The 71,777-nt window shown below is 46.5% G+C and overlaps 3 protein-coding genes and 1 pseudogene across 3 annotated transcripts; 1 reads left to right on the forward strand and 3 right to left on the reverse strand.

The window, feature by feature from the left end:
• The first annotated feature begins 9,749 nt into the window (after positions 1-9,749).
• On the forward strand, positions 9,750-13,536 carry LOC123043509 (elongation factor 1-alpha). Its single transcript, XM_044465976.1, has 3 exons — positions 9,750-9,899; positions 11,286-11,769; positions 12,419-13,536. The coding sequence occupies exons 2-3, from the start codon at positions 11,308-11,310 to the stop codon at positions 13,298-13,300; spliced, it is 1,344 nt and encodes a 447-aa protein (XP_044321911.1). The 5' UTR covers positions 9,750-9,899; positions 11,286-11,307; the 3' UTR covers positions 13,301-13,536.
• Positions 13,537-22,968: 9,432 nt separating this feature from the next.
• On the reverse strand, positions 22,969-28,277 carry LOC123040470 (probable metal-nicotianamine transporter YSL6). Its single transcript, XM_044463306.1, has 7 exons — positions 27,962-28,277; positions 27,397-27,569; positions 27,162-27,259; positions 25,002-25,139; positions 24,584-24,773; positions 23,994-24,126; positions 22,969-23,906 (listed from the first exon to the last, which is right to left on the reverse strand). The coding sequence occupies exons 1-7, from the start codon at positions 28,275-28,277 to the stop codon at positions 22,969-22,971; spliced, it is 1,986 nt and encodes a 661-aa protein (XP_044319241.1).
• A 2,541-nt stretch (positions 28,278-30,818) lies between these two features.
• Positions 30,819-34,788, reverse strand: LOC123040471 (probable metal-nicotianamine transporter YSL6; annotated as a pseudogene).
• Positions 34,789-37,623: 2,835 nt separating this feature from the next.
• Positions 37,624-40,875, reverse strand: LOC100682451 (MLO-like protein 1). Its single transcript, XM_044465977.1, has 13 exons — positions 40,703-40,875; positions 40,313-40,594; positions 40,052-40,168; positions 39,910-39,961; positions 39,695-39,786; positions 39,517-39,591; positions 39,321-39,409; positions 39,148-39,197; positions 38,938-38,978; positions 38,544-38,753; positions 38,306-38,373; positions 38,167-38,227; positions 37,624-37,955 (listed from the first exon to the last, which is right to left on the reverse strand). Exons 1-13 carry the CDS (start codon positions 40,826-40,828, stop codon positions 37,740-37,742), a joined length of 1,479 nt encoding a protein of 492 aa, XP_044321912.1. The 5' UTR covers positions 40,829-40,875; the 3' UTR covers positions 37,624-37,739.
• Between the last annotated feature and the right edge of the window lie 30,902 nt (positions 40,876-71,777).

Genomic DNA, 71,777 nt, shown 5'->3' on the forward strand with positions numbered 1-71,777 from the left:
CACTTGCGAGTAATCGTGCACCGAAAAATGCCCCGGGCTTAGGTATGCAATAGAAAAGTTGAGTCCTTCATTAAATCATTTGAGAACTAGCGTGTGTATGCATAACACAATTCATAAAGTTACGAGACGAAAATAATGTTCCTCTTATGGTGATACTTCCTTCTATGTTGAGTGCATATCATGTGCTCCCATTCCTAAAATGCTCCCATGCTACCGATACGTCTCCGTCGTATCTATAATTTTTGATTGTTCCATGCCAATATTCTTCAACTTTCATATATTTTTGGCAACTTTTTATACTATTTTTGGGACTAACATATTGATCCAGTGCCCAGTGCCAGTTCTTGTCTGTTGCATGTTTTATATTTCGCAGAAAACCAATATCAAACGGAGTCCAAATGGGATAAAACGGATAGAGAATTATTTTGGAATATTTGGGATTTTCCGGAGGAAGAATCAACGTGAAACACTGTCCGAGGTGGCCACGAGACAGGGGAGCGCGCCCACCCCCTGGGCGTGCCCTGGACTCTCGTGGGCCACCCGTAAGGCGGTTGATGCCCTTATTTTGCCGCAAGAAAGATAATTTTATGAGAAAAATCGGGGCGAAAGATTCACCCCAATCGGAGTTACGGATCTCCAGATATAAAGGAAACGGTGAAGGGACAGAAACAGAGAACGCGGAAACAGAGAGATAGATTCAATCTCGGAGGGTCTCTCGCCCCTCCCAAGCCATGGGAGCCAAGGACCAGAGGGGAAACCTTTCTCCCATCTAGGGAGGAGGTCAAGGAAGAAGAAGAAGGGGGCCTATCTCCCCCTTGCTTCCGGTGGCGCCGGAGCGCTGCCGGGGGCCATCATCATCACCGCGATCTTCACCAACACCGCCGTCATCTTCACCAACATCTCCATCCTTCTATATCCAGCGGTCCACTCTCCCGCAACCCGTTCTACCCTCTACTTGAACATGGTGCTTTATGCTTCATATTATTTTCCAATGATGTGTTGCCATCCTATGATGTCTGTGTAGATTTCCATTGTCCTATCGGTGATTGATGAATTGCTATGATTGGTTTGAGTTGCATGTTTTATTATTGGTGTTGTCCTATGGTGCCCTCCGTGTCGCGCAAGCGTGAGGGATTCCCGCTGTAGGGTGTTGCAATACGTTCATGATTCCCTTATAGTGGGTTGCGTGAGTGACTGAAACACAAACCCGAGTAAGTAGGTTGTTGTGTATGGGATAAAGAGGACTTGATACTTTAATGCTATGGTTGGGTTTTTACCTTAATGATCTTTAGTAGTTTCGGATGCTTGCTAGAGTTCCAATCATAAGTGCATATGATCCAAGAGAAAGTATGTTAGCTTATGCCTCTCCCTCAAATAGAATTGCAATAGTGATTACCGGTTTAGTAACATAGTCAATTGCTTAGGGACAATTCCACAACTCCTACCACCACTTTTCCACACTCGCTATATTTACTTTATTGTTCCTTTAGTTAAACAGCCCCTACTTTTTATTTACGTGCTCTTTTTTATCTTGCAACCCTATCCTATCACACATACAAAGTACTTCTAGTTTCATTATTGTTCTAGGTAAAGCGAACGTCAAGCATGCGTAGAGTTGTATCGGTGGTCGATAAAACTTGAGGGAATATTTATTCTATTCTTTAGCTCCTCGTTGGGTTCGACACTCTTACTTATCAAAAACTGTTGCGATCCCCTACACTTGTGGGTTATCAAGACCTTTTTCTGGCGCCGTTGCCGGGGAGTCATAGCGTGGGGTGTATATTCTCGTGTGTGCTTGTTTGCTTTATCACTAAGTAATTTTTATTTGCTATTCTTAGTTGTTTTCTATCTTTAGTTATGGGTAGGAAACGCAAAATACCAAAAAAATTAGTTGTACCTACTGCACCAATGGTTGAAGAACCACTCAAAATCTATCACACTACTGAAGCTTTTTACTTGGATCATCTTTGATCCCTTTCTGCTCGTGCTGAAACCCCAACTAGCTTAGTTGAGGGCAAATCTTTAGATGAGCATGCTTGTTATGTGTGACACCGTATATCTGAAAAAGGGAAACTATTATGGGATCAAATTCAACGTTTGCAATGTTATGCTTGGACTTTATGTGAATTATATGGTGTTACTTGTTGTTCTGAAAACCCTAAGAAACACCTTCCCTACCAATGCTTGTTTAGTGATAATGGAATCGTATCTTCATATGCTAAGGGTGTTTATAATTACTATGATGTTCAACAAATTGAAGAATTTGTTGCTTTTAAGGGTGCTTATGAAATTGCTTCTTTGATTGAAAAGTATGATGCTACTCTCTACAAATCTGAAAATTTTGCCATACTTGAATATTGCTATGATAATTATGCTTCTAATGCCTATGTTAAACTATATATTGAGGCCTACCCCGCTGTCCAAGAAGAGACTAATATTTTGCAGGAAGCTATGGAAGAAGAAATTGATGAAACTGTGAGCTCATTGGATGAAAAAGATGATGAGGAGAGCGAAGAACAAAAGGAGGAAGAGCGGATTAGCTACCCGTGCCCACCTTCTAATGAGAGTAACTCTTCAACTCATACATTGTTTAATTCCCCTTCATGCTTACCGAAGGATGATTGCTATGATGATTGCTATGATCCCGTTGATCCTCTTGAAATATCCCTTTTTGATGATGCTTGCTATGCTTGTGGCCAAGATGCCAATATGAATTATGCTTATGGAGATGAACTTGCTATAGTTCCTTATGTTAAACATGAAATTGTTGCTATTGCACCCACGCATGATAGTCCTATTATCTTTCTGAATTTTCCCTACTACACTATATCGGAGAAGTTTGTGCTTATTAAGGATTATATTGATGGGTTGCCTTTTACCATTGCACATGATGATTTTGATGAATATAATATGCATGTGCTTGTTGCTCCTACTTGCAATTATTATGAGAGAGGAACTATATCTCCACCTCTCTATGTTTCCAACACGATAGAATTGCAAGAAACTGCTTATACTATGCATTGGCCTTTACTTGGTGTGCATGAATTGTTCTTTTATGACATGCCGATGCATAGGAAGAGAGTTAGACTTCGTTGTTGCTTGATATGTTACTTTGTTCTCACTACTAAATTACAAATCATTGTTAATTAAAATTGGTTTTGATATACCTTGTGATCCGGGTGGATCCATTACTTGAGCACTATATGCCTAGCTTAATGGCTTTAAAGAAAGCGCTGCCAGGGAGACAACCCGGAAGATTCAGAGAGTCATTTATTTCTGTTGAGTGCTTTTATATAGTTTAAAAACAAAAAATTTAAGAGGGGAACCTAAAAACTTTTCAAAAAGGAAAGTGAAAGTGAGAGAGACAAGCATTGTTGAAGTGGGAGAGCTCCTTGAACTTTGTTCATGCTCACGGAAACTTTGTGAATCTTGATTACAGAAACTTTTCATCAAAAATAATTATCCCCTTGTACAATTCCATTGTATTATAAAAATAATGTGCCAAGGTTTGCCTTTAGGATGTTTACAATGCTTGTTGGTTTGTAAGGTGCAGGACAGAAACTTTGGCTGTAGTGATCGATTTTACATTTTTTGATGGAATGTCAAATGCTTCTGATTCCTTTTGCACTGTCTTTCTGTACAACGTGTTTATTTTTCCTAATTTTGGTAGAATTTTTGGGGTCCCAGAAGTATGGTGAATGTTCAGATTGCTACAGACTGTTCTGTTTTTGACAGATTCTGTTTTTGATGCATAGTTTGCTTGTTTTGATGAATCTATCAATTTCTATTAGTGGATTAAGCCATGAAAAATCAATATTACAGTAGACACAATGCAAAAACAAAATATGAATTAGTTTGCTACAGTACTTAGAGTAGTGATTTGCTTTATTATACTAACGGATCTTACCATGTTTTCTGATGAAGTTTTGTGTGGATGAAGTGTCTAATCGAGGATGTCTCGATATGAGAAAAAGGAAGAGAGGCAAGAGCTCAAGCTTGGGGATGCCCAAGGCACCCCAAGTAAATTTTCAAGGAGACTCAAGCGTCTAAGCTTGGGGATGCCCCGGAAGGCATCCCCTCTTTCTTCAACAAGTATCAATATGTTTTCGTATTCGTTTCGTTCATGCGATATGTGCAAGTCTTGGAGCATCTTTTGCATTTAGTTTTCACTTTATGCACCATGCTGGTATGAGATAGTCCTTGGTTGATTTATAGAATGCTCAATGCACTTCACTTAAATCTTTTGAGTATGGCTTTATAGAATGCTTCATGTGCTTCACTTATATCATTTGAAGTCTGGATTGCCTGTTTCTCTTCACATAGAAAACCGCCATTCGTAGAATGCTCTTTTGCTTCATTATATTTGTTGGAGCGTGGGCATATCTTTTGTAGAAAGAATTAAACTCTCTTGCTTCACTTATATCTATTTAGAGAGATGACAGGAATTGGTCATTCACATGGTTAGTCATAAAATCCTACATAAACTTGTAGATCGCTGAATATGATATGTTTGATTCCTTGCAATAGTTTTACGATATAAAGATGGTGATATTAGAGTCATGCTAGTGGGTGGTTGTGGATTGTAGAGACACTTGTGTTGAGGTTTGCAAGTCTCGTAGCATGCACGTATGGTAACCGTTGTGTGACAAATTTTAAGCATGGGATGTTTCTTTGATTGTCTTCCTTATGAGTGGCAGTCGGGGACGAGCGATGGTATTTTCCTACCAATCTATCCCCCTAGGGGCATGCGTAGTAGTACTTTGCTTCGAGGGCTAATAAACTTTTGCAATAAGTATATGAGTTCTTTATGACTAATGTGAGTCCATGGATTATACGCACTTTTACCTTTCCATCATTTCTAGCCTCTTCGGTACCGTGCATTGCCCTTTTCTCACCTTGAGAGTTGGTGCAAACTTCGCAGGTGCATCCAAAACCCGTGATACAATACGCTCTATCACACATAAGCCTCATTATATCTTCCTCAAAACACCCACCATACCTACCTATCATGGCATTTCCATAGTCATTCCGAGATATATTGCCATGCAACTTCCATTATCATCATATACATGACTTGAGCATTTATTGTCATATTGCTTTGCATGATCGTAAGATATATAGCATGATGTTTTCATGGCTTGTCCATTTTTTTGATGTCATTGCTACGCTAGATCATTGCACATCCCGATACACCGCCGGAAGCATTCATATAGAGCCATATGTTTGTTCTAGTATCGAGTTGTAACATTGAGTTGTAAGTAAATAAAAGTGTGATGATCATCATTATAGAGCATTGCCCCATGAAAAAAAAGAAAAAAAGGAAAGGCCAAAGAAGCCTAAATAAAAAAGGGGGCCAAAGAAGCCCATCGAAAAGGAAAAAAAAGAAAAAAAAGAAAAAGAAAAGGGGCAATGTTACTATCCTTTTTCCACACTTGTGCTTCAAATTAGCACCATGTTCTTCATATAGATTGTCTCCTATGTTGTCACTTTCATATACTAGTGGGAATTTTCATTATAGAACTTGACTTGTATATTCCAACGATGGGCTTCCTCAAATGCCCTAGGTCTTCATGAGCAAGCAAGTTGGATGCACATCCACTTAGTTTCTTTTGTTGAGCTTTCATACATTTATAGCTCTGAGTGCATCCGTTGTATGGCAATCCCTACTCCTCACATTGACATCAATTGATGGGCATCTCCATAGCCCATTGATTAGCCACGTCGATGTGAGACTTTCTCCCTTTTTTGTCTTCTCCACATAATCTCCATCATTATACTCTATTCCACCTATAGTGCTATATCCATGGCTTGCACTCATGTATTGCGTGAGGGTTGAAAAAGCTGAAGCGCGTTAAAAAGTATGAACCAATTGCTCGGCTCGTCGTCGGGGTTGTGCATGATGGGAGCATTTTTGTGTGACGAAAATGAAGCATGGCCAAACTATATGATTTTGTAGGGATAAGCTTGCTTTGGCCTTGTTGTTTTGAAAAGACATGATTGCTTTATTGGTACGCTCGAAGTATTATTGTTTTTATGTCAAATGATAGACTATTGCTTTGAATCACTCGTGTCTTAATATCCATGCCATGATTAGACATATGATCAAGATTATGCTAGGTAGCATTCCACATCAAAAAATATCTTTTTATCATTTACCTACTCGAGGACGAGCAGGAATTAAGCTTGGGGATGCTGATACGTCTCCATTGTATCTATAATTTTTGTTTGTTCCATGCCAATATTCTTCAACTTTCATATATTTTTGGCAACTTTTTATACTATTTTTGGGACTAACATATTGATCCAGTGCCCAGTGCCAGTTCCTGTCTGTTGCATGTTTTATGTTTCGCAGAAAACCAATATCAAACGGAGTCCAAACGGGATAAAAACAGACGGAGAATTATTTTGAAATATTTGGGATTTTCCGGAGGAAGAATCAACGCGAAACACTGTCCGAGGTGGCCACGAGACAGGGGGAGCGCCCACCCCCTCTGGGCGCGCCCTGGACTCTCGTGGGCCACCCGTAAGGTGGTTGATGCCCTTCTTTTGCCGCGAGAAAGCTAATTTTATGAGAAAAATCTGGACGAAAGATTCACCCTAATCGGACTTACGGATCTCCAGATATAAAGGAAACGGTGAAGGGGCAGAAACAGAGAACGCGGAAACAGAGAGATAGATCCAATTTTGGAGGGGCTCTCACCCCTCCCAAGCTATGGGAGCCAAGGACCAGAAGGGAAACCCTTCTCCCATCTAGGGAGGAGGTCAAGGAAGAAGAAGAAGAAGGGGGCCTATCTCCCGCTTGCTTCCGGTGGCGCCGGAGCACTGCCGGGGGCCATCATCATCACCGCGATCTTCACCAACACCGCCGTCATCTTCACCAACATCTCCATCACCTTCCCCCTTCTATATCCAGTGGTCCACTCTCCCGCAACCCGCTGCACCCTCTACTTGAACATGGTGCTTTATGCTTCATATTATTTTCCAACGATGTGTTGCCATCCTATGATGTCTGAGTAGATTTCCATTGTATTATCGATGATTGATGAATTGCTATGATTGGTTTGCATTGCATGTTTTATTATTGGTGCTGTCCTATGGTGCCCTCCGTGTCGCGCAAGCGTGATGGATTCCCACTGTAGGGTGTTGCAATATGTTCATGATTCGCTTATAGTGGGTTGCGTGAGTGACTGAAACACAAACCCGAGTAAGTAGGTTGTTGCGTATGGGATAAAGAGGACTTGATACTTTAATGTTATGGTTGGGTTTTACCTTAATGATCTTTAGTAGTTGCGGATGTTTGCTAGATTTCCAATCATAAGTGCATATGATCCAAGAGAAAGTATGTTAGCTTATGCCTCTCCCTCAAATAGAATTGCAATAGTGATTACCGGTTTAGTAACATAGTAAATTGCTTAGGGACAATTCCACAACTCCTACCACCACTTTTCCACACTCACTATATTTACTTTATTGTTCCTTTAGTTAAACAACCCCTACTTTTTATTTATGTGCTATTTTTTTATCTTGCAACCCTATCCTATCACACCTACAAAGTACTTCTAGTTTTATACTTGTTCTAGGTAAAGCGAACGTCAAGCGTGCGTAGAGTTGTATCGGTGGTCGATAGAACTTGAGGGAATATTTATTCTACCTTTAGCTCCTCGTTGGGTTCGACACTCTTACTTATCGAAAACTGTTGCGATCCCCTACACTTGTAGGTTATCAGCTACCATCTCCCAAAATACATTTTAACATTTCAAAAAAAAATCCCTAAAAAATCACAAGACATACATCCACATTCCCTAAAAATTTCAAAGTTCACAAGACATCTGCCCCCATTCCCTAAAAATTGCAAAGCTAGATTCGAAATACACATGGAGAAACAAATAAGTCATTTTTTTGGAATAATAAATTTGTTTTCCAGAAGTTTGTAGCATGGGAACATTTAAGCCATGGGAGCACAGGCTCTTGCATTTGTGCACTTGAGATATGTTTTGTTAGCATATAATTCATCTTCAACATGCCCAATGAGCACACATGTCTAAGATCTAAAAAAAAGGGCACTCATAGGCGCCGGCGCGCCGGCCCAAATTTGGGCCGGTCACACCCGGCCCGTTTGATGATTTCGTTCCAACCGTTCAGATCTTATCCCTTTTCTTTGTCCCCAACCCCCACCCCTCATAGGGAATCCAGAAAAGGACAGAGCGCAGTTGCCGCCCGCCCCGCATCTTCTCCGTCGGGCCGCTCCTTCGTGAGACGCGACATTGTTCGTCAGTGTCGCCAGCCCCGGCAGTACCAGCGCACTGTCGCTTGCCGCCCCCCTTGTCTCATGGTCATCGAGATCGCTGTAACTTCTATTGCAGCTGCAACTCTAACACTGGCTGGTTCCGGCTCTAGCTCATCACCATCGTCAACTAGCAATGATCCAGTAAAACAATCTCGGTAACAAAACCTCCCAAATGAAGCAAAACAAAAAGGCAGTTCCAGCCAACAATAACACCGGTTGTAGCAAAAATCACAGGAAGCAAATCCAAAAAAGAGAAGTCGATGTAACAAAAAAAAGCATGTTCCAGCAAAACAAAATGCTGGTTCCAGCAAAAACCATGTCTGCGGTGAGAGGCGTCCGGTTCCAACAAAAATCAGAAAGCAAAAAAACCATAAGAACAAGTCGATGTAGCAAAAATACTAGCACGTTCTAGCAAAACATTAAGCTGGTTCCAGCAAAGAAACCTGTATCGGCTGAGAGAGGAGCGTCCAGTTGTAGCAAGAATCACAGGAAGCAAAAATTCCAGAAAAAGAGTCGATGTAGCAAAAACGCTAGCAAGTTCCAGCAAAGGATAAAGCTGGTTCCAGCATAACCCAAGTTGGCGTTGAGAGACGCATCTGATTCCAGCACCAGTGGATGCCGGTTCTAGCTCTACAAGACATAGGATGCAACTCTGCCAGTGAGGATTGCAGCAAAAATCATCCCGTCAGCTGCGGCGGGACATGGCACCAGTACCCGTGGATCCAACACGTCGTCCAGCCGCGTGTTCCCCCGTCGTCACCCATGTGCATCACCACAGCATCTCTGCGCTGGTCGGCTCGCGCACGCAGCGCTCGTGCGCAAGGGGGGAGGGGTGAGTAGGGGGCTAGTTCGAGCTTGCAGGGATGGCCATCGTCGGCAAGGAGAGGGACTAGGATTTGGAGGCTGGAAGCGATGTTGTGGAGAGGAGCGATGCAGTGGAGATGTGGTGGAGAGGAGCGATGCGGCGGAGATGCGATAGAAGCTCTGGAGTATTCTTAGCGAGTAGATAAGGCAGAGGGGAGGGAGATGTCGCGTGTGGGCGTGTGGGCCTCGATAGGGCACGTGGCCGCGTAGGGCTGTTGCAACGAGCAAGCGAGCCGGGGCGACCGGCGCAAGTTTCAGCCGACACTCCGACTCCAAACGTTTTCCTAAAAAAACCATCTTGAACATGTGTGGTCGTTGGGCCCACCACTACGGATCAGACCAGCCTCACTTCTTCGAGCCCAACCATATTCATTCACGTGACTAATTGAAACAATATCTTTATTCAAAATAATAATAATTAGAAGGAGACCTTCTTCGGGGAAAATTAAAAAGATCTTTTTTCATCATTAATCATTATAAAGTTTAAACAACAGGACATTTCCTTGACGGCCAAGGCGAACGTAGGCGCTACGAAACGCGAGTCCACACGGAGTCACCAGCAACCGCACGATCGGGATCGAACGGGCGAGGCGGAACCGCCATCGCAGCCGCCCGTCCGACGATCCAGAGGCCGCGGATAAAACCCTAGGCACCCGTCATCCCATCCCATCCTTCTCCCCTCCCTCCCCCCGCCGCGGCTTCGACTCCAGCGCCTCCTCCCTTCCCCTCATCGTCTCCGGTCAGCCAGGTACCCAGCCCCGCCGCCCGCCCTTCCGCCGTCGGTGAAATATCACCCGCTCGCATGCCGTCGCATGCCTAGCTAGGTCGATCCGCGCGCTGTGATAGATGGATCGATCTGCTCGATTCGATTCGCCTTTGCGCCCTGCTTGGTTTGATTTCGAGAGACTGTCGCATGATGAACTTGATTATTTCTCTCGCCCGTGTGCCGTCGCATCTCTGGCTCGACCGCGCGCTGTGATAGATGGATAGATCCGCTCGATTCGATTCGCCTTTGCGCCCTGCTTGGTTTGATTTCGAGACTGTCGCATGAACTTGATTATTTCTCTCGCCCGTGTGCCGTCGCATCTCTGGCTCGGCCGCGCGCTGTGATAGATGGATCGATCTGCTCGGTTTCGTAGTTAAGCATGTCGCCTTAGCTTGATTCGGTTCGCCTTTGCGCCCTGCTTGGTTCGATTTCGAGCCTGTCGCATGAACTGGTTGTTTAGATCTCTGTATGTATGTCTCTTGGGCGAAACTAGTTTGCGAGTCCTTACTGAATTAACACTATCCTCTGCAAGTTAATTCCTCTAGTTTAGAGAGATGCATAGTATGATCTGGTATTGTCAGCAAATTGGAGATGCAGAAGTGCCCATCGTCTAATGGTGAAGACTGAAGGCCTCCTTGCGTGGCCTTCTCATGTAGGTTCGATTCCTATTGTCTGCTTCTGCAGACGACCCCTTGCATCTCCAATTTGCTCTGACCCTGAATTACCTTGTTAAGTATTTGCCTTGCCTGCTAATCTTGCCCTTCCAGATTAGATCATGCTTGGCTACTTGACAAGGTATTCTGGTCTGTAGATGCATCTTATTCCTGTTAAGAATTGTTTGGATGTACATCTAATTTTACCTGTTAGTCAGATTTAGTTTTGGTTCTGTCGCAACTTGTTTGGGACTAAAGGCTTTGTTGTTGTTGTAGTAGTCAGATTTAGTTTTGCATGCCTTGTTTGGGACTAAAAGTCTGTGGAATTGTTGTTTCAAGTCTAGCCCTGCTTGCCTGTCAACTGTTGCCTGATAATTTGTATAATCATCGTTGTTTTATGATTTAATTTTGTTAAAAAAAGGGCAACCTGGTGCATGTAGCTCCCGCTTGCGCAGGGTCCAGGGAAGGGTCCGACCACTTTGGGTCTATAGTACGCAGCCTTTCCCTACATTTCTGTAAGAGGCTGTTTCCAGGACTTGAACCCATGACCTCATGGTCACAAGGCAGCAGCTTTACCACTGCGCCAAGGCTCCCCTTATGATTTAATTTTGTTATTGTTCCAAATTATCACTATCATTCAGTCATTTGCTAAAGTTTAAACTATAGTATTGAATTATCTGAACGCGTTTCACCACCCCTAATTTGGTCTATGCAGGTAGTTAACAGCTCCAGCAGCCATGGGCAAGGAGAAGATCCACATCAGCATTGTGGTCATTGGCCATGTCGACTCTGGCAAGTCAACCACGACTGGCCACCTCATCTACAAGCTTGGAGGCATTGACAAGCGTGTGATCGAGAGGTTCGAGAAGGAAGCCGCTGAGATGAACAAGAGGTCTTTCAAGTACGCCTGGGTGCTTGACAAGCTCAAGGCTGAGCGTGAGAGGGGTATCACCATTGATATTGCTCTGTGGAAGTTTGAGACCACCAAGTACTCCTGCACTGTCATTGATGCTCCTGGTCACCGTGACTTCATCAAGAACATGATCACTGGGACCTCCCAGGCTGATTGTGCTGTGCTTATCATTGACTCCACCACTGGTGGTTTTGAGGCTGGTATCTCCAAGGATGGCCAGACCCGTGAGCACGCTCTCCTTGCTTTCACTCTTGGTGTGAAGCAGATGATCTGCTGCTGCAACAAGGTATACTTCTATTCAACTTTCAATGGCCGTTTTTATGAGTGACCATTTGATTTGTTTACCATTTTGATATCAATTTGATAAGGCTCAGAATTACTTATTCAATGTCAACGTTCATTAGTACAGAGAACATTCTGTAAACTGATTGACACCCTTTTGCTATCCCCTTGATGTTAAGGTTGTCAATTTTCATCATTACAGAAACATCCTGTAAACTGGTTTGACGTCTTTGCTATCCGCTTGATGCGAAACTCAGAATTACTTAATGTCAATGTTCATTAGTACAGAAATTTCCTGTAAACTGATTGACATCTGTCTCATTCTAGTAGTAAGTGTTGACCAATATCTTTTTTCTTAATTTAGAAATGTACCGTGTTGCTAAATGTTTGTTGGTTTAGGGTTCAGAACTATTTATTAAATGTCCAGGTTCAGTTGATTTACTTCTGTTCATGTTGATATTGTCGTGTAAGTTAACCCAGTAGTTCTAATCATATATGTTACTGACTTTGAAATATCTTAATTGATAAGTGCAACTGTTTGTTTGCTCGTTATCTCTTATTCTGTGCAACTTCCATCAGTACTTGTATATACATTTATGCTGTTTCTCATTTTTGTTTTTATCTGATGTGATTGCTCTTATGATCTGTTCCAGATGGATGCCACCACTCCCAAGTACTCGAAGGCCCGTTATGAAGAAATTGTCAAGGAAGTCTCTTCATACCTGAAGAAGGTCGGTTACAACCCTGACAAGGTTCCCTTCGTTCCCATCTCTGGGTTCGAGGGCGACAACATGATTGAGAGGTCCACCAACCTTGACTGGTACAAGGGCCCCACCCTTCTTGAGGCCCTGGACCAGATCAATGAGCCCAAGAGGCCCTCCGACAAGCCCCTGCGTCTTCCCCTTCAGGACGTGTACAAGATTGGTGGCATTGGAACTGTGCCAGTGGGGCGTGTTGAGACTGGAGTCATCAAGCCAGGCATGGTTGTCACCTTTGGTCCTACTGGCCTGACCACTGAGGTGAAGTCTGTTGAGATGCACCATGAGTCTCTCCTGGAGGCGCTTCCTGGTGACAACGTCGGCTTCAACGTCAAGAACGTGGCCGTCAAGGATCTCAAGCGTGGGTATGTCGCTTCCAACTCCAAGGACGACCCTGCCAAGGAGGCTGCCAACTTCACCGCCCAGGTCATCATCATGAACCACCCTGGCCAGATCAGCAATGGCTACGCCCCGGTGCTGGACTGCCACACGTCCCACATCGCCGTCAAGTTCGCTGAGATCCAGACCAAGATTGACCGGCGGTCTGGCAAGGAGATTGAGGCGGCGCCCAAGTTCCTGAAGAACGGTGATGCCGGGTTCGTCAAGATGATCCCCACCAAGCCCATGGTGGTGGAAACCTTCGCCCAGTACCCTCCCCTGGGCCGCTTTGCTGTGCGTGACATGAGGCAGACGGTTGCCGTGGGCGTTATCAAGGCTGTGGAGAAGAAGGATCCGACCGGCGCCAAGGTGACCAAGGCTGCGGCCAAGAAGAAATGAGATGGTGTCGGGCGGTGGCGTCGTTCGTGGTACTTTACCACATCTGTGGTGGTGGTGGCGGTATACGGTGGTGGTTATAGTCGTGTTAGCGAATTTGCGAACTTGTTAAGCTTCTGTTATTTGTGTCGAGCAGTGTTCGAACTGCTTATTACTGTGGTCATAGTATTGTTCGGTTGTGTTGGTGAAACTTCGTCAGATAAAATTGCTATTTTATATATGCGTGATATTTGGAGTCATTTTATGTCTGCTGCTGCCTCTACAAGTATATTTGATAATGGTGTTTGTTTTGCAAGGTGGATTTTTTTTCCGGTGCTAACTACTTATGCTGAAACTTACCTGTGCTGAAAATTTATTATCAAACTCAGACAGATAGTTGCAGCAGCTGCTTTATTTTTCCAGGCTGCATCTGTTTTTCAACCCGGACTGCAAATAGGGGCTTTTCATACTTTGTTCAAAAGTACTCCGTATCTGTTTTTCGAGTTTTACCTGAAGGAATAAGTTGCCATGTGCTCTTTGTCCGTCAAAGATTTATCCAAGGGGATTGTTGAGATCATCCACCGGGATGATTTGAACACGGCCTCTTCTTCCTGCGGCAGCGGCCTCACACGTCTCACTGCCGCCGCCTTCGTCGAAGCTGTACCGTGGCCGTTGCCAATGGCTTAGAGCTGACCAGGGACAGAGCCGGCGGAGGCCGGCCGCTGGGAGTGCTTTTCTTGTTGCTGCTGTTGCTATTGGGGTGGAGCACGAGACTTCAAAAATTACACTATATGCTACTATAATTTGATCAAAACATCATCAATATATCAACTAATAGTCCCAAAATAACTGTACATAGTAAAAACTATAACTTTCTTTGTAAAGTAACATAGACTTAAGATGAAGTAACATCAGACTTTAGATGTACAGATGGAGTATTTTGCATTATCGTAGTCGGCTATGAACGATGTAGCCGTTGCCTCCATTGGTCTTGATCCTACACGCAGTTTGGTAATTGGACAACCTGATGTCTGGCTGCGTCTCGCCCGTGTTCTTTAATTGTAAAATGCTGGTGGGAGCCGAATGCTTTTGGGCGTATGCACACCATGTTCGGGGGAGTCGTGGGATGGAAATGGTTGATGATGCGTTAGTTGTCATCACTCATCATCATCATCATCATCGTCACGGTGATCGTCGCAAAGGTTACTGTGGCCAACGTCACAATCATCCCTCCCCATGCCATGACGAGCGCAATGCCTTGCCTCGATGGTGTTCTACGTGTCGTGGTCCGGACCGAAGCTCTGTGTTGTCACACCGTATTGCCTAGAGGGTGTTCCGTGCATTACGGTTCCACCCAAGTCGACCATGTACTGGCCCGACGGGCACGAGGCTCCGAGTAGGTGTAGTTACACTCTTTGGCGTGTTGGTTTCCCAGATGGGGAAGAATGCCGGCTCCTCGTGCTCGTAGTGGAATATGCGCAGCCATTGCTGATTGCAACTTGCTTTTCTTAAGACAACACAATCGTATATGCTCACATACACTCCCTATGAACGCACTTTGATTGAAACTTGCTGGTGAATCTCTTTTGCATCATTTATACCGTCTTACATTTTCCTTTGCGTCGGTTATTTATCTTTAGCATGTATTATGCATTAAGAGTTTTTTTTAACATTAGTACAAACATAAACGCTCATATACACGCGCATACACTCCCCTGTGAACGCACACACGCACACACTACCTCTATGTGCATCTCCAAAAGACTGAGCCGTCATAGTTGTCGACGGGAACGCCTCCTCCCACTGAATGCGCATCACGTGGAAGTCCTAAAATAAATCCAGAAATAAATGCGAGCACCAGGATTTGAACCCTGGTAGGCAGGGATACCACAGTCCATTTAACCATCCAACCACATGTTGGTTCGCTATTATACATTAAGAGTTAATACCACTGTTAGTACATAAACTTGTACCCGAGGAAACAAAATGGTACAAGAACATAAAACCCCCATAAAAGTAGCCCTTTTTTTTTGAAACCTCCGCTCTCCGGATTTTATTCATTCAGCGGTAGCAAATCTGAGTGCACAGCGCATCTCAGAAATCCAGGGATTACATTAGAGTAGGTAGTAACATTCTCTACCAATAAAGCTTCCTTAGCACAAGTATGAGCAACAGAATTTACTAGACGGCTAGCATAACGAAGCTGAAATCCCTGAAAAAACGGCATCTCCTCCTGCATCTCTTGAAAGATATGGAACCCCTTCGATTTACCTCTCAGCCTTCCTTCCCAGAGCTGAACAACATTGAGGCAATCTGTCTCGACTATCACATTCTGATAGTTCTTCTCCCTCGTAAGCAAGGTAGCATCTCTGCAGGCCAAAATCTCCACAGTTAGGGGATCAACCACCCCTTGGTAGCCAGTGCACCGCGACACTAGCAGGTTGCCTTCACTGTTACGGGCAACTACGCCTGTGCCACCTTTTGCGCTAGCCGTGTCGACTGCGCCGTCAACATTCAGCTTGACAACCCCGGTCGTCGGCGCCTCCCATCTCTGCTGCTCGTGAACAGCCGTAGTATGTGTCGTGGGGGGAAGCTCCAGTGTCCTCACAATTTCAAAAATGACCTCCATGGATCGCTTGGGTTGATATCTTTCTTCATGGTGAGTGAACCTGTTCCGGCTGCTCCAAATAGCCCACATCACCGTTATGCCAATCGCTGCATCTTTCTTTGGTACCAACCTAGCATCCAGCAAATCAGTAGCCCAAGTGTGTGGATGGAGTCGGGGCACCTTGACAGCAAATACAGTTTCTGCCTCCACCCAAAACAGCTTGGCGTGATCACATGTTATCAAACAGTGATAGAGACTTTCATCTCCGTTTCCGCGCATCGGACAGGCTGCATAATCGCTCACATGTCGTCGGTGCAGCTCCTGCATACATGGTAGCATATTTTTGACCACCCGCCACCAGAAGACCCGGATCTTTGGCAGCACTTGTAGCTTCCAGAGCTCCTTCCACATGCGATCAGCCCCTTGAGAGCTGCCCTCCATGGCCTGCAGATTCTGTGTATGATCCATTGCTTCTCGGTAGGCTGACCTTACACTGAAAACGCCAGATTTCTCCCACGCCCACGCCCAAATATCCTCTCCACCCCGTCTAGGTCTCGGCATAGCCAGTATAGCTTCAACATCTGGTGGCAGGAATACTTGACGTACTATCTCCTCGTCCCATTTGCTAGTATCCGAATCCAAGAGATCCCCGACCAACTGAACCGGCTCCTCAGTGAGCCTTCCTAGTGGGCGCATAGATCTTGTGCCCTCAATCCAGTTGTCATGCCATATCTCTGTTCTCGTTCCATCGCCAATACGTCGGATGATCCCTGTCTTCAGCAGCTCACGCCCACACATGATTGCCTTCCAAGTGCGAGAGGCACTTGCGGGGCAGTTCGCAGAGAGAAACTCACCATCGGGGTAGTACCTCCCTTTCAGAACCCTCGCACACAAGCTGTCAGGATATTCCAACAGTCTCCAAGCCTGTTTGTCCAGCATTGCATCATCAAAAACTTCCAAATCCCTGAGTCCCATACCTCCCTTGGCCTTTGGGATTGCCATTTTTTCCCAGGCTTGCCAGTGCATTCCTCTTTTGTCAAGTGATCCAGCCCACCAATATTTAGACATAGTCTTCATAAGTTTCTTGCAAAGACCTTTTGTGAGTTTGAAACAACTCATAGAGTAGGTCGGTAGAGCTTGTACCACTGATTTCAAGAGAACTTCTCTTGCTGCACACGTTGCCAAACGTTCACACCACCCTTGTACCTTCCCTCTAGCTCTCTCATTGAGATGCTCAAACTGTTGCTCTGTCAATCTGCCCACAGCCGTAGGGAGGCCAAGATATTTCTCTGTGAATGCTTCCCGGTGGATGTTCAGTGTGTTCTTCACTCCTCTTTTATTAGAAGCACCACAATTCGGACTAAAGAAGACCGAACTTTTAGCCAAGTTGGCACTCTGGCCAGAGCCACTAAAGTAGTCTTGAAGGATGGAGTTTAATCTCATAGCACTCCTGTGGTCTGACTTCATAAAAATCAAGCAACCATCAGCAAACAACAAGTGGGAAATACAAGGAGCTCTTGTACTGACCTGAATTCCTCTGTCAATCCAGCCCCCATCATAGTTTTTTAGCATACAAGATAATCCTTCCCCACAAAGCAGGAACAAGTACGGGGAGATTGTGTCCCCCTGCCTTAAACCTCTCGTAGGCCTGAATGAGGGTAATAACTCCCCATTGACCTTTATCTGAAAGCTCACTGTTGATACACATCGCATAACCAACGATATCCAAGCTTCCTCAAAGCCTAGCTGCTGCATCATACCCTGCAGATAAATCCACTCAACATGGTCATATGCCTTCATCATGTCGATCTTCACAGCACAATAGCCTTGCTTCCCCTTCTTCCTCTTCATTGAGTGAACGCACTCGTAAGCCGTTAGCACATTGTCTGTGATTAGCCTTCCAGGAATGAAGGCACTCTGCTCTTCTGCAATAATTTCATCTAAGATCTCCTTCTCCGATTAGCTAACACTTTAGAACAAATCTTGTAAATGACATTGCAAAGAGAGATTGGTCTATACTGGGTAATATTTTGAGGATTCTTTACTTTTGGCACAAGTACAATTACCGTTTTATTCACAACCTCCGGCATATAGCCACCATTTTAGAAACCGGAGACCGCCGCCGTCACATCCTCCTTGATGAGCTCCCAATGGTGCTGGTAAAACCCGGCATTGAAGCCATCCACCCCTGGTGCTTTGGAAGGACCCATTGAGAACATCGCCGCCCTTACTTCCTCCGCTGAAAAAGGACGAAGGATCCTAGCATTCATCTCATCGTTCACCATTGCCGGAACATGGTGCAGTACCATACCAATATTCGTATCATCTTGGGCCTGATATAATCCCTCATAGAAATTCTGCACCTCCAAATTGATCTCTTCCTTCTGCACACACAAAGAACCATCCGATGCTTGTAAACACGTGATTCTATTCTGACAACGCCTTGCGGATGCTTGGGCATGAAAGAAACCCGTATTGCGATCACCAGCTTTAAGCCACCCAATTCTTGATCTCTGCCTCGCCATGATCTCTTGCTTGTGAAGCAAATCTGAAAGTTGTCTGGCCAGCTCTCGCTCCTTAGCCGAGGGACCACGGAACAGGGATCCTTTCCTCTCTTTCTCATAGTCCCTACGAATTTTCTTGATCCTGCGTTTGATGTCACCAAACTTCTTATCTTTCCAGCTCGTCAAACTTCCTTGCATTTGCATTAAGGCCTCATTTAGCCCCAGCAACCCATCACTACCTGCTCCCTTCCGCCAAGCTCCTGTCACTTCCTCCTCGTAAGACTCCTCCTCATGCCAAGCATCTTCATACCTAAACTGTTTCGCTGCTGGGCTCTCCTGCCCACTCAGAGAGCGGACCCTTGCCACGAGCATACAGTGGTCTGAACGGGGAGACCACACATGGCGTACAAAGGTGCCTGCATACATACGCATCATCTCGGGATCGGCGAGGAACCGATCCAGTCTAACCTTGACATTAGCTTGGCCATCTTGCATATTATCCCATGTAAACGACGTCCCTTGGAACCCCAGATCATGGAAACCGCAAAAATCTATGACTTCACAGAAGCCTTCCATCTGCCACTCCGGGCAGTCATGCATACCAAAGTACTCAGAACCATGGAGAATTTCGTTCATATCACCACCACACAGCCACGGTAGGTCACTTTGGGCACACAACCATCTTAGCAATTCCCAACTAGCTGAGCGTTCCTTGCGTTTTGCCTTCGCATAGAAACCCGTAAACCTCCAACACTTGTTATCAGATCCAATATTAGTAACTGTTGCATCAATATGCCGATCAGACCTTGTCTCAACTTTAACCTGCACTCCATTGGACCAAAAAAAGCACCAAACCTCCACTAAGGCCCGCACTATCAACTGAAAAACAGCCTTCAAACCCCAGTCTCTTTGTTAGATCGGTCACACGATTACCCTTGATCTTTGTCTCACACACAAAAGCAAGGGCGGGCGCTTCTAGCCTCACCAGATTGTGAAGCCCCCGAACTGTCTCCGGGTTCCCAAGCCCGTGACAGTTCCAAGCTATTACATTCATTGTGTCTTGCGGGGCTGTCCAGCAGCCTCCGCTTCTGAATTTGCCTCCTCAAGCACATCCTTCTTCTTCTTCGAATCCCTGCTATCATTATCCGATTCTGCCTGTTGTTCCTCACTAGCTCTTTTCTTATTCAAGGTGTCTTGGTCCAGAAGCATGAGTGCACCTGTGTTATTTGTGTTCGTGTGATTCATATCAACTCTTCGGTACACTCCCCTGCCTCTGTTGCCATCCCTCCCAAAAGTACGCCCTCCACCCCGGGCTAAACCGCCTCTGCCTCTAGCATTAAACTGATACACTGCATTCTGAACTCTGCCATTTGTGTTTTTTGCCGGCGAAGTAGCCTCATCTCCTTTCTCAACATCATCATGTTCAACTCCAGGTTCTCCCTTGTCCTTCGGGCCAGTTTGGTGACCTTCAAAGCTAGCAGCAGGGTCACCCCAACCCTTAGCCCGGTACCCCAGGTACCTTAAAGATTCACGATACGGTGGTCTTCCAAACTCATCTCTCCCAGCAGGAGTTGGTCACATAGCTTCCGCATGGCCGAGGATCCCACACGAGAAATAGAAGTACGGCAGGTTCTCATACTGTATGTCAAAGAATTCTGTAGTCCCTTTTTTTGCCGACTCTAAACGTACCCATCTCATCACAGGTTCATGCACATTGAGCCAGATCCTGGCCCTCACACAATCACCAGCCGCATAGCCTTTAGCGTCTGCATCAAGCTGGATGACTTGACCCACCATTGCCGCAATCCGTGCCGGCCATAGAGGGCACAGCAGGTTGAACGGCAGGTTCACCACCCTTGCCCAAATCCTTATCTTGTCAAAACTGAGCTCTGAGGGACGTGGGGTGATGTTGAAGATCTCTACCACCACGCAATGTTTGCCCACAGTCCACGACCCTTTCAATACAAATCAGTTAAATTTAACGGCACACCGTCTATCGCGTGCTAACTGCAGTAGCACCTCGCGCTCTCTTTCTCTGTTTGCCAGTGGGGCCCACTTGTAGGGGGGTTAAGAAAGAAAGATAGGAAATGAAAAACGAGCTCGTGGAGATTCGAACTTCGGTTCTCTCGCGTTGGTGGTACACGCGTGATAACCAGCCGACTCAAAGGCACCATATACTCGTATACTAGTTTCTTATGCAAAATTCTTAATTATATGGTTTGTATAACCTTAACCACCGTGGAAATCCGTTTTGGAGCTCGGTCTCCAGTGAGGCCTCCAAATTCAAATTTGAAAAAAACTCATATTTTTACATTTTAATAAATTCTAAAAAAAATACAGATATACATGAAGGCATAACACACACGTGTCTAAATTTTCAGTTCAAAATACATTGAAATGGGGGCTGTGCAAAAAAGACAAATCTTGGGCTGTTTAACACATGATACTATTTATTCTCTCAGACCATGAATTTATGTTTTTTGTACAGGTCACAACTCAATATATTTCATCATGAATTTTTACACACATGTGATCCTTACATACACACATATTTTTTTTTCCAGAATTTTTTGAAGCATAAAAGTTTTAATTTGATTTTTTCAAAAATAAAGGCCTCCATGGATTGGCCTCCGAAACGCCTTTCTCCTGTTTTTCAGACTACAACAATTTCAGCAATGGTTTATATAACTGTTTCAGTGAATTCTTTACATGCACAGAAGAATTGGCACGCCGCTGAAGTACACTGCAAAAAGACTCACCAAACTATATTTCTTCATGTTTGACATCCAGTCGTTGTGGTAAGAGCATCTACAACTGGACTTGGCAAATCCAAACCCCCAAACACCCACGGACATTGACCGGTCACGTCTCAAATAATGCATTCCACATTTGGATACCTCAAATCCATATTATTACATGCAACACAGTGATCTTTGAGCGGAGCTCGTCTGTCTCCGTCGTGTCCATGTCCGGCGGCCGGTTGCACTTCCTAGAGTGTTGGTCCAGTCGCCGACAAAGTAGAGAAGGGCATGGGACACGAGCCGGCTCACGAGACTCAAGGCGCCACCGCCTCCCATGCCCAACTCCTCCTCGTCGGAGCCCAGAACCTGAACGGTGTCGGTGGACATATGATGGATGATGGATCCGTCCTGGGACGAGCCGGCGACATCCACCACGACACGGTTGCGACGCCCAGATTGCTACACCACGGGGCGTCGGAGAGTGCGGCTCCGCCTCGCCAACATCCACTGCCACGAGAACTACTGCCACCTCCTGCGCCCGATGCCTCGCACGGCGGGCACGCCGTGCCATGTTTCCGTCAAATGATGCTCATGGTGTGTCTCGCTGCTCGGTGCGCCAACAAAGGGTTGTGCGTCCGCCACCAGGTTCGGACACCAGACGGACCGTATCGCCTCCGGTGAGGCAGCGATGACACACCTATCGTCGGATCCATGCGCCATTTGGGCGGATGCAATGAATTCCTGATGGAAGGAGTCCGAGCGCTGCCGTGCACGGACCTCCTCCCAGGAGAGGCGGAGCGCAAGCCGGACGACCATCTCCTCCTTGGGACCGCATGGGATGAGCTCGGGGGCGACGAATCTGGAAGTGAAGGACTCGGATCTGCTGCCCGCCATGCTGGAGACTGTCAGAGATCGCCGGAGGTGAGCTTGAGTGGCGGAGGGGAGTGAAATAAAGTGGCTAGGGTTTGGTCCAGCGAGTGAATGGGGAGGAATGTATGTGGGGTCGGGTGGGCCAGCGTGGGCCGGGTTCGATGTGGCGGACGCCTGGATGCCCCATACCCGCCCCATATTTGGGCTGGATATGAGGGGTGCCGGTTAGCCCAGATGTTTGAGGCGTGCATCTAGATCGAAATTTCGTGACCAAGCCGTTTGCCCACGTGTTTGAGGAGGATTTGGGGCGTCCGGCTGTAGATGTTCTAACGCATGGGAAGATAATACCTGATGTTCGTGGTTCAAGACCCCTCCTCCCGCTACATTTCTTTCTATTTATTTCTCCGCATCTGTGACAAAATATAATAGAATGTTTACCTGGGCAGGTCACACAAATTCTTCTGGTTTGGCTCATTATCTCGCACGCCTGACTAGTGCAAGGTCCCAGGTTCTAACTTCCGTTGTTCTTTTCTAAGTCAATATTTCTTTCTCGCGCCCTCACTGGCAAGTGGGTCCCTCGCGAACATGGAGAGGGAGAGATAGCGGGCTACTGCTGCAGATAACATGCAATTAACGCCGTCGGATTTAACAAAATTGTATCTAAATGTTCTGTTAAGCAAGTTGAAGGACTACTTTTTTGGAGTTTTTTAGTTCTTGTACCGTTTTGTTCCCTTGGGTACAAGTTTATGTACTAATAGTGATATTAACTCTTCTTTTAACAAGGTTTCCACAACAATGCAAGGGGTATTATCTAGTTTCAATAATACTCGGATATGCCATGATACTCTAACAAAGAATGTGAAAGAAGACACAAACAAAATGAACATAGCTATTGTTGTATTGCCATGGTGTAATTTACACGAGTGTGTTGTGGTACTATCACATAAAACTACAAAAGTTCCTCTACTTTCAGCCATAGGTAAACGATGGCTTGAAGTACATGCACATCGGTGGGTCAATCCTCATGATGGACAATATTGCAGACGGGACACTCCAGATACCATCACCGCAGATCAAACCAGAAGCAACCGCACCCGCAAACTCCTCTGCCTCCTTACGGTTCACCCTCTCCCATACAAACAAGATGACAGTTCCGATAAACATGTCAATCGCGAAGTATGCCCCAATGTAAAATGAGACGGCCATGGCCATCGGGAGCGGGATGAATTTGGAGAGACTGTTTGGGGTGACATCCCGGATGAGCTTGATTGCTATGGCTCCAAAGAAGAAGAAAGAGCATATTGCTAGGCAATGTCGTGGCAACACTGAGAATCCTTCGACACCCATGATTGACATCTCACGGAAGATGGCGGCATATGGAGCTTTGAACATACCATCAGGATTGCCAATATCGAAGGATGTCCAGTAAAGCCAAAAGGTTAGAGGAGCAATGACACAACCAAGGGAAGTGCCAATCAACTGTGACACAAACATGGACCTTGGTGATGAGAGGGTCAGGTACCCAGTCTTGAAGTCATGCATGAGATCACCAGCTGTGGATACGATGGACATCATAACACCACAAGCTGCTAAGCCGGCGATCACACCACCATGTTGGCCAACCCATGAGGCAAAAATGAAAAGGCCAATCTTTCCATATGTGAATGCAAGGTTCCAATCTGTTAGTCCAGTTCCGTATGAGTTGCAGAAGGCAAGTAGAGGAGCAACAACATAGGCAAAGAGGACAAGGTACCACTTGAGTTGTGGGAATATCATTGGTACTGTTGTAGTTGAAATTGCTGCAAGGCCCACATAACCAGATCCTGCCAACCAGGGAGGGATACTGTCTTTTAGAAACACCTCATTTAGAAGCTTTTCCTCGACTGATAATTTGGAATCCTTATCATCTGCAATTATAAAAGGTAAACAAGATGAGATCCATGATGTATGATATGATGGCAGGTCAACTAGGTACAATAAGAAAATGGCATTACCACCATGAACCCAAACAAGGGGAAGTCTTCCTTGCTTTGAACGTGCATTCATTATTTCCTTGATAGTGGCATAAATGATTTTGATGAGGTTAAAAGTACCATCACCAAGTATCAAGGATACCGATATGAAAACCTGGAAGGGTGCATTGACAACTTAGTTTTTGCTAAATATAATGTTGGCAAAGACTGATCATTAAGTGAACAAAGAATAGTTCAGAAATTTAATGATATAGATGAGCCATTTATTTATTCTTGAACTCAGTTTCATGGTTCTCATGAAATACGACCACTATGCCCACTAAAATAAATGCATAAAAGAGAGTTATCTGTATTATTCGCATATTTACAAGAACTACTTGCAAATTCACTGGGTTTATTCAATATGGAGGGAAACAGGAGACTTTGGTCAAACCTTCTAAATATTGATTCATAATCTAGTTCTTTTTCTTAGATCGGCTCAAAACATGGTACAAGATCTGTTGGTCAACAACCATCACAATTGAATTGGCAAAAGGCATAATCAAGAGACAACATGGTATTGACTAATAATTCATTATGAAATGGACAATTAGAATCCTTCACCACCATACCTTGTACCCATAGAGTCCTCTGAAGTCGTTGCTTCCAAGGTTAGCTGGGTACCACTCCCCCGCTTTTGTCGATATATATGGCCAAAGAAAACCCCAGGATATGATGGCTCCAAGAAGTGCAGAGCAATTAACTATATGTGGACATATAAGACCACATCCAATATAGGTTGGACTGAAGTCAAAATAAAACCTATAAAAAGTAGAAATTGTAAGATTCTGGATATAATGCATATGAGTATTCCAGCTTAAAGGATAGTAGTTTCATATGTTAATCCCTGCATTTCCAAATAATCCCTAATAAAGAGGATAAGGAAGGCGAATTTTTGTTTCGATTTCAAATAAAGTGATTTGTTTTTAAATTGTAAAAATACACACTTCAAAATTTTAGCACGAAAACAGTAGAAGTTAATTAGCTTACGTGTTCTTAAACGCTGCAAGGCCCAGAGAAGGGAAGTTGTCGAAGCCACAAGAATCCCCGACACCACTGAAGAACCATTTAAAGCAGTTCCAAAGGAAACTTATGCTTAAGTACTTTCCGAGACAACTAACTTGTTTTCTGCAGGCAGGGGAATAAAGTTAGTACCACCAAAACTCAAGAAATACATTAACTCAAGAAATGTAGTCAACAATCAAACTGATACAGAGACATCAAATTTGATCCCTAGTAAACATATAGATAATCCATGATTTTAATTAAAAACTGATAAACTTGTTATTTTCTACCTATCAAAAGATTCATCTCCTGTGCATAATGTACATGTTTACACCTCCCCCTCCCGCTAAAAGTATATGCAATTGTGTAGAGGGATAAGATTGCAGAATTCCTAGCCTTGATTCATCACAAACTAATTGCGACCTGAGTAGATCAGTAAAGCTTTATTATTGTTGAATTACCTAAAATGAATTTGTTCTCTCATGTACATACTACTTGCCGAAAAAGGGTTTCCCCCCGCTTTGTATACAAAGCAACCAACCAAGCCGTACAAGGATAGGTGCTGGGGCAGAAGCAGCACAGTCACGCCCAAAAAAAACGACAGAGAAAGAGCAAAACAAACAAATGCCGACAACGGCGGATCAACAAAAACGAAGAAGCCTCGCGAACGCTGTGCCCACCGGGATCTTCCACTAGGCTCCAAGACTCCGAAGCGCCAACACCTATCAACACCTCCAAGAAGGATCGCGACGATGACGACGCTGCTGCCAAGGGTTTCCCTCGATACACGAGGAGGCGAGAGGAAGGGTAGCCCCCGACGCCCTCCCGAAAGGTCAGCTGGCACCCACAGGCGCCACCGCGCCGGTGTCGGCCAAGCCGACAAGGGTTCCCCCCGATCCCAACCCGCACCTCGGGCGCTCCGGAGCCAGCCACCAAACCAACCACCATCCAGCGCCAACACGGTCAAGAGGCCCCCACGCCGTCTCACCACGACACCGCGAAGTGAGGACAACACGGCGAAGAATCAGAGCCGAGACTAGGGCAGCAGCACCGTCGGCACGCGGGAGGGCCCCACCTCCACCGTCAGCGACGGTAGCCGTACGGACGCAATAGCAGGAGCACACCAGGCCCGTAGGCCCACAGGCTCGGCCGAGCCCTCGTGGGTCCGTAAAGCTCCCGCCCTCGCGCTGCTGCTGGCACGCCATCGGCGCCGCCGCTCACATCCGAGCCGCTCCTCCTCCACACCGAGCCGCAGACAGCAAGGCCACGCCGGCGCCGACCCGCTAGGACCCAGATGGGGCCCTAAGGGCCCAGATCTAGGCCGGGGGCGCGCCGCCGGCCACCAGCGCCACCAGGCCACCCCGCCGCCAAGAGGCAGCGCCACCACCGCGCCGGCCGCCGGCCCCCGCCACCAGGACGCCGGACCACCGCAAGCCGAGCTGCACCCGCCGCCGAGCCCTGCCCCGGGAAGGGCGCTGCGCGCGGGGGAAAAGAAGGCCCATCGCCACCGAGCCACCCGCCAGATCCGGGGCGCCGTCCGGCGGCGGCGGGAGAGGGAGAACAGAGGGGGGGGGGGGGCGAGGGGAGGATGCGGAGGAGCCGCCCCAGCCGCCGCCCGGGGAGGCGGCGCGAGGCGGAGTCGGGAGAGGGAGAGGGGGATTCTGATGAATAATTTTCATGTACATACTACTTAATTGGCCGATAAACAATCTATAACGAGAATTGTTCAATAAATGGGCAGAAGGCTAATGTGCAATTTCATCAGATTATTATGAGATTTGGCAACCATCAGTGCTTAGCATATGAAAAAAGGTCAATTGGAAGACAATTAAACTTTAAATAACTTAAGAGTCACTAACAGTTGGGAGACAGTACTTAAAATACTTAAGTCGCGGGGACCCATAGTAAACTTTGATGACCTGATATAAGCCGTAAAAGTACCATAGGTCGATAGAAACCACTATTTTGAGTACTTATTTATAGATTACTAATTGTTCAATTGTGCAACACTCTATCATATTAAATCCATATTCATCCAATCATGCGACAAGAAGTATCAGAGAGTCAACACTAACTGTCCCTCCAAAGTACAAATAACTTACTAGTTTGCACAAAATTAAGGATCAGTGATGATATGTTTCTTACTCTACTAACTCATCTCCGGTAGCAGCGTGGACACTGTTTATGAACATAGCGGTGGCAGTTCCTCTGGGATAGGTTAGCTTATAGTTTATCACCATCACCTAGCAAACACCAAAACTGAACTTAGTTGGCCGAATTTGCAAGGTGTTGTCCAAGTTGCTGCACTTGATTAAAAAAAATGTAGATGTGATCAACTAAAAATGAAAGATGCACAAACATCTAAGATGTGGATGATTACCTTGCGCAGGGCAACGAGACTAAAAATACCAATGAAGCTAACTACAAACATAAACCCGATCATCCAACTCAGCGAGGGATTCTTGACATCCACTGCCCTGTTACCAGGATAATCAGTCCCGATAAGCTCATAAGTTTTTTGATCCATTGCAAGCATGTACGATCCGAATCCTCCTGCACAAGTGGAAACATTGATTGATAATGTGAACAAAATTAGGGGGAAGCCTATCGTCATCAATTTTTCTCCCACTCCCAGGAAACACCAAAATCAGATATGTACGCTGCAAAGTTAAACATTTGTTCTAAGAAACGTAATTGTAAAAATGAACCTGCTAGTAACATTCCTAATAATGCAAAAAAGGGAAGTAAAACAGAACCTGGTCAGGTTCTTTCTCCAATACCTACCAATGTTCCACCCAACCAAATGTAACACCGTTGTGGCCCCCACCCAAAAGGAATACACACAGGCAAAGGGCCACAGGTACTTAGCACAAGGCAGCATCAGAAGTCCACACATGATGACTGTACTGAGTCAAGGATCGCATCAAAGCAAAATGCAAACATACCGCTGGTGGCGAGGCCGTAGCAGGCGACGACGCAGGTCTGGATGACGGTGTTCTCCTGCTTGGTGAAGGGCTTGGAGACGACGCCGAACATGCCCAGCGCCGCGGTCCAGGTCCGCACGAGGAAGTAGGCGAGCAGGCCCGCGGCGACATTGAGCGAAGGAATGATCCCCACCGTGAGGTTGAGCTTGTGCGTGATGAGGCAGAAGAGCACCCCCAGGATGGCGCTCACCACTACACCCCGCACCGTCAGCTGCTCCCGCCACGGCGGCACCGCCTCCACCGCCGACGGCGCGCCGGCAAGGAGGGGCCCGGTCATCTCCGCCGCATCCGCCTGCATTCCCATCTCTTGCGGACGCTAGTGTCAAGCCAATGCCTCCCTTCGCCTCAGACTTTGGGTGCTGGTAGACGAGGTCAAGGTGAGGCACTGAGGATGAATGAATTGGCGTGGAGGACTAGGTATTTAAAGGGCGTAAACTGAAGCCTAGCACACGGGAACGTACGATGGCTTCAGTATGTTCATGCATCCACACTATGACACGCGTACTCCTACCATGCAGACACGTAGCAGGCCAGCACGGTCATTATCTTGGCAGAGGATCGGGACAGGAAGAGCAGCGTGAATCATGCTTGTCCTAGTAACACGCGGGTAGTGCTAGCTATCCGGCCACTCGTTGTCTAGGTAACGGTGGCCACACATTTCTACCGCTTACGTGCTAATTTGATTGCGTGTGCCCGATGATTAAGCGTTAACAATATCTGCTGGGGCCGTGTCTAATGGCGGCCACGAATGTACGGCCTCCCCAACCATCCCTACGCCTGGATTATATACTGTGGGGCTGGATGCAATGGTAACCACAGATCATGATATGCATTAGGGGTTAATTTTTCTCTTGTATACTATAGAAAGGAAAAGGGAGGAACGTGCATGTTGTAGTATTTGATTTGATTTGGTCATGCCATCGATGCGAGCAAGGTAGGTGGGACGTGCATACGCACGCCAGTTTGACCGTTTGGCTGATGCTTCATGTCACATGTCATCGTTTGATGTCAAAATGAACGTATAGAAAATTGTGTTTCATAGCTTTTCAGAGGATTTTTCTCAATAATGAGAACAACTAAACAAAGATAAGTTGACACATCCATGAAAAAAGGATTGCTCGAGAATCAACCTGTGCTTGGACGGTTAGGTCGACAGTGGTATCCCAGCCCATCAGGGTTCAAGCCTTGGTGCTTGCATTTATTCATGGATTTATTTCAGTATTTTCGGAGGAGACGTTCCCGTCGACTATGAGGCTTCTTTGGTGACTTTGTCCATCTCAAGATGGCTCATAGGGGTATGGTGTGTTTGTGTGTTCATAGAGATGAGTGTATGCGCGTATATATGAGCGCATGCGTCTGTATTGTTTTAAAAAAAGAATTACACTGATTAAACCAAGACACAACTAATGAACATAATTAATCCCATGTACTATAATCCAAACTGGATTGAGCTAATCAACCCTTTTTCTGGCACTATTGTCGGGAATTATGCGCTTCTATGGTAAGGTTACTAGAGTTACATGTTATTTACCTCCATTTTTTGTTTTATTTCCTTTGTTGTTCCTTTAGTGTACTTTTGTAGTCAATGAAAGATACCAAAAACATGGGAGACATCAACAAGAAGCTTGGAGAGTTTGCTACTCCCAATGATGAGTAACTGCGTGCACCTATAACTCAATCTACGTTGTAGCCGAATAAAATGAGATTAATCCACACTTGCTTGGGAACGACGTTTTGGCTCCGGGAGCACATGCTCCCGGGTGAACAGTACCCTCAAAAAAAGTAAATGTTTTCAAAAAATTCTGAAAAATTTGTAGATGATTGTGTTGGTGTCGCAAGCATGCTTGACAATTTTCATGCGGAACAGAGCAGCGGTGTTTCGCCGGTGAAAAAACAAATTCGGGTGACATTTGGTCTTAGATTTTTTTTTGCGCAGGCCAAAATGCTTAACCTTTTTGCCTCAAAATTTAGAGGTAGTATTTGTATATGACAAAGATAGCAAAAAAATTGTCTCAATTTTTTTGACATTTGAAAAAGAAGCCAAATTGAATTTCTGCACTTGCTTAATCTGGTCCAAGAGAACCTATTCGGTGGTTCAGCCATATATGCATCTACATACTTCTGCAGAAATATATGATATGATGCCCATTAAGGATGTTGAGTCTGCCATGGAAAAATTACGCCTATTTCCTTTTTCATTTATAGGAGGAATGGAAAAACGGTTGCTTCCCTTACCTAAAGACACCATACTCTTTGGGAAGGCCATTGCAATTTATTCATGCCTAAATATTTTCCATCTGCCAAAGCTATGCAGCTGTGTGCTAACATGATTGGTTTTAGACATGAACATCGCGAGTCACTGGTGCTTGTTTGACAGAGAATAAAGAATCCATTAGGAATTGTCCTAACCATGACACTGAAGAATGACCAATCATGTATTATATAATGCTCCTATTTTTTAACACGGTACAATCGCATATGCTCACATATACGCACATACACTCATTCCTATGAACGCACTTTGATTGCAACATGTTGGAGAGTCGCTTTTGCATCATTAGTACCGTCTTACATTTTCTTGTGCATCGATTTTAGTTATTTTTAGTATATATTATGCATTTCTTTTAACAAGGTTTCCACAACAATGTGAGGGGTATTATCGAGTTTCAATAATAGTCGGATATGCCATGATACTCTAACAAAGAATAACAAAGAAGACACAAACAAAATGAACATAGGTATTGTTGTATTACCATGGTCTACTTTACACGAGTGTGTTGTGGTACTATCACATAAAACTAAAAAAGTTCCTCTACTTTCAGCCATAGGTTAAAGAAGGCTTGAAATACATGCACATCGGTGGGTCAATCCTCATGATGGACAATATGGTAGAAGGAACACTCCAGATGCCATCACCGCAGATCAAACCTGAAGCAACCGCACCCACAAACTCCTCTGACTCCTTACGGTTCACCCTCTCCCAGACAAACAAGATGACAGTCCCAACAAACATGTCGATCGCAAAATTTGCCCCAATGTAGAATGGAACAGCCATGGCCATCTGTAGTGGGATGAATTTGGACACACTATTTGGGGTGACATCCTGCATGAGCTTGATTGCTATGGCTGCAAAGAAGAAGAAAGAGCATATTGCAAGGCAATGTTGCGGCAACACCGAGTATCCTTCGACACCCATGATTGACATCTCACGGAAGATGATGGCATATGGAGCTTTGAATATGCCATCAGGATTGCCAACATCAAAGGATGTCCAGTAAATCCAAAAGGTTAGAGGAGCAATGACGCATCCAAGGGAAGTCCCAATCATCTGTGACACAAACATGGAGTTTGGCGAAGAGAGTGTCAGGTAGCTAGTCTTGAAGTCATGCATGAGATCACCAGCTGTTGATACTATGGGCATCATAACACCACAAGCTGCTAAGTCGGCGATCACACCACCATGTCTGCCAACCCATGAGGCAAAAATGAAAACACCAATCTTTCCATATGTTGATGCAAGGTTCCAGTCTATTAGGCCAGTGCCATATGAGTTGCAGAAGGCAAGTAGAGGAGCAAAAACATAAGCAGTGAGGACAAGGTACCACTTGAGTTGTGGGAACATCATTGGTACAATTGCAGTTGAAATTGCTGCAAGGCCCACATAACAAGATCCTGCCAACCACGAAGGGATACTGTCTTTTAGAAAGACCTCATTTAAAAGCTTTTCATCTACTCATAATTTGGAAATATTATCATCTGCAATAATAAAAGGGAAACAAGATGAGAGCCAAAAGACATGATATGTTGTTAGGTCAACTGGGTACAATAATAAAATGGCATTACCATCTTGAACCCAAACAAGGGGAAGTCTTCCTTGCTCTGCGTGTGCTTTCATTATTTTCTTGATGGAAGCATAAATGATTTTGATGAGGTTATAAACACCATCGCCAAGTATCAAGGATACAGATATGAAAACCTGGAAGGGTGCAGACACAACTTAGTTTTTTGTAAAGATAATGTTGGCAATGCTGATCGTTAAGTGAACATAGAATAATTTTGGAAGTTAGTGACCTAGATGAGCCATCTATATATTCTGAAACTCAATTTAATGGTTCTCACGAATTAAGCCCACTAAAAGAAATATATAAAAGAGTTATTAGTATTACTTGCATATTTACAACAACAACTTGCAGATGTACCGGGTTTAGTCAATATAGAGGAAAACAGGAGGCTTTTGTTAAGCCTTGTAAATAACGTTTCATGATCTAGTTCCTTTTCTTAGACCGGTTTATAATATGGTTCTAGATCGGTTGGTTAACAACATTGTAGTCAAATTGACAAAAGCTGTAAGAAAGAGACAGTATGGAACTGACTATTAATTCATTATGGTATGAACAATTAGAATCTTTCGCCACCGTACCTTGTACCCATAGAGTCCTTTGAAGTCGTTGCTTCCAAGGTTAGCTGGATACCACTCCCCAGCTTTTGTGGATATATATGGCCAAAGAAATCCCCAGGATATGATGGCTCCAAGGAGTGCAGAGCAGTTAACTATATGTGGACATATAAGACCACATCCAATATAGGTTGGACTGAAGTCAAAATAAAACCTATAAAAAGTAGAAATTGTAAGCTTTTAGATATAATGCACACAATATTCCAGCTTAAAGGATAACTAGATTCAATCCCAACATGTCCAAAATAACTCGTAAAGAGGATAAGGAAGGCAACTTTTTGTTCCAATTTCAAAACAAGACGAATCTGCTTTTAACATGTGAACTTTGTAATAATATCACAGACACACTAGCGGCAAGCTTACGTGTTCTTAAATGCTACAAGGCCCAGAGAAGGGAAATTGTCGAAGCCACAAGAATCACCAACACCAATGAAGAACCATTTAAAGCAGTGCCAAAGAAAACTTCCGCTCAAATACTTTCCAAGACAACTAACTTGTTTTCTGCGGGAACAAAATTAAAGTTAGTACCTCCAAAACTCAAAATGCAGTAACCCAAGAATATGTTGTCAAAATGAAATCGATATAGAGGAATCCAAGGTCATCCCAAGCAAACAAATAGATAAACCATCATTTTTAGATTAAACATATAAACTTGCTATTTCGTACCTATTAGAAGATCCACCATCTGTGCATAATGTAGATGTTTACCCTCCCTCCCGCTAAAGTATAAGCAATTTTGTAGTGGGATAAGATTACAGAATTCCTAGCATCAACTAATTACAAACTAATTGCAAGCTGATTAGATCATTAAGACCTTATTGTTGTTGAACTGCCAATAATATTTTTCTTTCCCACATATATACTAATTAACTGGCCGATAAATGTTTTATAATGAAAATTGGTCGATAAATGAGATTTTTTGTCCAAATAGTCGGTGGACTTGTATAATAGTTAGAGGGCTAATGTGCGACTTCACTGGAAGATCATCAAAGTTTAAATAACTTCAGAGTCACTAACGTTTGAAGATGGTACTTTAAATACTTCAAATTGACGGGGATGAACCTATAGTAAACTTGGATTACCTGAATGCAGTGAAACTACCATAGGTCAATAAAAACCACTATTTTGATTACTCATTTACAAACTACTAGATGTGCAATTGTGCATCACTCTATGATATAAAATCCATATTCATGCCATCACCAGACAAGAAGCATCGCAGAGTCAACAATAATCATCCCTCGAAACTATAGCTAACTTAGTTTGCAAGAAATTAAGGATTAATGTTGATATGTTTCTTACTCCACTAACTCGTCTCCGGTAGCAGTGTGGACGCTGTTTATGAACATAGCGGTGGCGGTTCCTCTAGGATAGGTTAGCTTATAGTTTAACACCATCACCTAGCAAACATCAAAACTGAACCTAGCAAACATTTGATTGAAAAAAGAAAATAAGTGTAAATATAATCAGATAAACATGAAAGATGCACGCATCAAAGATGTGGATGATTACCTTGCGCAGGGCAACGAGAATAAAAATACCAAGGAAGCTAACTACAAACATAAAGCCGATCATCCAACTCAGCGAGGGATTCTTGACATCTGCTGCCCTGTTACCAGGATAATCAGTTCCGATAAGCTCATAAGTTTTTTGATCCATTGCAAGCATATACGATCCGAAACCCCCTGCATCAACGGAAACATTGATTTATAATGTGAACTGTGTGAAAAGGGGGAAGCCTACCGATTGTGACCAATTCTTTCATTCCCAAGAAACAACAAAATCAAATATGCATTTTGTAAGAAAGTTAAATGTAAAAATCAACCTGCTAATAACTTTCTTAATAATATACCAAGAAGCATGGCACTTAAATGCAAAGTCCACACATGATGACTGTTTTGAGTTATGCATCAAAGCAAATCCAATCAAACAATCCCATAGTCACCTAGCTAAATGCTCAACTAAATTCCCCCACATATGGGCACATACCGCTGGTGGCGAGGCCGTAGCAGGCGACGATGCAGGTCTGGATGACGGTGTTCTCCTGCTTGGTGAAGGGCTTGGAGACGACGCCAAACATGTTCAGCGCCTCGGTCCAGGTCCGCACGAGGAAGTAGGCGAGCAGGCCCGCGGCGACGTTGAGCGAAGGAATGATCCCCACCGTGAGGTTGAGCTTGTGCGTGATGAGGCAGAAGAGCACCCCAAGGATGGCGCTCACCACTACACCCCGCACCGTCAGCCGCTCCCACCACGGCGGCATCGCCTCCACCGCCGATGGCGCGCCGGCAAGGAGGGGGCCGGTCATCTCCGCCGCATCCGCCTCCGATCCCATCTCTCGAGGATGCTACTACTCGGACTCGAAATTTTGGTGCTCGCAAGATTCCTTTAGGTTTAGTTTCGTATTCTCGTGGGGTGATCCAAGAGAGGCAGACGAGGTGAAGGGGAGGAGGATGAATGAATAGGCGGGGAGGAGTAGTATTTAACGGGCAGCACGACTACTGCTGCAGTGCAGAAGAACGTACGGTGGCTTCACCATGTTCATGCACACGAATACAATAGTTTCAGACACGTGCACCGCTACCAGGCAGCCACGTGGGGTCTACAGCGAGAACACCGTACCCAGAAGGCCAGCACGGTCACTATCTTCGGTACTGGAAGGGCGTCGTGAATCATGCTGGGTAACGGTCATTTTGCGGGCCACTCGCTGTCTAGGTAACGGTGGCCACACATCTCTACGCTTACGTGCAAATTTGATTGCCATCATTAAGCGTTAACTACATCTGATGGGGCCGTATCAAATGATGGCCACGAATGTACAGTCTCTGGAACCACCCGTACGCCAGGATTATATACGGTGGGGCTGGATGTAAGGCTAACCACAGATCATGCCATGCATTAGGAATTGGTTAAGTATTTTTCTCTTAGGAAGGAAGGGACGTGAATGTTGTAGTATTTGATTTGGCCATGCCATCATGCGAGCAAGGTAGCTAGGTGGGCTAGCTGTGCATACGCACAGTTTGAACGTTCGGGCTGATGCTTATGTCAGACGTCATCGCTTGATGTCGAAATATACTATAGAAAATTGTGCATTTCATAGCATTTCAGAAATTATTGGCTTAACTAAAGAAAGATAAATAGACATGTCCACGAAAAAAGGATTGTCCTTTTGTTCATTTATACGTTATAGAGTGAATTGCAAAAAACATCGACACTTCGGGCAAGGTTTGCAGGAACCACACATTTACGAAATTGTGTCCAAAACCATTAATTTTTCTCTCTAATTTTTTGCAAAAAACACTAGTTGGACGTCTCTCCTCTCTGGAGGCGGAGGCGGACGTACCATGGCCACCGGCGGACCGGGCGCCCCCGCCGCCGCCCGGGGTCCAGTCGCGCCCGTGTTCGGCTCCCGCGGCAGCTTGGCCGTGGCTGGCCCTCCGGCGCCGGCTGCTGCTCACGCCCGTCGTGCCCGTGTCCGGCTCCCGCGGCAGCTTGGCCGCGGCGGGCCCTCCGGCACCGGCTGCTGCTCACGCCCGTCGAGGCCGGCGGCGCCACTGCTCCCGCACGTCGCGCCCGTGTTCGGCTCCCGTGGCAGCTTGGCCGCGACTGGCCCTCCGGCGCCAGCTGCTGCACCAGAGACGTCCTGCTTTACCACCATGACGTGGTCTGCGGCCTACCTCGTCCACGTCGTCGGGCTTCTGGTGGTGGTGCTGGTACAGGGCCGGACTCTCCGCCGGGGAGCAAGGACGGGTCGAAGCAGCCACCGCCGCGAGAACCTGACGACGAGACAGGCAACGGGGTGGGAGGTGGGGCTGATCGCTTTTTTCAATTTTGAACAGGGACTGTTTCATAAATCTGTAAAAATCTACCGTCTAACACCGTCAACTGTCAACAGTTACGCCACGTCATCATTTATGGGACCCATTTGTCATAATGATCATTAAAACGGCCAAAGCCGCCAACTAGTGTTTTTTGCAAAGAATTATGAAAAAAATTAGTGCTATTTGGCACAATTCCGTAAATGTATGATTCCTGCAAACCTTGCCTGAAGTGTAGATGTTTTTTGCAATTCACTTTACGTTATATGGACTAGAAGCTTAGGGTGCGTTTCACGGCGCGGTGGAGGCTTTTAGGGTTTGGCAACACGCTTTTCACTGTTTTTTTTTCATTGGAGTTATCTCGCTAGAATATGTTCTCATAATGACCTACTAACAATTGTAATTAAGTTTGTCGGTGTTGGCGCATTATGCTAAAGTCAATAAATGCATTTTTTTGTCATCACCTATTGAGCCTGCTGCTCCTCCTCCTCCTCCAAGAAAGAAAGTTAGGATTCGTGCCTCTCGCCGGCGCTGGCGCAGGTCTGCCTCGTCTCCGGTGGCCCTAGGCCATAGAGGCGCGGTGGATCCTGGCAAGGCCGGCGGGAGGGCTCCGTTTTTAGTCATTTTTTTCAATCTTGTTAGGGTTTGTGTCCTACCCAGGAAGGCGAGAGGCGGCGGCTCCCTGAAGATGGAATAAAGGTCTCCCCGCCTAGCCCCCGTTCCGGCGGTGCGTCTAGCATCGTTGGTGGGCGTGTGGAGGTGTGGCTTCGGCAGATCTATCTTTGGTGGATTTGCTCGGATCTCGTCGTTGTTCGTCTACGTTCGTGTGCCTTTGGTTTGGATCCTTCCGATCTACGTTATTTTTCATCGGCGGTGGTTGCTGTTCTGGGGTGCTGGTCCTATGGGGCCTTAGCACGACGACTTCTCGACTGTCTACTACAACAAGTTGTGCCCGGCTCCGGCGATGGAGGGGCGATGACGGTGGCGCGCCTTCGGCTCGCTTCGTTGCTTGTAGTCGTCGCTAGGTGGTCTACGAATCTGGATGTAATTTTTATTTTTGGTATTCGTTGTACTGCCATGATTGAAGATGAATAGATTGGAAGTTTTTCCGAAAAAAATATAAATGCATATTTTTACAAGGTTAATGTGATTAAAACAGTGAAATTTAATATAATTTATGTTTCACATATGGAGGTTTCTCGTGTATTTGATATTCTATACAATATTTTCTAGGAATCACCATGGTGGTGGCTTGTTTGGCGGAGAGGCGTGGATTTGAAATTTCGGACAAGTCACATAGAGAAAGTCCGTTGGTGGAAGGATAGAGAAGGTGAGTGGTTTGTTGGGATATCTTGAACACATGAATAGCTAGCATTATAAAAGATATGTGTGCCCTCTAAAAATATATCTGTACACTTGCCGAAATTGTTGCTATAGGACCCTTTGTATTAGCAACTAATGTACATGATTATATCAACCTAGCGGTGCCTTGCTCCACCGACGAGTTTGCCCGTGTATTTGTCATTTGAACCGCGCCACCATTTGCCTCATCAATTGGTGAACTACTTGCATCTGTAGTAATTTTATTTGGGGTTCTTGTGCCTCTCCTAGCCTTTTCAGCCCAGTTGACAAGGCCTTCAGTCACATTTTCATCAAATATAGTCTTCTTGAAGGAATTCCCCATCTACACCAATATACGATGAGAAAAAATCAGAATAAAATGATAGATAAGAAATATTTGTTTGATCATGTCAACAAAAGACTTTAAAATGGTGCCAATTTGTGAAATCAAGCTTTGTATTAATCAAGAATGGATACTCATCGGTAAAGTTCAAGTCAAAAATCATTAAGTCACAACAAAACTACAATTTGTTCACTTTATGAATTGAACTCACATGGGAGACGACGGCGTATAGTGGTAGGGTGCTGTAACCACAAAGGACTTGGCAGATTACACTGAAATAAGTAAAAGTAATGAGTATGTTCTCAAGATGTCTCAATATGATGTTGCTGCTGCTGTGATATCTATTGTACCTTATGACAACTCGAGTAATAACATATGCTGGTTTCCCCATGATGCATGATTTAAAACCATATGTCACCTGCAACATTGATAAATGCAAGAGTTAGTTCTACTTGTATTCATTAGATTCCTATTTGAAACTAGCAAATCCATATGTTATATTCTATATAATTTCATGATTCTTATGATACTCTCCAATACTTCAAGTTAAATTAGGTTTTGTACAACCAGCTCACTTATTGTTCTTACCAAGAGCCAGAAGAAAAATGCAATTTCAAATGCATTCTGAAATAGCACGATGTGGATCAACAGAAGAACTAATTTAGGCCGGTGGAACCAAAAGAAGTTATCTGAAGGAGAAACTACTAAATCCCCTCGAATAGCCGTGTGCTTCTGGGCAACCTCATAAGCCAATTCCGTTATGATGTGCTCCATCTTACTTCCTACCATAAGTAACATCTGCCAAACACAAATACAGTAAGTTAATGTCATGACTCTGCCTTTTTTCTTTTGCATCTTGCGTAGTTTGAAAGATCATTGTAGAAGTCATATGAAGGCATATAACTAATAGTTAGTCCTTAAAACATTTAGTAGAAATTTCTTTCATGTATTTTTGCATAGATAGTAAATCATGTTTACTTACAATGAATGGAACCAAGGTGATCCAAATGTAGACATACCACCCTACAATAACGGTTAGACAAGAAGTGGGGTTACTTTTCACATAAAATATATTTTTTAGTGATGGTAGCCAAAATAAAATAAGTAAATAAATAAATATCATTTTGTGACAGTTTCACAAAATAAGAGTTATATAAGTGGATCAAAACTTTTGACATTCAGTGATACATACCTTCAACATTCAATAGTAGGAATATCATCAACATGGCCCAAAGGTACCAACTACATAAGCATAACATGGATATCAATTTGCTATTTTCTCCATACGCAATTGATATAGACATAGCAAATGATTTAGACAAAGATTAGGTAACACATTTTGTAATAGTAGCATTGGGCACTTACCTAATACCAACGACTTTCTTAAAGTCAACCTCCAAAGCCCTGATCATGTAACTATAAAAGTTGAATTTTGGTGTTCCCTTACAGTGTTTCTGTGAAAAGGAATGAAGCACATGTATATAAGTTTCTTCCACTAATAGTGTATAACGGAAAACATACATGTGACATCTATATACCGATTAAAGTGTAGGTTTATTACCATGATGAAACCAAGTCTCATTGTTGTGTAGTCCTCCTCGGTGACCGATCCATACAATTGTTTGAAGAAGGAACGCTAAAAATACGACGACTTATCTTATAGCCCAATTGCAAAATAAAGAAATAAGGCAATATATATGTTTTGATCCTTATAGAACACAAGAAAAAAGAAAGTATACCATCCAACCAAATATCCTCGACCGTTTTCTATGACCTTTGAAGTGGTCTTGAATAAATTTGAATTCTTGAACATGCTTGATCATTTGAGGTGCTGCAAGTTAATTAGGACCCAACACCCGTAAGCAAAACACATAACACAACTTCATACAATTGAAGAAAACTTGTGAAGTCATCGTTAGCCGAACTAGGAAATGATTTGCATCATAGTACATACCACTGCCATTATTTTCTTGGATCTTGGTCTCCCAATGTCGCCAATTTCTCGTCTACACAACAATTAACATAGTAATTAGAAAAATCATGATAGACTAATTACTCGTTACTAACAAACATCTTGTCAGAGTTTTAGTTAGTACCTGTGCCATTCCTAGAAGAACTGTAATAGCACTGAGAAGGAAATGGGTGACCGCCAACACAAAGATAAATATGTGCAATTGATGAATAGCGTCAGATGAAAGTAATGGAACTTTGTCCTGCATGCCAAATGCCAACAAGGTTGAACGGGTCAAAGACGGAAAACACTAGTAGATCGACGAAGACGAAAGAAGAAGGAAAAGTAGAGCATCACAGACAAAATCATGCACGTCCCATGCCAGTTGAGCTGTAGTATGTAGTACCTTCTTGAGGCAGTATTCGTCGGAGGAGGAGGCTCCTCCAGCCAGGAGGCGCCTCGCCCCACCCAGCACGCCGGTGAACACGGCGTCGCCGAGGTGGTCCGTCTCGTGCGGCGGCGGCTTGCAGGGCTGCAGGTGGAGCATGGCGCTCGGGCTGACGCACACCTTCCCCATGGGACCCTGGAACACGGTGAGCAGCAGCGAGATGAACCCCAGCAGCATCAGCTCCTCCTTCACCTTCAGGAGGGCCTCGTACAGCGGCTTCTTACGGCTCCTTATCAGCCTCTGCAAACGTGCGTCAGCTGATGGTCAATTGCCTGGACAGATACGGCATGCAGCTTCCTGGTCTCGCTCGCTGTGTGTGTCTCATGATGGACGCACGCAAGCACGTACCTTGCCTAGGCGGTGGAGCAAGCGCTCGAAGAGCAGGGAGATGATGATCATGACGGAGCAGACCAACGCCACGATCCATGTCGGCGTGTACTCGAGCGGCTTGGCCTTCCCTCCACCGCCGGCCATGGCGCCCCAAACGTACTCGTCAAGAATCAAGCCCACACCGACGCCCCTTGTCGTAAGAATGAAGTGGCAAGCAAGACTGTTCTTGATCAATTTATAGATAGGGACGAAACTACTCGGTTACATGGTGGTCATCAGTCATCACGCATGACAATATTGACTTGGCACGATCAGAGCCATGAATTACTATTCCAAGCTACATGTACACACAGGAAAATAGTACTAAGAAACAACGTGCTACCTTCCTAAATACTACTAGCAGTATTCATTTCTCGAAAAATACCAGTACTACTAGTATTCCGGTGGCATATGTCCCATGCGGTCAATTTTTCATTTTTGTGCTGCAGTCTACGGTCCACCACACCACTCCACTATTAACCAACGGCAAACTGGAAACTCGAAACTCGAATATTAAGGCCCTGTTCGAAGACCCGCCACTCCACTACCCCGCTCCCGGAGCTGGAGTCGAAAGGCACGGAGCTGGGAAAGAGATGCTCAAGCTTCTAGTATTTTTAGGAGCTGACTCGGAACAGGGCCTAAAACGTCTTATATCAAGTTATGGAGGAAGTATTTTTTATTTTCTGAGAAAACACTATTGGAATATCATTCTCGGTTAAAATATACTACCAGTATATTTGCATTCCCAAACAAACAAAGCAGAAAATCATCGTTCCAGATTGGATCTGCCGTCTGCGACGCGGCGTCTGCGAAATCAAAGTCACGGCCCTCAACGTCGGACAGTGGAAGTCCGAAGCGTTTGGTTTGCATCCACATGCGTCCAGTTCAACTGGCCAGGTGCAGGTCCTGGCCTAGCTAGTGCGGTGACTCGGCTCCACCAAGTGGGCTTCGTGACGACCAGCATGCGTTTGAAAATGCACATATTCTAGACGTAAACACATTCCTAAGCGTATACCTTTCTGGTTATTATTTACACGAATATGCTAGTAAGTTGTTGAAGATTACACAAGTTCAAAATATTTTTGATTATATATCTCTATCTGCTTCAGAGGAAGTGTTTATTAGGCGTATTCGCAAAAAAAAGTGTTTATTAGGCCGAGAAAACTGGATTAATCCCGCGGCATCCCATGGTGACGCTGGCACGTATTTATGCTAGACACTTGCCGGGCATGGGAGGGGCAAGTGTCTAGCGTAAGTAATGATATATGACTGATTGCATCAATCTATGCAGAGATGCGGGTTTATCGCCATTTCAAAAATAGAAAATATCTCTATTTGTATGCCTAATGATCAGTTTACACTGATAGTCGTCAAAGCTAGTTTGAATAATGTGAGCATTCTACATGGTCGTCTATTATGGAACGGATATACAATTACCAACAAAATGAGTTATGAGGTGTGGATGTGGCCCATTAAAACAACTTCAAAATTCCAAAGCAAGATCTAGTCCCATGTTGCTGAGGGAAGAAGGCGGACATCAATATACAAGATGAACCTCTAGCCATGCACTATATTTTTGTAGACACATGACATGAAAGAAGCTTCGGGCAAGGAGATACTTTATTTTATTTTCTGACGAGAGCAATGTTGGCCGCCCCCCCCCCCCCCCCCCTATAGTAGCTTAATAGCCTCGACCACGGTTGTTAATAGGCTGCTAATGTGTGAACAAAGACCAGGAGACATCCTGGTTTCAAACGCGCGTAAAGTTAACCTCTACACGGGAGGCAATAAGGACATCCTGGTTTCAAACGCGCGTCAAGCTAACCTCTACACGGGAGGCAATAAGGTTTCTGTGAAGCGCAATTGTATGACTGCTTGCTGTACATCCACTATTGTTCACTGCGATAAGCATGGGTGGAGCTTGCACCAAAACGGCACTGTGGCTTTTCAAGACACCAATAAACCCTTGGCGGTTTGGCGATCGGGTTCTAAGAGGGAACTACTGGTGCAATGTCCGTAATGTTTCATACCATAATTTGCCTGCTCTTAGAGCTAATAATTTGCTATAGATGATACTATTAGGTTGATCTCTCTCCCGTTCGAACCCAACGGGTCGAACGGGCCCCTGACTCGCGCTCTGATCGGGGGCGCCCAACCAAACCATGGTTGGTGGGCCCCTGTGACCCGCGCTATATAAACAGAGGTGGGGGCCGGGGCACGGTTCACGAGGTTGAACGCGGCCACAAACCCCACCGACACTCCCTTCTGATCTAGGGTTAGCGCGACGCTCACGGGAAGCTCCACCACCGCCGCCATCTCTCTGCCATCACCGGCCCCTACTTCACCATGGCCGGCGCTGGATCGAGTTCGTCTGCACCAGCAGAAGGTAGGTGTACCGGAAAGATCTAGCCTACACGATTCAAGTGGGTCTATCAATGGTATCGGGCGAGATCGGCGTTGGACCGTCGGATCGCGACGGACGGTCCCGATCGAAAACCTAAAGCGGCTGCGGGCCATTGGGCCGAAAGAGCAGCTGTGAGCGCCGCCACGCGAGTTGGGCCGAGGCCGCCAGCTGCGGGCGCCGCCACACGAGCTGGGCCGAGGCCGGCTATGCGCAGTTTTCCTTTTTCGTTTTTTTAATAGTTCTAGTCCAGTTTCTGGGCAGATTTTAAATAGCTTTCCTATGCAGTTTTTTCCAACGAAAATTTTGTCTAGAAAATAGAAAAGTGACCGAAAAAGTTTCTGAAAATGCAAACAGAAAATTTTCAGAAAAGAAATGCTCATGAATTTTATATAGAAAATAATAAAGTTCATGAATTTTTATTCGGTCAAAGTAAAAGTTTCTGTAGAACTAAAAAAGTTCGTGAATTTTTATTCACGTTTTCCGCTGCGTAAATAATTAATACTCTTTTACAAAGAAAATAAAAGTTTACATAGTATTAAGTTTTTAAGAGCATGTTAAAGTGATTATTAAAATGAATATGATTATGTTATTTTTATGACCAACGTTGTTAATAACATGATCATGTTTTATTATTGAAATTTAAAGGTGCATTTATTTCTAATATTTTGCCCAACGGTAATATAGATTTAATTGCATAGACAATTGTATGTTTTAATTTGACCAACGTTAGATTATTACATATGATTGTTTTATTGATGTCACTTAAATTGTGATTTCAGGAGGCTTTCACTTGATGAGTTGCCTAAAAGAAGTTCCAACACTCAGAGGTGACAACCACACTGAGTGGAGGAAGAAAGTTGAACTGACATTGTTTGTGCTGATCTTGACTGGGTTTGTGGAGAAACCACAGCCGGTCAGACCCACAGAGCCAGTAAGAGAGGCCACTGATGATGATGCTGCATTAGCTAAAAAGAAGGGGGACTATGCTCCTTTGGAGCAATCCTACCTCATAGATAACCAAAAGTGGGTCAATGCAAACAAAAAGTGCATGGCTTTTATAAAGAATACAATTGAGAGCGCCATTGTGGGCTCCATTGCAGAGTGCACTTCCGGAGGGGAGTTGCTTACAAAGATAAAGAGTCAGTTCACTGGCTCTTCAAAGATATATGCCACCCAGGTGTTAGAGCAACTGGTGACAGAACGCTACACAGGTGGTAGTCATGGAATAAGAGAGCACATCCTCAGGATGAGCAATATGGCAGCAAAACTCAAGCCCATGGATGCGGATCTGGAGATCAAACAAGCGCTCCTGGTCCACCTGGTCATGGCTTCACTGCCAAAGGAGTTTGCAACTTTTGTTGTAAACTATAATATGTCACCTGGAACATGGGACATTGAAAAGACAATAGCAATGTGTGTCCAAGAAGAGAACAGACTCAAAGCCGCACATGGTGGTTCACTCAACTATATGAAGGATTACAAGAAAAAGAACTACAGTCAAAACAACAAAAGTTCTCCTTCAAAGAATGGAAAAGCCCCCTATCAGTATCAGCATCAGCAACAGCCTTTCTCAGTGGACAAAGACACCTGTCTCCACTGCAAGCAGAAAGGGCATTACAAGAAAGACTGCGTTGCTTGGCTGAAGTCAGTCATGGCAAAAAGAGGTAACAATATAGTTTCATTTGTAAATGAATCCTTGTATATAAAGTTTTCAAATCCACTTGGTGGATTGATTCAGGAGCAACTGTTCATGTTGCAAATTCTTTACAGGGATTCCATTCGACGCGAACTACGCTAAGAAGCGAAAGACGCATTGAACTGGCAAACGGAGTTGAAGCAGAAGTTGAAGCTGTCGGTGACATCTCCTTGGAGTTAGTTGGCGGATTCAATCTTCTACTTAGAGATGTTTTATTTGTTCCATCATGTCATAGAAACTTAATTAGTGTTTCTTGTTTGGACAAAGATAATTATGAATGTTATTTTGGACATGGCAAGTGTGCCATTTGGTATAATAATGCTTATGTGGGTGATGCTTTACTACATGATGAGCTTTATTTGTTATCACTTCGTGAAAAAGTTCATTCTGTTTGCAATGTGAAAGAAAATGTTTCCGCGTCGAATAAAGAGCACAAGAAAAGAAAAAGAACATTCGACTCATCGAAACTATGGCACTGTCGCTTGGGCCATATTTCGAAGGGGAGAATAGAAAGATTAGTCAAAAGTGAAATTCTTCCTCCGTTAGAATTTTCAGACTTAGAACAATGCATAGATTGCGTTAAAGGAAAGTACGTAAAACAAATCAAAAAAGGTGCAATTCATAGCACAGGCACACTAGAAATCATCCACATTGATATTTGTGGACCATTCGGTGAAAAGTGTGGATGGATATGACTCGTTCATAACATTCACAGATGATTACTCTCGCTATGGATATATTTATCCAATCAAAGAAAGATCTAAAGCGTTGGATAAATTTAAAATATTCAAAGCTGAAGTTGAAAATCAGCATGATAAAAGAATAAAGATAGTTAGGTCCGACCGTGTGGGAGAGTACTACGGTCGGCACACTCCATATGGCCAAGTCCCTGGACCTTTTGCAAAGTTCTTGCAGGAGACTGGCATAGTTGCCCAGTATTCAATGCCGGGCGAACCTCAGCAAAATGGAGTAGCTGAAAGGCACAACCGTACACTTATGGATATGGTGCGCAACATGATGAGTTATTCCAACTTGCCATTGAGATTATGGATGGAGGCGCTTAAAACCGCCATTCACATTCTCAATAGAGTACCAAGCAAGTCGGTGCCCAAAACACCGTACGAGCTATGGACAGGAAGGGTGCCATCCCTACAACACTTCAGGGTGTGGGGGTGCCCTGATGAGGCCAAAATGTTTAATCCAAACATTGGAAAGTTAGATCCCAAAACAGCGAGCTGCCACTTCATTGGCTATCCAGACAGATCAAAGGGTTTTCGTTTCTACTGCCCAGACAGATATACAAAGTTTGTAGAAACGAGACATGCAGTCTTCTTAGAGGACGAAATGATGAGGGGGAGCTTGGTAGCTCGGAAAATTGATCTTAAGGAGAAGAGGGTGCATGCACCTAATCCGATGATCCAGGAGCCATTTTCTCACTACCAGTTGCAACTCCACCCATGACAACTATGGGGGCAGACCCGGAACCTGTCCAACAGAGATTTAAAGGAAAATGTCTACATGAAACAGCCCAAGGGTTTTATCATGGAATGCAAGGAAAATATGGGATGCCGCCTCAAGAAATCCATTTATGGATTAAAGCAAGCCTCTAGAAAGTGGTATTTAAAGTTTAATCAAACAATTAAAAGTTTTGGATTTAAAGAAAATATTGAGGATAACTGCATTTATGCAAAGTTTAAAAATGGGAAATATATTTTCCTAATCTTGTATGTGGATGACATTCTGCTTGCTAGCAGTGATGTTAGTCTACTACAAGAAACAAAGAAGTTCTTATCCTCGAATTTTGACATAACAGATCTTGGTGAAGCATCATATGTTTTGGGCATAGAAATTCACCGAGATAGAAACAATGGAGTCCTAGGACTATCGCAGAAAGCATATTTAGAAAAGGTTCTTAAAAGGTATAATATGCATGTGAGTAAAGCCAAACCTGCTCCTATAGTTAAGGGCGATAGTTTTGGGAAATTCCAATGTCCCAAAAACCAGTACGAGATCGATCAAATGAAAGGAGTACCATATGCTTCGGCAGTAGGCAGCTTGCAGTATGCACAAGTGTGCACTCGCCCTGACTTAGCCTTTATCACCGGGGTACTCGGTAGATATCAAGAGAATCCAGGCATAGAGCACTGGAAGATGGTAAAGAAAGCATTGCGTTATGCGCAAGGCACGAAGGACTACATGCTATCATACAGGAGATCTGATTCCCTAGAAACAAAAGGGTATTCAGACGCAGATTTTGCGGGGGACATAGATGATAGAAAATCCACGTCAGGATACTTATTCATCCTTGCTGGGGGAGCTATTTCGTGGAAAAGCTCCAAACAGTCGACAGTTGCATCATCCATGATGTATGCAGAATTCATAGCATGCTTCGAAGCCACGGGGCAGACGATATGGCTAAATAAATTTGTACTCGACTTGAAAGTGGTAGATTGTATTCACAAACCACTAAAGATGTACTGCGACAATCAGCCCGCGGTATTTTACGCTCACAACAACAAGTCGAGTAATGCTGCCAAAACAATAGAGATAAAGTATTATGTTGTGAAAGATAAAATCCAGGATCAAACTATAAGTCTCGAGCATATAAAGACAAAAGATATGCTTACGGATCCGCTAACGAAAGGCTTATCACCCAATGTGTTCAAGGAACACTTAGCCGGCATGGGTTTAAGGGAAAGCCTTATGATTCCTGGATAGGCCCAAAAGGAACATAATTTGTTTCTGAACAAAACGTATGTTGTAGCTGAATGATTCTATCGGCAATTGAGCTGTGACGATGAAACATGCTCTATGTACCAATATGTGATGAAACAAATAAACTAGAAAGTATAAGGTTAAAAGTAAAGTTGAGATCAAGGGGGAGAATGTTAGGTTGATCTCTCTCCCGTTCGAACCCAACGGGTCGAACGGGCCCCTGACTCGCGCCCTGATCGGGGGCGCCCAACCGAACCATGGTTGGTGGGCCCCTGTGACCTGCGCTATATAAACAGAGGTGGGGGCCGGGTCACGATTCACGAGGTTGAACGCGGCCACAAACCCCACCGACACTCCCTTCCGATCTAGGGTTAGCGCGGCGCTCACGGGAAGCTCCACCACCGCCGCCATCTCTCTGCCATCACCGGCCCCTACTTCACCATGGCCGGCGCTGGATCGAGTTCGTCTGCATCAGCAGAAGGTAGGTGTACCGGAAAGATCTAGCCTACACGATCCAAGTGGGTCTATCAGATACTCCGTAATCAGATAATCTTGGATGAGTTAAATATCGCCTACATTTTCAGATGCAAAATACATATGCTGGCTAGACTAACTTGGTCTTGAATTTTCGTGTAGCTAAGGCCAGTCTTTACCTACAAAGCGTGTGGTTTGAAAATTGAGATGGATTGGTCATCGTCAACTACCATGCATGCACCTAGCTAGATTTGGATATGGGTGAGGGTGCGTGGTGCGGGTTCGCCTGTAATGAGATAGCTGGTGAAGGTGCATCTGGTGCGGTAGGTAGCATGTGCATGCAGCCACAAAAGATTGTTAAAATTGCCCATTTGCATGCCCTAGTTGCACACGACGACGACGTCCATGGTTGTTGACTGATAGCTAGCTACATATAAGACCATTTCGAAAGGCAGCTACACAAATGATTGTAAGTGCCTTGAGTGCACATTTCGTGGATGGCTAACTGATGACCATATATTAGTGTGCGCGTGCATATACATTAGCCGTCGAAACACGACTGGAAGGCGGCGAGTCTAGTCAACCGAGCTCTCTACCCGCTTCTTTGGACACGAGGCTATGGCTTCGTGGAAGGTGCATGCATGCATGCCAACCAGCCAACCAACCGAAGGCACACGGCAAATCTGAGGCAGGATGGTGATTACTCCCTCCATACATCCCCTTTTATCTATTTTGATGACAAGTATTTTCGGATGGAGGGAGTACGACGTTAATTGAGTTTTACGTACTGATATGCCAACGTACGTACCCGTGGACCATTCCATCGGACATGCACATAGATCAGGCACTCACCATATCACACATGCCTTGCCTGTCCCACAAACGTGACGCTTGGGGCATGTATAGTGACTAATAAGGCATGTTAGCAAAAGTTCCAACATACTTTGCCTAGTTCCATCGAAAAACGACTCGGCGAAGATATTTAGATGTAACGTGTTTGTCTATTTATACTTTGCCTAGTTCCAACGGAAAATGACTCGGCAAAAAAAATAAACCCGGCAGAATCTCAAGTTCGCCGAGTTCCAGACCAAAAAAAGTCGGTAAAGTCTGAGAGGTGGGCCCTGCTATAGAGCAGGCGACGGAGCCGTGACGACGTATTTCTTTGCCGAGTTTCGGCTGACGGAGACTCGGTAAACATTTTATCCTTTTCTTAAAAAAAATTGAATTCCAGGGGTCACAACGTTGCCTGAGTCCTGGCTAACAGAGACTTGGTAAGCATTTTATCTTTTTCGTTTTTATAAATCAGAATGCCAGGGGTCACGGCTTTGCCGAGTCCCCAATAAAATGAACTCGACAAGATATGACCCTTTGTCTACCCGGTGACAACAATGGTTAGTCCCACCTCGCCGCGCCAGGAGCAACGTGACCAGCTTAAATAGCTTGGTCGTCCAAAAACGATTGTCTTCGGTTATCATTGTGCAGGATATGGACTGTCACTATGAATCTTCTCTTCTTATACACAGAGAAGATTCGTCTTATGGGAAGATCAATAGTCACACTCCGTATCCCTTTGATGGCTGCTCCTTTTTGAATCATTTAATCAAGTTCCATTGGTCCATACCGTCTCGTTTGGGTCGCTTTTTTTTACCGGTCACTGATTGTGCCGTTCGCCTGGTCGTTTGAGGCGTCTGGTTGTAGATGCTCTAAGAGGATGTGTGAAAACAAATGATAATTGTGAGTGTGAGAGAAGAAAGAGAAGGAAGGATGAGACAATCTAGAAGATAACATTCTAATTTTGTATAGATATAGTATATGCGTGTAAAGTTTATATAAAAAAGATAAATATAAAGAAAATGAAAGAAATTTTAAAATAAAAACAAATTATTAGTTGAAAATTACACCTCGAAATCTGAACATATGATGGGGAGCATTAAAAATGAGACTCATAAAACAGAAAAACGATTTGATAGCTTCATTAGTGTAAAAAAACTTAGACTTCATAAACTTTGTCTTGGGCAAACACAGATGCATATGCTTGTCATTATTATAACCTAACTAATGAAGATATAGTTACATGCATAAGCAACCATGATGTGGCGTGTTAGAAACACAGAGATTCAATGGGGTGGCCGGCTTGGAGTATGAAGCTAATTAAGAGGTAGGGTGTAGAGTTCGAGCATCTGAGAATGGGGAGGACCAATTGGTAAAGGAAATATGCCCTAGAGGCAATAATAAAGTTATTATTTTATATTTCCTTATATCATGATAAAATGTTATTATTCATGCTAGAATTGTATTATCCGGAAACTTGACACATGTGTGAATACATAGACAAAACACAGTGTCCCTAGTATGCCTCTATTAGACTAGCTCGTTGACCAAAGATGATTAAGTTTCCTAGCCATGGATATGAGTTGTCACTTGTTGAACGAGATCACATCATTAGTGGAATGATGTGATGGACAAGACCCATCCATTAGCTTAGCATAATGATTGATAACCTATAAATATAGGGGATCGCAACAGTTTTCGAGGGTAGAGTATTCAACCCAAATTTATAGATTCGACACAAGGGGAGCCAAAGAATATTTTAAGGTATTAGCAGCTGAGTTGTCAATTCAACTACACCTGGAGATTAATTATCTACAGCGAAGTGATTAGTAGCATAGTAATATGATAGTTTTGATAATAGCAGCAGTAGCAATGGTAACGGTAACAGTGATAGGCGTGATTTTGTAGCAGTAACGATAGCAGTAGCAATAGTAACTTAGCAGAAACTATATAAGATAAATTCGTAGGCATTGGATCAGTGACTCGTTGGATGATATTCATCATGAGACAGTCATAACTGTTGGGGAACGTTGCAGAAAATAAAAAATTTCTACGCTTTCACCAAGATCAATCTATGAGTTCATCTAGCAATGAGAGAGAGGAGTGCATCTATATACCGTTGTATATCGCGAGCGGAAGCGTTCAAGAGAACGGGGTTGAGGGAGTCGTACTCGTCGTGATCCAAATCACCGGAGATCCTAGCGCCGAACGGGCGGCACCTCCGCGTTCAACACACGTACGGTCAGGGAGAAGTCTCCTCCTTCTTGATCCAGCAAGGGGGAAGGAGAGGTTGATGAAGATCCAGAAGCACGACAGCGTGGTGGTGGATGCAGCAGCGATCTCGGCAGGGCTTCGCCAAGCGTCTGCGAGAGGGACAGGTGTAGCAGAGGGAGAGGGAGGCGCCAAGAGAAAGGGTGCGGCTGCCCTCCCTCCCCCCTCTTTATATAGGCCCCCTAGGGGGGGGCCGGCCCTAGGAGATGGGATCTCCAAGAGGGGGCGGCGGCCAGGGGGGGGTGGCTTGCCCCCCAAGGCAAGTGGAGGCGCCCCGACCCCTAGGGTTTCCCAACCCTAGGTGCAGGGGGGCCCAAGGGGGGGGGGCGCACCAGCCCACCAGGGGCTGGTTCCCCTCCCACTTCAGCCCATGAGGCCCTCCGGGATAGGTGGTCCCACCCGGTGGACCCCCGCGACCCTTCCGGTGGTCCCGGTACAACACCGGTAACCCCTGAAACTTTCTCGATGGTCGAAACTTCACTTCCTATATATAATTCTTTACCTCCGGACCATTTCGGAACTCCTCGTGATGTCCGGGATCTCATCCGGGACTCCGAACAACTTTCGGTTTACTGCATACTCATATCTCTACAATCCTAGCGTCACCGAACCTTAAGTGTGTAGACCCTACGGGTTCGGGAGACATGCAAACATGACCGAGACACCTCTCCGGTCAATAACCAACAGCAGGATCTGGATACCCATGTTGGCTCCCACATGCTCCTCAATGATCTCATCGGATGAACCACGATGTCGAGGACTCAAGCAATCCCGTATACAATTCCCTTTGTCAATCGGTATGTTACATGCCCGAGATTCGATCGTCGGTATCCCAATACCTAGTTTAATCTCGTTACCGGCAAGTCACTTTACTCGTACCGTAATGCATGATCCCGTGACCAGACACTTGGTCACGTTGAGTTCATTATGATGATGCATTACCGAGTGGGCCCAGAGATACCTCTCCGTCATACGTAGCGACAAATCCCAGTCTCGATTCGTGCCAACCCAACAGACACTTTCGGAGATACTCGTTTAAGTGCACCTTTATAGTCACCCAGTTACGTCGTGAAGTTTGGCACACCCAAAGAACTCCTATGGTATCCGGGAGTTGCACAATATCATGGTCTAAGGAAATGATACTTGACATTTGGAAAAGCTCTAGCTAAACGAACTACACGATCTTTGAGCTATGCTTAGGATTGGGTCTTGTCCATCACATCATTCTCCTAATGATGTGATCCCGTTATCAATGACATCCAATGCCAATAGTCAGGAAACCATGACTATATGTTGATCAACGAGCTAGTCAACTAGAGGCTCACTAGGGACACGTTGTGGTCTATGTATTCACACGTGTATTACGATTTCCGGATAACACAATTATAGCATGAATAATAGACTATTACCATGAACAAAGAAATATAATAATAACCATTTTATTATTGCCTCTAGGGCATATTTCCAACAGTCTCCCACTTGCACTAGAGTCAGTCATATAGTTAAATTGTGATGAATCGAACACCCATGGAATTCTGGTGTTGATCATGTTTTGCCCTAGGGAGAGGTTTAGTCAACGGATCTGCTACATTCAGGTCCGTATGTACTTTACAAATATCTATGTCTCCATCTTGAACATTTTCACGGATGGAGTTGAAGCGACGCTTGATGTGCCTGGTCTTCTTGTGAAACCTGGGCTCCTTGGCAAGTGCAATAGCTCCAGTGTTATCACAGAAGAGTTTGATCGGCCCCGACGCATTGGGTATAACTCCTAGGTCGGTGTTGAACTCCTTCACCCAGATTGCTTCATGCGCTGCCTCCGAGGCTGCCATGTACTCTGCTTCACATGTAGATCCCACCATGACACTTTGCTTGCAACTGCACCAGCTTACTGTCCCATCATTCAAAATATACACGTATCCGGTTTGTGACTTAGAGTCATCCAGATCTGTGTCGAAGCTAGCGTCGACGTAACCCTTTACGACGAGCTCTTCGTCACCTCCATAAACGAGAAACATATTCTTAGTCCTTTTCAGGTACTTTAGGATGTTCTTGACCACCGTCCAGTGTTCCTTGCCGGGATTACTTTGGTACCTTCCTACCAAACTTACGGCAAGGTTTACATCAGGTCTGGTACACAGCATGGCATACATAATAGACCCTATGGCTGAGGCATAGGGGATGACACTCATCTCTTCTTTATCTTCTGCCGTGGTCGGGCATTGAGCCGAGCTCAATCTCACACCTTGCAATACAGGCAAGAACCCTTTCTTGGACTGATCCATATTGAACTTCTTCAATATCTTATCAAGGTATGTGCTTTGCGGAAGACCTATGAGGCATCTCGATCTATCCCTATAGATCTTGATGCCTAATATGTAAGCAGCTTCTCCAAGGTCCTTCATTGAAAAACACTTATTCAAGTAGGCCTTAATGCTGTCCAAGAGTTCTATATCATTTCCCATCAAAAGTATGTCATCTACATATAATATGAGCAATGCTACAGAGCTCCCACTCACTTTCTTGTAAACGCAGGCTTCTCCATAAGTCTGCATAAACCCAAATGCTTTGATCATCTCATCAAAGCGAATGTTCCAACTCCGAGATGCTTGCACCAGCCCATAAATGGATCGCTGGAGCTTGCATACCTTGTTAGCATTCTCAGGGTCGACAAAACCTTCCGGCTGCATCATATACAGTTCTTCCTTAAGATGACCGTTAAGGAATGCCGTTTTGACGTCCATTTGCCATATCTCGTAATCATAGTATGCGGCAATTGCTAACATGATTCGGACGGACTTTAGCTTCGCTACGGGAGAGAATGTCTCATCTAGTCAACCCCTTGAACTTGCCGATAACCCTTAGCGACAAGTCGAGCTTTATAGATGGTAACATTACCATCCGCGTCCGTCTTCTTCTTAAAGATCCATTTGTTTTCTATCGCTCGCCGATCATCGGGCAAGTCTGTCAAAGTCCATACTTTGTTTTCATACATGGATCCTATCTCGGATTGCATGGCTTCAAGCCATTTGTTGGAATCTGGGCCCGCCATCGCTTCTTCATAGTTCGAAGGTTCACCGTTGTTTAACAACATGATTTCCAGGACAGGGTTGCCATACCACTCTGGTGTGTAACGTGTCCTCGTGGACCTCAGAAGTTCAGTAGTAACTTGATTTGAAGTACCTTGATCATCATCATTAACTTCCTCTTCAGTTGGTGCTGGCACCACATGAACATCTTCCTGAGCTACGCTAGTCACCGGTTCAAGAGGTAGTACTTCATCAAGTTCCACTTTCCTCCCACTTACTTCTCTCGAGAGAAACTCTTTCTCTAGAAAGGACCCGTTCTTCGCAACAAATATCTTGCCTTCGATCTGAGGTAGAAGGTATACCCAATGGTTTCCTTAGGGTATCCTATGAAGACGCATTTTTCCGACTTGGGTTCGAGCTTTTCAGGTTGAAGTTTCTTGACATAAGCATCGCATCCCCAAACTTTTAGAAACGACAGCTTAGGTTTCTTCCCAAACCATAATTCATACGGTGTCGTCTCAACTGATTTAGATGGTGCCCTATTTAAAGTGAATGTAGCTGTCTCTAGAGCGTATCCCCAAAAAGATAGAGGTAAATCGGTAAGAGACATCATAGATCGCACCATATCCAATAAAATGTGATTACGATGTTCGGACACACCATTACGCTAAGGTGTTCCAGGCGGCATGAGTTGTGAAACGATTCCACACTTCCTTAAGTGCATACCAATTTCGTGACTTAAATATTCTCCTCCACGATCTGATCGTAGGAACTTTATCTTTCGATCACGTTGATTCTCTACCTCATTCTGAAATTCCTTGAACTTTTCAAAGGTCTCAGACTTGTGTTTCATCAAGTAGACATACCCATATCTACTCAAGTCGTCACTGAGAGTGAGAACATAACGATATCCTCCGCGAGCCTCAACGCTCATTGGACCGCACACATCAGTATGTATGATTTCCAATAAGTTTGTTGCTCGCTCCATTGTTCCGGAGAATGGAGTCTTGGTCATTTTGCCCATGAGGCATGGTTCACGTGTGTCAAATGATTCATAATTGAGAGACTCTAAAAGTCCATCAGCATGGAGCTTCTTCATGCGCTTGACAGCAATGTGACCAAGGCGGCAGTGCCACAAGTATGTGGGACTATCGTTACCAACTTTACATATTTTGGTATTGACACTATGAATGTGTGTAACATCACGTTCGAGATTCATTAAGAATAAACCATTGACCATCGGGGCATGACCATAAAACATATCTCTCATATAAATAGAACAACCATTATTCTCGGATTTAAATGAGTAGCCATCTCGTATTAAACGAGATCCAGATACAATGTTCATGCTCATACTTGGAACTAAATAACAATTATTGAGGTTTAAAACTAATCCCGTAGGTAAATGTAGAGGTAGCGTGCCGACGGCGATCACATCGACCTTGGAACCATTCCCGACGCGCATCGTCACCTCGTCCTTCGCCAATCTCCGTTTATTTCGCAGTTCCTTCTTTGAGTTACAAATATGAGCAACCGCACCGGTATCAAATACCCAGGAGCTACTACGAGTACTGGTAAGGTACACGTCAATTACATGTATATCACATATACCTTTAGTGTTGCCGGCCTTCTTGTCCGCTAAGTACTTGGGGCAGTTCCGCTTCTAGTGACCACTTCCCTTGCAATAAAAGCACTCAGTCTCAGGCTTGGGTCCATTCTTTGACTTCTTCCTGGCAATTGGCTTATCGGGCGCGGCAACTCCCTTGCCGTCCTTCTTGAAGTTCTTCTTACCCTTGCCTTTCTTGAACTTAGTGGTTTTATTCACCATCAACACTTGATGTTCTTTCTTGATCTCTACCTCCGCTGATTTCAGCATTGCATATACCTCAGGAATGGTCTTTTCCATCCCCTGCATATTGAAGTTCATCACAAAGCTCTTGTAGCTCGGTGGAAGCGACTGGAGGATTCTGTCAATAACCGCGTCATCCGGGAGATTAACTCCCAGCTGAGTCAAGCGGTTGTGCAACCCAGACATCTTGAGTATGTGCTCACTAACACAACTATTTTACTCCATCTTACAGCTGAAGAACTTGTCGGAGACTTCATATCTCTCGACCCGGGCATGAGCTTGGAAAACCATTTTCAGCTCTTTGAACATCTCATATGCTCCGTGTTGCTCAAAACGCTTTTGGAGCCCCGGTTCTAAGCTGTAAAGCATGCCGCACTGAATGAGGGAGTAATCATCAGCACGAGACTGCCAAGCGTACATAACGTCTTGGTTCTCTGGGATGGGTGCTTCACCTAGCGGTGCTTCTAGGACATAATCTTTCTTGGCAGCTATGAGGATGATCCTTAGGTTCCGGACCCAGTCCGTATAGTTGCTGCCATCATCTTTCAGCTTGGTTTTCTCTAAGAACGCGTTGAAGTTGAGGGTAACGTGGGCCATTTGATGTACAAGACATATTGTAAAGATTTTAGACTAAGTTCATGATAATTAAGTTCATCTAATCAAATTATTTAATGATCCGAATCGACTAGGCCGTGTCCGATCATCACGTGAGACGGACTAGTCATCGTCGATGAACATCTCCATGTTGATCGTATCTTCCATACGACTCATGTTCGACCTTTCGGTCTCTTGTGTTCTGAGGCCATGTATGTACATGCTAGGCTCGTCAAGTTAACCTAAGTGTTTATGCGTGTGTAAATCTGTCTTACACCCGTTGTATGTGAACGTTAGAATCTATCACACCCGATCATCACGTGGTGCTTCGAAACAACGAACTTTCGCAACGGCGCACAGTTAGGGGGAACACTTTGTTGAAATTATTATGAGGGATCATCTTATTTACTACCATCGTTCTAAGTAAACAAGATGCAAAAACATGATAAACATAATATGCAATCAAATAGTAGTGACATGATATGGCCAATATCATATAGCTCCTTTGATCTCCATCTTCGGGGCTCCACATCTTCGTCACCGGCATGACACCATGATCTCCATCATCATGATCTCCATCATTGTGTCTCCATGGGGTTGCTCGCCAACTATTACTTATACTACTATGGCTAACGGTTTAGCAATAAAGTAAAGTAATTACATGGCGTTAAATCATTGACACGCAGGTCATACAATAATTAAGACAACTCCTATGGCTCCTGTCGGTTGTCATACTCATCGACATGCAAGTCGTGATTCCTATTACAAGAACATGATCTCATACATCACATATATATCATTCATCATTCATCACAACTTTTGGCCATATCACATCACACTCACATGCTGCAAAAACAAGTTAGACGTCCTGTAATTGTTGTTGCATGTGTTACGTGGCTGGAATAGGGTTCTAGCAAGAACGTTTTCTTACCTACGTGAAAGCCACAACGTGATTTGTCAACTTCTATTTACCCTTCATAAGGACCCTTTTCATCGAATCCGCTCCAACTAAAGTGGGAGAGACAGACACCCGCTAGCCACCTTATGCAACTAGTGCATGTCAGTCCGTGGAACCTGTCTCACGTAAGCGTACGTGTAAGGTCGGTCCGGGCCGCTTCATCCCACAATACCGCTGAAGCAAAATAAGACTAGTAGTGGCAAGAAAGTTGACAACATCTACGCCCACAACACATTTGTGTTCTACTCGTGCAAAGAGAACTACGCATAGACCTAGCTCATGATGCCACTGTTGGGGAACGTTGCAGAAAATAAACATTTTCTATGCTTTCACCAAGATCAATCTATGAGTTCATCGAGCAACGAGAGAGAGGAGTGCATCTACATACCATTGTAGATCGCGAGCGGAAGCGTTCAAGAGAACGGGGTTAAGAGAGTCGTACTCGTCGTGATCCAAATCACCGGAGATCCTAGCGCCGAACGGACGGCACCTCCGCGTTCAACACACGTACGGTTAGGGAGACGTCTCCTCCTTCTTGATCCATCAAGGGGGAAGGAGAGATTGATGAAGATCCAGGAGCACGATGGCGTGGTGGTGGATGCAGCAGCGATCTCGGCAGGGCTTCGCCAAGCGTCTGCGAGAGGGAGAGGTGTAGCAGAGGGAGAGGGAGGCGCCAAGAGCAAGGGTGCGGCTGCCCTCGCTCCCCCCCTCTTTATATAGGCCCCCTAGGGGGGGCACCGGCCCTAGGATATGGGATCTCCAAGGGAGGGTGGCGGCCAGGGGGGTGGCTTACCCCCCCCCCCCAAGGCAAGTGGAGGCGCCCCCACCCCTAGGGTTTCCCAACCCTAGGCGCAGGGGGGCCCAAGGGGGGGCGCACCAGCCCACCAGGGGCTGGTTCCCCTCCCACTTCATCCCATGGGGCCCTCCGGGATAGGTGGCCCCACCCGGTGGACCCCCGCGACCCTTCCGGTGGTCCCGGTACAACACCGATAACCCCCGAAACTTTCTCGATGGCCAAAACTTCACTTCCTATATATAATTCTTTACCTCCGGACCATTCCGGAACTCCTCGTGACGTCCGGGATCTCATCCGGGACTCCGAACAACTTTCGGTTTACCGCATACTCATATCTCTACAACCCTAGCGTCACCGAACCTTAAGTGTGTAGACCCTACGAGTTCGGGAGACATGCAGACATGACCGAGACACCTCTCCGGTCAATAACCAACAGCGGGATCTGGATACCCATGTTGGCTCCCACATGCTCCTCGATGATCTCATCGGATGAACCACGATGTCGAGGACTCAAGCAATCCCGTATACAATTCCCTTTGTCAATCGGTACGTTACATGCCCGAGATTCGACCGTCGGTATCCCAATACCTCGTTTAATCTCGTTACCGGTAAGTCACTTTACTCGTACCGTAATGCATGATCCTGTGACCAGACACTTGGTCACATTGAGCTCATTATGATGATGCATTACCGAGTGGGCCCAGAGATACCTCTCAGTCATACGGAGCGACAAATCCCAGTCTCGATTCGTGCCAACCCAACAGACACTTTCGGAGATACCCATAGTGCACCTTTATAGTCACCCAGTTACGTTGTGACGTTTGGCACACCCAAAGCACTCCTACGGTATCCGGGAGTTGCACAATCTCATGGTCTAAGGAAATGATATTTGACATTTGGAAAAGCTCTAGCTAAACGAACTACACGATCTTTGAGCTATGCTTAGGATTGGGTCTTGTCCATCACATCATTCTCCTAATGATGTGATCCCGCTATCAATGACATCCAATGCCCATAGTCAGGAAACCATGACTATCTGTTGATCAACGAGCTAGTCAACTAGAGGCTCACTAGGGACACGTCGTGGTCTATGTATTCACACGTGTATTATGATTTCCGGATAACACAATTATAGCATGAATAATAGACTATTACCATGAACAAAGAAATATAATAATAACCATTTTATTATTGCCTCTAGGGCATATTTCCAACAATAACCTAGGGCGATGCGGCACTAGCTCCAGTTCATAAATATAATGTAGGCACATATTCCATAAATAGTCATACATGCTTATGGAAAGAACTTGCATGACATCTTTTGTCCTACCCTCCTGTGGCAGCGGGGTCCTATAAGAAACTAAGGGATATTAAGGCCTCCTTTTAATAGAGAACCGGAACAAAGCATTAGCACACGATGAATACATGAACTCCTCAAACTACGGTCATCACCGGGAGTGGTCCCAACTATTGTTACTCCGGGGTTGTCGGATCATAACACGTAGTAGGTGACTACAACTTGCAAGATCGGATCTAGAACATGGATATAATGGTGATAACATAAACGGTTCAGATCTGAAATCATGGCACCCGGTCCCAAAGTGACAAGCATTTAAGCATGGCAAAGTCATAGAAACATTAATCTCAGAACATAGTGGATACTAGGGATCATGCCCTAACAAAACTAACTCGATTACATGATGAATCTCATCCAACTCCTCACCGACCAGCGAGCCTACGAAGGAATTACTCACTCGCGGTGGGGAGCATCATGGAATTGGCGATGGAGATGTGTTGGTGATGACGAAGATCGAAGATCCCCCTCTCCGGAGCCCCAAACGGACTCCAGATCTAGTCTCCCGATGAAGAACATGAGATGGCGGCGGCTCCGTCTCGTGAAACACGATAATTCTTTCTCCCTGATTTTTTTCTAGAATAATGTGATTTTGTAGCGTCGGTTTCAGGTCAGCGGGGCCACCAGGTGGGCAGCACCCACCGAGGCACGCCTGGGGGGCAGGCGCACCCTGGTGGGTTGTGCCCACCCAGGTGCCCCCCCTCAGGTGGCTCTTGGCTCTAGAAATTCTCTTTATTGGTATAAAAAATCCTCCCAAATTTTCGTTCCATTCCGAGAACTTCTATTTCTGCACAAAAACAAAACCATGGTAGTTCTACTGAAAATAGCGTTAGTCCAGGGTTAGTTTCATTCAAATCATGCAAATTAGAGTCCAAAACAAGATGAAAAGCGTTAGGAAAAGTAGATATGTTGGATACGTATCAACTCCCCCAAGCTTAAACCTTTTCTTGTCCCCAAGCAATTCAGTTGATAAACTGAAAGTGAAAAAGAAAAACGTTTATGAACCACTTTTGCTCTTGTTTCATAAATAGGCTTAAACAACACCCATGTTTTCAGCAAAGATTATAACTAACCATGTCGATAATAAATCTTAAAAATTATATTAACTCATATGTCATATCAATGACATAATCAACTAGAGAGCAATAATAAAACATCTCAAGCAGCAACATGTTGTCAAAACAACCATGATACAATATGACAATAGTGGTATCTCGCTAGCCCTTTCTGAGACCGTAAAACATAAATGTAGAGCACCCTCAAAGTTCAAGTAACGACTAAACATTTTAATTCATGGTAGAAAAGATCCAGTCATTATGCACCCAACATTAGCTACACACGCTGCATCAGCATGACATCAGTGCTCTTAGGTTCTAGCGCTTGTTTGAGAAGGTGATGACACAACATAAAATTAGTCCCTTCACACAGGGAAGCAGTGATTTGCAGAGGTGCCAGTGAAGGAAATATGCCCTAGAGGCAATAATAAAGTTATTACTTATTTCCTTATTTCATGATAAATGATTATTATTCATGCGAGAATTGTATTAACTAGAAATTTAGTACATGTGTGAATAAATAGACAAACAGAGTGTCACTAGTATGCCTCTACTTGACTAGCTCGTTGAATCAAAGATGGTTAAGTTTCCTAGCCATAGACATGAGTTGTCATTTGATTAACGGGATCACATCATTAGAGAATGATGTGATTGACTTGACCCATTCCGTTAGCTTAGCACTTGATTGTTTAGTATATTGCTATTGCTTTCTTCATGACTTATACATGTTCCTATGACTATGAGATTATGCAACTCCCGAATACCGGAGGAAACTTTGTGTGCTACCGAACGTCACAATGTAACTGGGTGATTATAAAGGTTCTCTACAGGTGTCTCCAAAGGTACTTGTTGAGTTGGCGTATTTCGAGATTAGGATTTGTCACTCCGATTGTCGGAGAGGTATCTCTGGGCCCTGTCGGTAATGCACATCACTATAAGCCTTGCAAGCAATGTGACTAATGAGTTAGTTGCGGGATGATCCATTACAGAACGAGTAAAGAGACTTGCCGGTAATGAGATTGAACTAGGTATTGAGATATCGACGACCGAATCTTGGGCAAGTAACATACTGATGACAAAGGGAACAACGTATGTTGTTATGCGGTTAGACCGATAAAGATCTTCATAGAATATGTAGGAGCCAATATGAGCATCTAGGTTCCGCTATTGTGTCGGTGAGAGGACGACACCTATGGGATCAAAAGAATCCCTACTACGGTTGCGGGGCACAGGGTCGTGAGAAGAGCAGATCAAACAGATAGCACACGGGTTCTTTATCCAGGTTCGGGCCGCGAGGATGCGTAAAACCCTACTCCTGCTTTGGTGGTTTGTTTATCTGTGTTCTTGGGCTAGCAATGGGGCGTGAGGTGCTCCAAAAAGCTGAATCCTCCTCCTGGCCGCCTTGGGCCTCCTTTTATAGGGAAAGGGGTTGCCACAGTGGCACACAGGAGGTGGAAAGGGTACAGTGATACGAGTTTATCCCTCGCATTACATGACAAGGCGCATTTAATGCGTCTTGCTTAGGTGTACTTGCTTTATCGGGGAATGGGGAGAGCCCAGTCTTATCCGTCGCTGCTCCCTTTCGTGTCGACACACGCCCTGGCCAGCGGTGCCCGTGGTGCCATGTAGGCAGGCAGGCAGCTGAGGTGGTGCAACGGTGGGTCTCCACGAAGATCCGCTTGCCGCCACGCAGGTGCCTGTCCAACTGGTTGGGTCGGCAGCTGCATGCGAATGGTAGTGGAGGTTTGGATTGGTGTGGGCCCGATGGTGGCCCTACGGGTGTCCTTGGAAAGGGCCTCGCCATAGCCCCGGCAAGGGTCTTGCCGTGGCACCTGCTGTCATCCCCGGCAAGGCTCTTGCCGGGGGCCTTGTGGCCCTCCTTGGCTGGGATCCCGCCAAGGGTTGTCATCTTCTATAGTGTGTATCTGATCTTGAATGTCTTCACAAAGATCTGCATGCCACCACGGGGATGTCTCCCAAATCCTTGCCCCATGGGGGCAGTGGACTCAAGGGTGATTCGCTCCGTAGGTGTGGGGCGAGATGCCACGGCAAGGGTCTTGCCAGGTTTGCTAAAACCGTCCCCCAGCAAGGATCTTGCCGGGGGAGTCCGCTTCGTCCCCTTTGCTCTTTGTGGTCTTGGTCTTGGCGTCGTTCTGCTCCTTTCGAGCTTTGGCCTTACCTCGGCTCACCTCCCTCGCCTTGCTTAGTGTGGTGGTGTCCGTGGCTCAGACTGCCCATGCACAGTTATAGGGGTAAAAAAAGTGTACCCCTCTTTTTGTACACCGACAGGAGCCCCCGGGCCTGGGCCACACGTAAGCGCAATCGCGTCGTTAGGCTAGGCCCAAGAATGGTGCGCGGGCAGGCGGGGTGGTTTTTACCGCGGTAAGTCTCTTCGCGCGCTGCGCTTCCCATGCCTCCCGCGCGTGGCTCGACGTGGGGAGGCGTGCGTGACGTGGGCGGCATGCGTGGGACTGAGCTCTACGCTCATGCGTCACGTCGTAGTAAAAGGGGGCGGTTCGCGCCTTCCTTATAAATGGAGGGAGGCGTGGAGGCGCGGCCCATTTACTAAACAGGACCGGGGTGCGGTCTTCAAGGCGTCCACTCCCCACGATCACGGGGTGGGGAGAGGTCTCCTCACCCGTCGCCTCGGTCCCGCATGCCTGCCACGTGGTTCTCATGCGCTTGGGGTGGCGAATGGTGGAGGCGAGAAACTGGGCCGTCGCGGGCCGGGGCAGCGGGTTGGTCCCAGTTCCCTGCGCCTTCCGCGTCTTGGTTGGCTGAGCGAGGCGGCCGAGCCCCCACCCCGTTCCTTTATAAGGAGCGGGGGGGGGGGGGGGACGGCGTCCCGCACTCTTCCATCTTCTCCTTCCTTCATCTTGTGCTCCCCCCTCCATCCGCCATGGAGAGAGGGAATCCTGGCCCTTCAACGGTGGCAGCAAGGGTCGCCGCTCGACAACGCGTCCTTCCTTCTCCTTCACCTGCGGTGGCAGAGCCAGCCGCGAGGGGAAGGGGGAGGGGGCGAGGCCGCGGGCGAGGCCGAGGCGCTCAGGGAAGAGGAGAACGGGGCGGCGCGCCGGTCTCACCTCCGTCAGTACTTCCTCCTCCCATGGAGGGCCATGCCGGGGATGACCCTTGCGAGTTCTTCGTCAGGCTGCGCCGGCCGCCTCGCCGTCGCCTTCGTCTCCCGACTCCATTCGCGAGTGAGATGGAGCTGGATCCGCCGGAGTCATTGCGGTTGCACATGAGGGGCTGTTGGATCAGCGATATGCGAGTTCGTGTCAACTTTCCAGCCCCTCACGTGATGTATCTTGGTCGAGGGTGGAAGACGTTCGCTCATATCCACCGCTTGACGGCGGGGCTCACTCTCCATTTCAAGCTTTTGGAGGGCGGCCTCCTCTCCGTCAAGGTCTTCGGGTGCTTTGGGACTTGGGCAAGGTGCTGTGTGGAGAGCTCTTCTGATAGCGAAGACTCCTCCTCGGGCAAGAGTGGCAAGGAGGACAGCGGCAGCGACGACAAGGGTAGCAGGCGGCAGGATGACGGGTCCAACTAGGTGTCGGGCGCCGCTCCGTGCGGCACTGGCGATCCCATCATCCGTGCCGCCGGCTTCCTGAACTTCTCAGGGTCGTCCTTGGGCGGCTGGCGTTGGGAGGCTGCAGAAGAGGAAGAGGGCGGGCGGCAAGGCCGTCAAATCGGAGTACACGGGCACCGACGCCTTCGACGCGTGTTGACGTCCTGCCGCCTCGTCTTCGAGCTCTGCTTCCGGCGCCGCCATCACCATCCAGCCTTCGGACGGCCACCGAGATGTTTTTTGGTGCCTCCTGCGTCCCGTAGCTCACCTAGGCGCCCCTTTTGCCCTTTTCGCCTCCTTGACCTGCCTCCTGAGGAGAGGGACAAGAAAGGGGTTACGGGCACCTTATCTCTTTTTAGCTTGTAAGCCTTTAGGCCTTAGCTGAATTTAAAACATGTAATCCCATCATTCATGTTTTTCATTCCCCATGGGCTGTACCTGAGTGGAATGTTTTTAATGAAAAAGGGATGCTTGGCGGGTCATTTGTTTGCGGGGAGAACCCACGACAAGGAGTAAATCCTTGATATCCCCAAGATAAACATTTCCTTGCCCGACAACAGGCCCTGCCGTCTTCCCACTTCGCTCGACCTTTCTCAAGCTTTCGGCGGAGGCAGGGATGAGGTGGGTTCAGGCTCCTCGTTTCATCCTTTTGCTGCCGCGACTACGACCAAACCTGGCCCCAAGAACGAGCCCTAGGGCCTAGAGTTTTAGGGGTGCACGGTAGCTTTGGGAAAAAAACGAGGTTTCACATCCCTCAGTCCATAAGGGAATGCATGATAAGGGATGAAGAACTTATCTGAAGCTATAGCCCCCGGCAACTCTGGTTTGCCGTGGGTGAATCTTTGTACTCGCAGCCCCCGGCAATACTGGCTTGCTGGGGTCTAGATGCCAGTCTGTCCCTCTTTTCTTTTCGTCCTCAAGTGATCCGGCAAGAATATCTGTGAGTCCTGCGAACCAAAGAAGAAAAAAGAACGACAAAGAGACGCACACTCGACCTCCAAGCTAGGGGTTAGTCGCCGCTAAGCACTATCAACCCTAACCGAGGACGAGACTCGACCTAGCATGCATGCTGTAACTTAGGGCGCCAGCGCTTCATTTATTTATGCTCAGGGTCTGCGCCTGGCTTTGTACAAAGGGTTACATGCATCATCGGCAATGCTTGTACAAAAGGTGGCTTGCCGGGTGCGCCTCACGGGTAAAACTTGCAAAGATGCTCAATGTTCCAGGAGTTACTCACCGGAACAGCATCTTTGGTCTCCAGGCGGACTGCGCCGGGCCTGGTGACTCGTATTACCGGATAAGGGCCTTCCCACTTTGGCGTCAACTTGTTGGAATTCTTGGCCGATTGAACGCGCCGAAGGACAAGGTCGCCTTCCTCAAGGCTTCGGGCATGAACCTTGCGGCTATGGTAGCGGCGCAAGGCTTGCTGGTAGCGTGCTTCTCTCACAGCCGCCCGAAGACGATATTCCTCAAGGAGCACTGCATCATCTTGCCGCAGTTGCTCTTGCTCAAGCTCGTTAGAAGCGAGCACTCGAGGTGACCCGTATATGAGTTCAGTGGGGAGAACTGCTTCTGCCCCGTATACCAAGGCAAAGGGTGTCTGGCCGGTGGCTCGATTTGGCGTCGTCCTGATCGACCAAAAGAACCGCCGGAAATTCATCAATCCAGCGCCTTCCACTCTTGTGCAGCCTGTCAAAGGTCTTAGTCCTTAAACCTCGCAGTACTTCAGCATTTGCCCTCTCAGCTTGACCATTGCTTCGCGGGTGAGCAACGGAAGCGAAACAGACTTTGCTGCCGAGGTCTTGGGTATATTGCATGAAGGCACGGCTTGTGAACTCTGTGCCGTTGTCGGTGATAACCTTGTTGGGTACACCAAAACGGCAAACTAGTTCCTTGAAGAACTTGACGGCTAACTGAGTTGTGACCTTCCTCACTGCCTCCACCTCTGGCCACTTTGTGAACTTGTCAATTGCAACGTACAAGTACTCAAAGCCCCCGACAGCGCGGGGAAAGGGGCCCAATATGTCGATCCCCAGACCGAGAAGGGCCAGGAGAGAGGAATGATTTGAAGGGCTTGAGCTGGCTGATGAAGCTTCTTTGAATGGAACTAACACGCTTCACACCTGGTGACTAGTGTCGTCGCATCCTGGAGGGCGGTGGGCCAGAAGAAGCCTTGCCGGAGTGCCTTGCCGGCAAGGGCCCTTGACCCAATGTGGGATCCACATATGCCTCCGTGTATCTCCGCCAACAGCTCCAGTCCTTCCTCTCGAGGGATACACTTCAATTTCACACCGTTCGGCCTCTTTCTGTACAGGACATCATCGACGAACTGGTACATGGTAGAGCGACAGGCTACTTTCTCCGCTTCTTCCTGCTCCTCAGGAAGTTCCCCTGTTTGGAGGAATCAGACGGTATGCTATGCCCATGCTGGAGCCTGGGGCTCGACGGCGAGGGCTAAAGGCATTTCCTCTGCTATAGGAGCGGCTGTCTCGACGACAAGAGCTTGATGCTCCGCCGGAGCCAGTCGTCCCATGGCGGGCTCAGTATCCTCGGCAACATCCTTGCCGGCAGCTCCGGGGAGCTCGACGGGAAAGTACTTGCCAGGCCCTGATTTCCTCCTCTTATTCTGTTCTGTTGATGGATCAACAGATGGCTAATTTAGCTGAAGCACAAAGGTACCTGGTTCCACAGGTAGCTTGAGGGCAGCGCGTTTTTACAGGTAATCGGCGATATCATTCTCCGCTCGGGGAACGTGTTCAGCCTGTATACCGTCGAAACGCTCTTCCAGCTTTCTCACTTCATCGACGTAGGCCTTCATCAACGGGCTCTGGTAATCCTTGTTGACTTGCTTGATGACAAGCTGCGAATCCCCCCTGACGATGAGTTTCTTGATTCCGAGGTCCGCCGCGATCCTAACACCGGCAAGCAGCCCTTCGTACTCTGCCGTATTGTTGGTTGACACCTCCTTGGGGAAGTGCATCTAGATCACGTACTTGAGGTGCTCTCCGGTGGGTGCGACAAGCAGTACGCCAGCCCCGACGCCTTGTAGGGAGAAAGCTCCATCAAAGTACATGGTCCAATCACAACTTGCCTCCTTGCCGGGAAGAGCAGTCTCTTGGGCTTCTTCGTCAGGCGTTGCGGTCCATTCTGCAATGAACTCTGCTAGAACTAGGCTCTGAATCGTCGAAGTGCTTTCAAACTTGAGGCCAAAGCTGGACAGCTCCAGTGCCCATTCCACAATTCTTCCCGTTGCATCCGGATTGTGCAATATCCGTTGCAGAGGGAAGCGAGTGACGACAGTGATCTCGTGTGCCTGGAAGTAGTGACGCAGCTTCCTCGAGGCCATAAAAAGGCCGAAGAGCAGTTTCTGCACGCCGGAGTACCTTGATCTAGCCCCCTGCAGGAGGGAACTAACAAAGTAGACTGGGTGCTGCATCATTTTCTTCTTCAGCGGCACTTCAACTGGCTGTGTCGTCTCTACATTGGTGGTGTCGGGCTCTGCTGCTGCCATCTCCTCGTCGTCAACCTCTCTCTGTGCCACCAGTGCGGCGCTGACCACCTGGTCCGTTGCCGCCAGGTATAGCAGCAACGGCTCATGTGGCCTAGGCGCAACTAGTACTGGCGCAGAGGAGAGGTACTCCTTCAAACCCTGCAATGCTGCTTCGGCTTCTGGCGTCCACTCCATTGGGCCTGCCTTTTTCAGGATCTTGAAAAAGGGAAGGGCGCGCTCGGCGGAGTTGGAAATGAACCTGCCCATGGCGGCGACGCAACCAGCAAGCCGACGCACATCCTTAATTCGCTTGGGTGCTTCAATCTGCTCTATAGCTTTGATTTTGTCCAGATTGGCCTCTATCCCATGTTGTGACACCAAGAACCCGAGAAGCTTGCCGGACGGGACGCCAAAGACGCACTTCTCAGGGTTCAGCTTGAGATTGATCTTGCGCAGGTTTGCAAATGTTTCTTGCAAATCTGGTATGAGGGTTGCCCTGTCCTTGGTTTTGACCACTATGTCATCCATATAAGCTTCCATATTTGTATGGAGCTGGGGTTCAAAACCAATCTGGACCGCCCTTGCAAATGTCGAACCAGCACTCTTCAACCCGAAAGGCATCCGTATGAAACAATACGTACCACATGGGGTGATGAATGCTGTTTTCTCTTCGTCTTCTCTTGTCATGAAGATCTAGTGGTAGCCAGAGTAGGCATCGAGGAATGACAGCAGATCACACCCAGCCGTGGAGTCAACAATCTGGTCGATGTGCGGCAACGGGAAGGGGTCTTTAGGGAAAGCCTTATTGATATCTGTGTAATCAATACACAGTCTCCACTTCCCATTTGCCTTGCGCACCACGACCGGATTGGCCAACCACGTTGGATGGAGCACTCCTCTTACCAAACCCGCTGCTTCCAGTTTCTGGATCTCTTCTGTGATGAACTCTTGTCGTTCCAAAGCTTGCTTTCTGACCTTCTGCTTGACGGGACGTGCATGAGGGCAGACAGCAAGGTGGTGCTCAATCACCTCCCTGGGAACACCGGGGATGTCGGAAGCTTGCCATGCAAACACATCGACATTCGCCCGCAGGAAGGTGACGAGCGTGTCTTCCTTTGTCGTCAAGGGTGGAGCTTATGGTAAAAGCTCCTCCCGTGCCGTCCTCATTGACAGAAACCTTGGTTCCTGGCGGTATGGCCCTGGGCTTCTTGTTTCCGCCGGTGGAGCTCTCTGGCACGTCCTCGACGGCAGCGCTACACTCCGAAGAGGTGTGCTTGCCGGAGTGGGCGTCCGAGGTCTCACCGGTCTTCTTCTTCTTCTTCTCTCCCGGGGTCCCAGCGGCAGGAGCAAGTGCCCTAGCGGCGGCAGCTGCTGCAACTGCTTGCCGGTATAGTTGGTCAGTGCAAATCAGCGCATCTTTCTTGTCGGAGGGGATGGTGATGATCGTCACAGGTCCTGGCATCTTCAGGGTGTTGTAGGCGTAGTGTGACGCTGCTATGAACTTGGCCAGCGCTGGGCGGCCAAGGATCCCATTGTAGGGCAAGGGGATCTTGGCAACATCGAACACGATCCTCTCCGTCCTGAAGTTCAGGTCGCTTCCAAAAGTCACGGGCAGCGTGACCTTTCCCTTGGGTTGGCTTCTTCCTGGGTTGACCCCTTGAAACGTGCCTGTCTCTTCAAGGTCTCCATCAGGAATCTGCAGTTTCTCGATCACGGCAGGCGAGATCAAGTTCAGACCGGCCCTGCCATCGACTAGCATCTTCGTCACCTTGAGGTTGTGTATTGTTGGTGAAACCAACAATGGCAAGCACCCGACTGCAGTAGTGCGATCAGGGTGGTCCCAAGTGTCAAAAATGATAGGTGTGCTAGACCACTTCAGCGGCCTTTGGGCATCAAACGATGGCTCTGCCGCTGTAATCTCTCGCGCCCATTGTTTAAGCCGGCGGTGAGAAGAATGCAGTGAGGCGCCACCGTCGATGCACATGGCCTCTGTAGCTTTCTGAAACTCTTAGTCACCGGATTTGTCGTTCTCTTCGTGATCGTCGTCTTCTGGCTTTCTGTCACGGCCCCGAGCGGGCCTCTCCTATTGCTTATCCTTGCCGCGACGGCCCGCCTGGCCATCACGCTTCTTGCTGGACCCCTCAGCATCGTCTGGGCCCTTCTCCTTGTCCCGCCTCTCATATTCATCCCTCTGCTTCTCAGCGAGGAGCTCAACCTGTCGGTAGTCCTAGAGAGCATGGCCTTTGGTGTGATGGATCTTGCAGTATCGCTTGTCGGAGTTTCCTGGCTTCTCGGCAGCCGCCAAGGCCCGGCAGGCGACACATCCGGCAACCTCCTTGCCGGGGTCATCTGCCTTTGTTTTCTTGGTGGAGCCGGTGTCATCAGATTCCTCGACGGCAAGCACGGCTTTTCCCTTGCGCTTCCTGTTGCGGCGCTGGCCTTTCTTCGCCAGGGCGGCAATATCCTCATCTGAGGAGTCGGTTTCCACGCCGGCATCTTCGCCGGGGTACTTCCTTCCCTCTTCGGCTCGGGCACATTTGTCAACAAGAACATAGAGTTCTGCTACATCTCTCACCTTGTTCATTGCTAGCTCTTCGCGCATCTGGCGGTTACGCACGTTTTGATGGAACGTGCTGATGATGGCGGCAGGGTGAACATCAGGGATATTGTACTGTACCCGGCTGAACCTCTGTATATACTTGCGGAGACTCTTGCCTCCCTTCTGGGGGATGACGTGCAGGTCGCTTGCTTGGCCATGGGCTTGGTGGCCTCTAGTAAAGGCGCCCACGAACTCATGGCACAAATCCGACCAGGAGGAAATAGAGTCTACTGGCAAGTGCATCAACCATGACATGGCGTTAGGTTTAAGAGCCAATGGAAAGTAATTCGCAGGCACCTTATCGTAGCGGGCTCCGGAAGCTTGCATCGCGATGGTGTAGGAACTCGAACGGGTGGGTCTTGCCATTGTACTTTTCGCCCACGTCGGGTTTGAAGGTGCGGTGAGTGGGCCACTGGAATTGCCGCAGCTCATGGGTAAAAGCCGGACAGCCTACCTCGTAAGGTAGGCCTCCAGGGCTCCCTGATGCCAGGTGGCTCACAGCAGGCCCTGCTCGCCTGTCTGATTGGTGGCGCGCTCCGCACCGACGCTCGATAGTGGTTTGAGCGTCTTCATGTTCTCGTTCCCGAAGAACTCGGCGCTGGTCAAAGTGGGCCCGTGGGTCGGACGATGCTACGGAGATCTCGTTGCCCTTAACATCGCGACGGGCTGGCGTCCGCGGTACCAGGCGAGGAGGAGGCGAGTGCACCGTGGTCGCGGCGCCGCCAGCTCTCCTGCCACTGGTGCGTGGGATTCCGTCAGAGCGTCGACCCGGGGGCTCCACCAGACTCGGTTCGTCTTTGTTGGCCACCGCAACAAGGCTTCGGATAGTGGCTCTCCATTCGTCGAGTTTCCCCGTAGTGGGAGGGAAATCAAGGAGCAACTGCGCGCGCGCCAGGGCTTCTGCTGGCGTTGGTGGCAGCGAAACCTGCACGGATCGTGACGCACTTCGACTTCTGACCATGTCAGAAGGAGCTCTATCACGACCCCGCAGTCGCATGCCATCTTCACCAGCCCCTCGACGAGCGGGCAGGTCTTCTAAATCCCGGGAGTGGCACTCGGGGCTCTCTCCACGGTGACGTCCGGGGTCCTCAGCATGATTACGCCGTTCGTCGCGCGCCGCTTGAGAGGAGCGCGCTGTCGGCGCCGGCGTGGGAGTCTTGGAAGCCCTCGCGTTGCCTTCGGGCGGGGCGGCAACGATCTTGGAAGGCCCCGCGCCACCCGCGGAGGGCCTGGCTCCATCTTTGGATTTGGCGGTGTGCGGCCCGTTACCAGGCGCACGAACATCGCCGCCTCCCAAACTTCGGCTGCTGGGACGGTGTTGGTGTTCGCGAACGGCGCCCTGGGTCCTTTCTGCGACCGGTCCGCTGCTCG

Source organism: Triticum aestivum, chromosome 2B (assembly GCF_018294505.1).
Source record: "Triticum aestivum cultivar Chinese Spring chromosome 2B, IWGSC CS RefSeq v2.1, whole genome shotgun sequence".
Classification (NCBI taxonomy): Eukaryota; Viridiplantae; Streptophyta; class Magnoliopsida; order Poales; family Poaceae; genus Triticum; species Triticum aestivum.

Bases quoted from the DNA above. Each gene is read 5' to 3' on its own strand.
- LOC123043509 (XM_044465976.1), top strand. From the start codon at position 11,308: ATGGGCAAGGAGAAGATCCACATCAGCATTGTGGTCATTGGCCATGTC. The intron at 11,770-12,418 runs GTATACTTCTAT...GATCTGTTCCAG, and splicing joins TGATCTGCTGCTGCAACAAG to ATGGATGCCACCACTCCCAA.
- LOC123040470 (XM_044463306.1), bottom strand. From the start codon at position 28,277: ATGACCGGGCCCCTCCTTGCCGGCGCGCCGTCGGCGGTGGAGGCGGTG. The intron at 27,260-27,396 runs GTAATCATCCAC...GGTGTTTGCTAG, and splicing joins GTCTCGTTGCCCTGCGCAAG to GTGATGGTGATAAACTATAA. The intron at 25,140-27,161 runs GTAAGAAACATA...CCCTGCCTGCAG, and splicing joins ACCGGAGATGAGTTAGTAGA to AAAACAAGTTAGTTGTCTCG.
- LOC100682451 (XM_044465977.1), bottom strand. From the start codon at position 40,828: ATGGCCGGCGGTGGAGGGAAGGCCAAGCCGCTCGAGTACACGCCGACA. The intron at 39,962-40,051 runs GTACTAACTAAA...ATTGTTGTGTAG, and splicing joins TTCTTCTAGGAATGGCACAG to ACGAGAAATTGGCGACATTG. The intron at 39,787-39,909 runs GTATGTACTATG...ATTAACTTGCAG, and splicing joins CCAAGAAAATAATGGCAGTG to CACCTCAAATGATCAAGCAT.